At 41.3% G+C, this 72089-nt stretch overlaps 1 protein-coding gene across 1 annotated transcript; it reads right to left on the bottom strand.

Moving 5' to 3' along the window:
• Positions 1-31041: 31041 nt before the first annotated feature.
• TNFSF11 (TNF superfamily member 11) lies at positions 31042-62230 on the bottom strand. The gene is made up of 5 exons (XM_004433626.2): positions 61859-62230; positions 55285-55452; positions 37802-37847; positions 37623-37721; positions 31042-32562 (listed from the first exon to the last, which is right to left on the bottom strand). The coding sequence occupies exons 1-5, from the start codon at positions 62081-62083 to the stop codon at positions 32141-32143; spliced, it is 960 nt and encodes a 319-aa protein (XP_004433683.1). The 5' UTR covers positions 62084-62230; the 3' UTR covers positions 31042-32140.
• Positions 62231-72089: the final 9859 nt, after the last annotated feature.

Below are 72089 nucleotides of genomic sequence, written 5' to 3'. Positions count from 1 at the left end.
TGGGTTTAGTACTTGGGGTGTGGGGGGTGCCCAAGGACCTGGTAGGGAGATCCCCAGGTGTGGTATTCCTAGAGACTCATGGGTAGACTTCCTGCTGAGCACAGTCACATCCTGCACAACTGAGGCACTCACTCACTGCTATCCTTTTCCCTTGAGGGAGAGGTTGCTGCTGCTGCATAGATCAACCATGTGCAGCGTTTTCTTGCATCCTTGCAAGTGGAGAGGAGCAATGGAAATCTTTCTCTTACTGCTGCCTCCACTGTGACCAAACTCACATTTGTTTTCCTCCAGTGATGTGCTGGAATCTCCCTTCAGAAGGGCTAAACTTCTGCAAATTCTCTCTCATGTATGGGAATCTGCTCAGGTCAGCATTGTCCAGGTTTTTTCCTGGCTGTGGCAAGAGGGGTCTGGGCAAGTTTGCTGGCTCCCCTGGCTCTGTAGCCTGTACCAAGATCTGTTTGCCTATTACCAGATACACAGGTTGGCAAGACTCCTCCAAGGTCCCCAGACATATGGTGCTAGATCCCACAACACCCACAAAGGTGCTTTGTTCATGGGTGGACGTCTATGTTTTGTTAAAAGGGGGGATATAAAGGAGTCATGTCTTATACCTCCATGATGTTGGCATCACTGATAATGCTGTATCTTTTTGAATCCAGGTTTTCAGCCATTGCTGTGACAAAAAGCAGGTACCACATGGAAATTAATATGCAGCAGGAAATGAGGGTGGCTGTGTCTAATCTGATTCCAAGATTTAAGATGTTATGCAATGCTCAAACAGGCATACACATCCCATTAGTAAGAAATTGTGGTGATTTAAGAATTAAATAAAAATACCATTTGTTTTTTAATTCATATGTACTATTTTTTCCAACATCGTGAAGTTATTAGAACACAAATATTTTAAGTTGTTAGGACTTTACTAATTTATAATTGGAAATGTTAGATATTTCTTTGGCCAATGAGTAGAGTGAAAATTTTACTAAGACTCTAAGAGCACCATGAACTGAGAATAGAGGATGTGCTGAGAAATAATTAAGGGCCACGCCCAGAATTAATGTACATCACTTCCATCCACAATCCACTGGCCAAAATTTACCAGATAGCTGCATCTAAGAGCAAGGGAGGATGGGAAATGCAGTCTTCCATGTGTCCACAAGAAAAAGAAAGACAATTTGATGAAAAACTGGTCATTCTCGACTACAGAAATGAATAAGCAGGGGCAGAAATTGTCGCATGTCCGCAGTCTGACTTGCACTGAAAACTGATGTAACATACACTCTCAATAACTCAGCATCTCCACCATCCCTTCCATTCTACAGCTCTTGGCATCCACAAAGCATGTAAGAACCATTGCTTTACTTATTTCCCACATGAGTTGGGCATGAGCTCATGAGCTGGGCAGAGCAAAGATTGTCTCCCAATTTACAGATTAAGAAATAAATTGCAGACAACTGAATTATGTTAGGTCATCCAGATAGTGAGTAATAGAAGCCAGATCCAAATCCAAGTTTTATGTCACCTTAAGAGTCCTTTCTACTACAGTCAACTGCCAAGCCAGTGAGAAGTCACTGGAAAGGTGTGGAGCTTATGTTTAATGAGAGGGACATGATCTCTTTGGCAGGGGGCTAGGATAAGCAGAAATGGGCAGGAGGATTGTCAGACAAGGAGCCCGGCTTACACATAGAAGATGGTCATGTCCTAAAAGTGACAGTTCTTGAGACATGAGAGACCATCATCCAAGGTATATTCTTGAACTCCTACTATACTGGGTAAGCCCACAGAAGATGTCTGGCGTCCCCGTCTCCCCACCTTTGTGATTTACACAGCCTTTGCACAGTCAACTCTCGATCACAATGACAATTGGGGAAAGGAATATAGGAGAGATAACTGCCGCCTGGATCTTATCTACCAGTTGAATTGCCTATGATTGTAGCAAATTTGTCTTGAGGAATTTTTCTAATATAATTGAGTTATATTAGAAGTAGTCTCTCTCTTCTCTAAGCTCATTACTATTAACAGAAAGAAAGGAGGCTGGTCAAGAGCCAGAACCTTTCCAGGGTTTGGAATACAGCACTGTATAACCTACAGTGATAACCCAGGACGTGACTAATCCTTATATAGTCTGTATAAACGTTTGCAGCTGCTCAGCCTCCTAAATTCTCTTCTGCCCCAGTAAACAAGAGGTAAGAAGCCGGAAGCACTGAACCTGAAGGAGTTGCAATCTATAGTTTTTCTGCTCTGAATGGCAGGCATGCAGCGAGAGATAACTGAACTATTGAAGATAGTCAAGAAGAAATTCTCTTGTGTGGCCAATCTTTATGTTATTTTATTTTATGTTCACATTTATTTTCTTCTTCAAGCTTCAAATGAAAGTCGTTAGAGACAGAGATTTCATCACTGGGTGCAGGTCAGAGGTCAAATGACTTTCTGATATATTCCTCTTTTTTGTCAGTGAGCTAAAATATGCCAGTTTGGGGGCATGTGCTGAGAGATGATTTGAGACCAGGCTCTGGGAAGAAAACTGAGTTTCCTCGTGCTTATTAGTGATTTATTGATGCTTGAAGCAGAACTAGCTTGCCTGCAAAGCTATACTTACTGAGTCTGACAGGGCTGAAGCTGAAATTATTGAGGAAAGGGCTAAGGACCACATTTGAGAAGTTTATTCTTTCAGTGTGATTTCTAGATGTGCATGCAAGTGGCTCACACAGAACATTTACATCCTGCAGCTTTCTCTAGCCCCAAACACAAGTACTCTGCAAAGCCGTGTGGAGTGTAATACGAAGAATTCCCAGTTTTCTTTCCTGTCACTAAAGAGAAATCTTGTAGACATTTTCATTCTTGTAAGGTACCTTCACAGGAACTCAGTATATGGTACTAGTAATTCACTCTGCTCATAAAGATTCCCGGAGAGCCAGGGAAATAGCGTGGTCCTTGTCTCTAAATGTAGAAAAGAAAAATCCTAAAGTTTTCAGTGACTTACTTGAACTCATCTAGTTGGGAAGAGATGGTAAAAAACTAGCCTACAGAGTTTTCGGGCCTAAGGGCACTTCCCAATGTGTTTGAGCTTTGGCAAAACCCCATCCCATCTCATTCCTTCTACCACTTGATCAGTAATCAATGGGGGCTTTTTTCTTTTTTTTGTTTTTGGTGAGGGAGATTGGCCATAAGCTAACATTCATTGCCAATCTTCCTCTTTTTGCTGAGGAAGATTGGCCCTGAGCTAACATCTCTGCCCATCTTCCTCTATTTTATATATGGGATGCTGCCACAGCGTGGCTTGATGAGTGGTGCATAGTTCTGCGGCCGTGATCCGAACCTGCAAACCCTGGGCCCCCGAAGCAGAGCACGCAAACTTAACCACTATGCCACCAGGCTGGCCCCCATCAATGCTTTTTGAGATCCACCATTTACCATCTGCCAGGTGTGGTGCAAAATGCTTTACATGTGTTGTGTCATTTGATCCTTACAACAGAACAAAGGGGTGAAGATGAAACCAATGCCCCAAGTAGAAAGTGGTTGCAAGAGAGGAAATCTGAGCTGTTTGACTCCAAAATACATGCTCGAAACCAGCATAAAGAACGGCCTATTTTGTCAGGCTGAAACAGTAATTTTTAACTTTTGTGTTTGTGCATACTTTCTCAAATAACAGAATTTTTGGAAGTGACTTAAAGGGATTTTAAGATTCAAAACTGCACTAATTAAGTCAGCAATCATTTAGATATCATCCATACTAGATCAGTTCACTGTGGCATGGACTCCAGTAAGAGTACCCACATTACCATACTCTTCACCTGGCAGCACTTCAGCCTTGGGTGGCTGTTTGAACAGAAGAGTTGTTGCCCTGACCCAGAGAACAAGTTCACACACGTTCAAGAAGCACTGGAACTTCTCTGAAGTTGCTTTGTTGTATCTCTTACTTGGAGTCAATTGTGCCCTGCACAACACATAGTTACACAACAGATACAGCACAATGTTCCCACTGATAGTCATCTTTTTTACAGGATATATTTTTAATTATAAAAAACCTGAGCTTTATATATTCATGAAATCTGGCAGCTTACTAAGAATATACGAGTGTGCTGGCGCAGACCAAATAAGAACCACTGGTGCAGGGTGGAATCGGAGGGCACCTGGTTGAGCCCTGCTCCTTGGTTCACAGTGCAAACAGATCAGTAAAATGCCCAACTGCTTTCACTTTAAAATGACCCTCATCAAGGCAATGGTCTCACCCATGCAAATACAAAAGGACAACTTCAACATCTGAGTTTGCTTAGTGGAGAGCAGAGGCACATTTACATACGATTTATGTCCTCTCTCCATGTATATATAGGTTTATATCATGGGTATGTGTGGCTATGTTCTTGATATTCATACACTGTGCTGACATGTATTCTAGCGTGTTCTTTACACGTGACTTCTATCTATAAAATCATCTTGTCAACTCATGGAGAGGGTGAGATGTCTTCATTTCTTTGGCATTTCCCTTCTACCCCTCACCTTGCTATGATTGTAATTATATTAATTATAGTTCAGTGATCCCTATGAATTTCATGGTGTTACTGAAGCTTAAATAATGTTTTTTAGGCAGCAAAGCACTTTGGGATGGTGAAAGTTTAAGGACAATATAATCCTTTAAATTGCAAGACCTTGGAATCTTGGGACCTGGGTGGTTTTGTGACTTTAAAGATATTTAATGTCTTTAAGTTGCAGTTTCTTTGTCTTAAAAAAAAATAGAGGAAATAATGTCTCCCTGGTGGGGTCATTATAGAAATTAGAGTCAAGTGTGATGGCTGTCAGTGGGGTGGTTCTCCAAAAATATTGATTACTGAGCACGTGAGAGAGTGAATGGAGTGTGATGGGTTATACCAGGCACAGCTCTCGTGCATAGGATAGTTATCTCTTACCATCTCTTCCCAACTGGGTGAGTTCAAGCAAATCACTGAAAACTTTAGGATCCTTCTATTCTAATTTAGAAAGAAGAACATGCTGTTTCCCTGGGTCCTCCAGGAATCTTTATGAACAGAGTGAATTACTAGTACCACATATTGAGTTCCTATGAAGGTGCCTAGCACATTACTCAAGCCTAATACTCTCAATAAATGACAGCAATTCTATTATTGTAATCATAGAGTGAGGCTATTCCTAGATGAGAACATCTCTGGGTGATTAGAGACAACTGAATATTCACTGGATGAAATATTCTGAGGAAAAGGAGCAAATATACAGGGTTATTTTAGTACAAAGAAATGAGAAAGTATCGACAACTCTTGGTTAGTCAGCAACATTACTGAATCCCTGATGTGTACCAAGGCTCTGGATTTAGGATGGAAGAAATATGAAAGAAATAAAGATCATGATGACTTCATAACAGTTACCAAACAACATAAAATACTCCGATTTTATATATATACTTAAAACTCCTATATGTATTTTATAATATATATTACTCCTATATGTAATATATAATGTTCATATATATGAGCATTATAATATATATTAGTATATATTATATTACTATAATATATAATTATATATGTAGTAATATATATGATAATATAATATATATTACTATAATATATTAATATATATTACTCCTATATATAAGTATATATGTGTGTGTGTATATATGCATGTATATTAACTTCTATGAAATTAGGCAGTGCAACCCAAGGGCCCAGTGGCTATTTATTCCACAAATATTTATTGAGCACCTACTATGTGTCAGGGGCTGTGCTACATGGCTGAGATACAATGATGAACAAGTCACATTTGGTCACTGACCTCAGTGAGCCTAGAGTCTAGGGCAGGATACAAAGAAATAATCAGACATTTTCTGCTTGGGACAATAAATGCTATGCTAGGGGTAGAATAGAATGTTGCAGAAGCACATAGGAGACATATCTAACCTACTGGAAGGTGGGAGGGTGGAGGAGTTAGGACAGACTTCCTGGGAGGAGTGATTTCTAGGTTGCAACCTGATGAGTGAATAGGAGTCACCCAGGTTGAATAGGGGTCACCCAGGTTGCAAAAGATAGAAGCATGTTCTAGGACATTGGGACAACATGCTTGGAGGACCAGAGATAAGGGACCCAACTAAAAGACATTTGAAGAATTAAAAGACATTCAGTGGTTGAAAATATGTCTACAAAAAAACCTGCACATAAATATAGCAGCTTTATTCACAACTGCCAAAACCTAAAAGGAACCAAAATGTCCTTCAATAGGGGAATGGATAAACACACTGTGGTACATTCATATGCTGGTATATTATTCAACAATAGAAAGAAACAAGCTATCAGGCCATGAAAAGACATGGAGGAACCTTAAATGCATAACAGTAAGCGATAAAAGCCAATCTGAAAAAGCTACATACCGTATGATCTAACTATATGGCATTCTGGAAAAGGCAAAACTATGGAGACAGAAACAGATCAGTGGTTGCCAGGGCGCAAGGGGAGGGGGGGATAAATAGGTGGAGCACAGGGGTTTTTAGGTGAGTAAATCTATTCTGTATGATAATTTAGTGGTGGGTACATGTCCTTGTACATTTTTCAAAACGCACAGAATGTACAACACACAGAATGAAACCTAACGTAAACTATGGACTTTTATTAATAATAATGTATCAATTTTAGCTCATCAATTGTAAAACCGTACCACACTGATGCAAAATGTTACTAATAGGCGAAACTGTGTGTGGGGGTGGTGGTTAGGGACTATATGGGAACTCTCTGTATTCTCTGCTCAATTTTTCTGTAAACCTAAAACTGCTCTAAAAATTAAAGTGTATTAATGAAAAAGACTTTCAGTGTAGCTGAACCGAGTACCAGACAGGGTGTGTTTGCTGGGGTGGAGGCGTGGGGAATCACATCTGGAGAGGAGACTGGAGACGTGGGCACTGCTCTGATCTTGAAAGGTCTGTGAGTTATTAGACTCAACCTTAAAAGCAGTAGAAACCATCGAGTGGAGCAGTGATGAAATCAGACGCCTTTTCAAAGGACGGCTCTGATTGCAGGGGAGAGACTGCTCTAGAAAGAGGAAAGAGGAGAGGCAGGGAGGGGCGGCCAGTTACTGTTGCGGTCGTCAAGGAGAGATACGAGTGGCCCGTGCTAGGATCATGGCAGTAGGGACACAATGAAGGGGATGGAGTAACGAGATTATTGAACCTGGAATAGATTTATCTATCGGATGGTTAGATGTAGGAAGGGGGAAAGGATTATGAGCAGATTATAAAAACGCTTTTCAAAAACAATCATAACAACTATGTATAAAGGGTGAAAGTATGTTTGCCAAAGGGTCTTCTGGAGAGAAAGAAAATGTAGGCAAATTCTTCAACAGGCCGTTTGTCTTCCCTGCACCCGCCCACTCTGTCAGTCTGGGGTGCTCTAGCAGCTGTATGAGGACCTTCTTGAAGCTGTGGCACGTGGTTGGTAATTCTTCTTCTAGTTTTTCCATGAAATTCGAAGTGTTCTGATAGATGTCAACCAAGTGTTGAGCAGGTCTTATGGCATTAAAAGATAAGAAAAAGCACTTAGAGCTTCCTCAGGGCATTTATTTGGTCTAATGCTCCCAGCTTTGAAAAACCTGTGGCCATTGGAGAAAATAGTAGCAGTTAAGTGTGAGAGAGAGAAACGAGGGATCGTGGTTATCTATCTTTTAAAAATAGCGTATATTGGTGCTGTTTAGTTATAAAAATAATACATATGCAAAGTAAAAAAGTGGAAAATATGGAAAAACACAAAGAAAATGCAGTTATTCCTACTATCATTATCCAGAAATAAATGTTTTAATATTTAGCTTTCAGGTTTTTTTTCTATGCATACGTACCTTGTTTAAAAGATTTGAGATGATAATGTACATCCTGGTTTGGGTTTTTTTTTTTTCCTTACCTGAATGATTTAGTTTTTAGGGTAGATGGAAACTACTATTACAAAGAGACCCAAAAATATAGTGGTCCCATCAGGATATAAACTTTCTTCTCTCTCATGGATAGATGCAGAGGTGGACAGGGGTGCCGGGGCTCTTAGGCAGCTCTGCTCCTGCAGTTGCTCAGGGACTAGGTCTATGCTTTCTGGTTCCACATCCCCAGGGTGCTGCTCTAGTCCACACGGCTCAAGCAGGCCCCACAGCAGCACCACATTTCGTTCCAGCCAAAGGGAAGGAGATACCGAGGAGGTGGAAGGCAAGCAACTTCCTCTTTTAAGGATGTGTCCTGGTAGTGGCTTACTTCTTTTCTCCCCACTTGACATTTGCCAAAATTCAACCACATGGCTACACTTAGCTATAAGGGAGGCTGGGAAAAGTTAGTCACCCATTGCCCAGCCATATATCTTGCAACACCCCAGCATGGGAGAGCTTATTACTAAATGTAAGGAAAAAATGAATACTGGGAACAATTGCCGGTCTCTGCCTCAAGTCCCCCAGTTACTCATCTGTGCCCTCCTAACCACGCACAGAACATACTCACTCCTTCGCCAAGGAGACAGCCTAAAGAACCATCCAGTGCCTATATCCAACTCAAAGTTCAAGATTTCTGGATGACCTCAAGTCTTCTCCATCAGGGCTGGAGGTGCCCAGATGTGGGGACTTTTAAACTAATAGGCGTGTTTTCTGGCACTTTTCCCATCCTTGCTGTTCAACAGTGGAGTCAAACAGGATAGCTGCGATAAAAACTCCCATTTGGGATAAGGGTGAATGGGAGAAAGAATCATTACGGTCCTTAAGAATGACGAAATCTTACTGGGAAGGAACCGTGACAAGTCTCCGCCACGGCCAATGAAGAAAATTCCTGGGTCTCTGGGAGAAAGTCCTTTGTCCACTGACCTCTCAGAGACTCTGCTTGTCCATTAACTTCTGTGGCCACAACTAAAGTGAGTGTGGGAGAGCATGCCTTACTTGGGGATGCACAACTCTCCAGGGGGTTGCTTTAGGGATCTGAAAATTACAGCTTTTACAAGCCAGGTTTGTGGTTTCTTTGATCACACAATTCTTTCAAAATTCTTAGCAGTTTTCTAGACTATTTGCTACCAGTCATTTCCATGAACATGTAAGGATAGCCAAAGATCTTGTCTGCATAAATCTTAAGTTTATGAACACTCGTTTGTTTACTCATCTCTCTATTTGGATTATTTTCTCTCTAATTCAGTAGCAACTTTGAGGCCATTTGAAATAACAGGCTTGGGTAAGACAACAATACGCTTAATTCTATATTTGCCATCAGATTGGCTCCTATGGTTCCATTAACAACAGGCTCTGGAGAAAGGCTCATAGACACAGTATTATCTCTTTCTGTTTGTGGTACTGAAGCAGTTCAACTTTCCAACTCCATGAAGCTTAAATTACTGGGCTGCTAGTCAATTCAGATTGCAGTCCCAAGCATATGGGACATCCCTATCCAAGCTGTATTTCCTTCATCTCTGCCGGCAAGCTGACAAATTCTTGCCAAACTTCATCCCTCTCTTCATTGCTCCCTACTAAAAGCAGCCAACAGAAACCAACATTCTGATTTTGTCTCACTGTTTCTCCCAGAGCTCCAGGCCCAGTAAGCATGTAACCTGCCTTCAAAGTTATCACAGGGACCCATTTTACCAAATGCTTTGCTATGGTTTGACAAAAGTCATTGGCTTTTCAGCCTGAAATATCTGTTTCCTTGCCACAATTTTTAAAAGATTGATTTTAGACACAATTAATTTTAATACAATTGTTAAGAGATGACAAAATCATTAAAGTGATGTAGTTTACATTTTTGTTACCCCTGCAGGATACTATTTCCGGACCCAGTTTATGTTTTTTAATGATCCAGACTAAGCTACTGTTACAAAAGACCCCTAAATACAATATTGCAAAATAGATTGAGTTTTCTCTCACAAAATAAGGAGTTAGGAACATGAAATTCGAGTCTCTGTTTATGAGGTCATCCAGGGACCCAGGTCTCTTCTGTCTTGTTGCCCCTTCACCTGCTAAAGCCCTGCCCTAGATGCATGGTTTGAGGTTGCTCACAAGCACCACACATGTACCCCAGCCTGGGGCGAGCAGAAAGGAAGTAGAAGGCAGGCAGTTCCTTTCTTTTTATGGGTGTACCTCTCAAGTGTGCACATCATTTCTGCTCACATCTCATTTATGAGGCTGGTGGGAGACCATGTGCCTTGGTAAAACTTGGTGGGGGTGGGGATCTATTACTAAATGCAAGACCGTTAAATATGTGGATAGTAGGGGACAATTAGAGCTCTTCTACACTCATGAATGATGAGTATTTCCCAATAATCTTAAATGATTTTGCAAATAAAACTTTCACTGGCTGTAGAATATATTGCCACATCCCTCTATCATTGGACGTTGTTTCCTGACTTTGGCTGTAGCATACAATGCTTTACTGAACATCTCTCTTTGGATGATTTACTTAAGAGATATACTTAGAAACAGAAACGTTAATGTATGAACACTTTAAAGGATTGACTAATTGCCTTCTAGAAAGATTGTAGACATTTGTAATTCCAGCTGCAGTATGTAAATCTGCCTCCCCACATAATCTCCAAAACATTTTATATCTTAAAAATCTCCCCCAATTTAATACATTCTAGCCTTTAGAAGAGATTTTGACTGCAAGAAATGAAATCAGCAACCACAAATATTTACTGACCACCTATAACAATACTTTCTCTGAAGGACTAAAGTAACTAGAATGAGTTTTAAAGGGCTGTCCTTGTTTTAAGGAAATATATGGGGAGGAGAGAAGAGTCAGATTGAAGCACCTGAAACAAATTTTAAATTGTGTATGTTTGCATGTGAAACTCGTTTTCTACTTTAAAAAAATAAATACAATCTCATTGGAAGAAATTGGGGGTAAAATAGAAAAATATTTAAAAAATAAGAATCATCCCTAATTACACCACAATAGAAAATCAGCTTTAAACAGTTTATTGCATATCTATCTATTCTTATTCCTAAGTATTTATGTTTACATTTATATTTATATTATTTACAAACTTGTTTTCTTGGTGTATATATCCTTTCATCTTCACTTAAAAACATATTTACACATTTTCCCATGATATTAAAAATCCTTCAAAAATCTAATTTTCCAATGAGTACATTACATGGCTATAACATAATAGAACCTAGCATTTATTAAACATATTAAAATATCAGCACTTGAATTTAATCCTTTGATAAACAATATAAGGTCAATAATATCATAACCTTCATAGTAGCAGATTTGATTATTGTACCTAATTCTTCACCTTTCCCTACGGAATAGTGCTTCTCAACCAGGGGACAATTTTCTCCCCGGGGACATTTGTTCGGAGACATTTTTGGTTGTCACAGTTATGGAGGTGCTACTGACATCTAGTACATAGCAGCCAGGGATGCTGCTAAACATCCAATGATTCACAGGACGAGAAAGAACTATGTGGCCTAAAAGGTCAATAGTGCTGAGGTTGAGAACCCCTGCTATGGAGTCATTACCTTTACTGTGTGATTTTTTTCACTCCTTGGCTTAAGGTTTGGTCAATGCTACTTGCTCTATCCAACAGAATGAGGTGGAAATTGTAACGTGGTGTCTTATGTGTTTTCACATTTCTCTCTTGTGGCTCTTGTATCACTATGCCAAAATCATGCTTGTCTATCCCACTAGGTTAAGAAAGGAGGATGAGAAACATGTGGAGCAGGGCAGTGTAGTGGCAGGGCACCCAGCAGACATGCGGACCTGCGGTGAGAAGCAGAGGCGCCCAGTCAAGCCCAGCCTTGATCAGGTCAACCCCAGCAAATCTGCACATAGGGATGCTGTGATACTTAGTGATGGTTGTTTTAAGCCACTTAGTTTTGGAGCAGTTTTTTATTTAACAATAGCTAGTTAATACATCAGATGCGACAACTAATTTTCTCCAGGACACAAAATTAGTAAGTCAAAGAACTGGGTTTCAAACTCAAACCTGGCTGACCCTGGATAGCCCATTCTTAACCTCTAGATTAAGGTTTTTCTAATACCATCATTTATGTAATAATTCTTCTGTTGGATAACTAAGTTATTTTCTGTACTTTGCAATTGCAAATAATGCTTCTTTGGTAAACATCTTTTTACATATATGTTTATCTCCCATTCTGATTTCCCTAAGATAGAATTTCTCTGTCAAAGGATATGGACTTTTTAAGGAACTTGATGCATTTTGACTCCCTAACTTTTAAAGAATAAACCAAATAATTCTATTAATTAAAAAAATTCTAGGGGACGGCCTAGTGGCAAAGCAATTAAGTTTGCTCGCTCCACTTTGGTGGTACGGGGTTCGCAGATTCGGATCCCAGGTGCGGACCCACACACTCATTTATCAAGCCATGCTGTGGTAGGAATCCCACATATACAGTACGGGAGGATGGGCACGGATGTTAGCCCAGGACCAATCTTCCTCAGCAAAAAGAGAAGGATTGGCAACAGATGTTAGCTCAGGGCTAATCTTCCTCACAAAAAAAAAAAAAATTCTTGTACTATAACCATTTCACAATACATGTGTATCAAATCATCACGTTGTACACGTTAAGCTTGTGTATGTTATATGTTGATAATATCTCAATAAAGCTGAAAAAATAAAGTGAAATGAAAACCCACCAAAATTCTATTAATTAATTGAGTTTAATTAATATGTCCCATAGCCAACATTATAATTTTAGATAAAACATACAATGCATAAGAAATGTACTCTTAGGCAATGTTTATAAAATTTAAACTGAACAAGGAACCCTCCTGTTATAGACAGACGTGGAATTTTATATAAGACACGATATATTTATGCTTTCATGTTGTATATCGTTGGCTGGACCTACAGTCAGATATAAGTTGATTCTTACATCTGGGAAAATGCAGCCCACTTCTATAGCAATTTATTTATTTATTTATTATTTAGTTTTTATGTGAGGAAGATTAGCCCTGAGCTAACACCTGTTGCCAATCCTCCTCTTCATTTCTTTGCTGAGGAAGATTGGCCCTGGGCTGACATCTGTGCCCATCTTCCTCTACTTTATGTGGGACACCTGCCACAGTGTGGCTTGATGAACGGTGCATAGGTCCACGCCCAGGATCCGAACCTATGAACCCTAGGCCTTCAGAAGCAGAGCGCATGAACTTAACCACTACGCCACTGGGCCAGCCCCTATAGCAATTTATTTTGAGGGACCGTTTTTAATAATGAATTAGATCCAAAAATAGAATGGCCCTGTCTACACAAGGCCCTCCTTGAAGGTGAAGTTAGTAGCAATTGTGTGGCAGCAGAGGAGTTAAAGCTGGCTGGAAGGTGATGATTTTTAGAAGGCTTATGTCTAATAAAATGCATGTTGAACAGTGACATCTGAATAATGTAATTTCACCACTATAAGCCTCGGTAAAAAAATATAGATAGATGTAAAGGTCTCCCTAAAGCCAGCATATGACCCCAGAGTGGAAAGCAGGATTTATTAGTGTTTATTTTCACTTAGCATAACCACTTCAGCCCTAGAACATCAATGCCCAATCCCTCCTCCCAGTGGGTGGCAGTCAGCAAAAACCAATGCAAAGAAAGACCATCCTTGGTCTCCCTAAAGGTGGAGGAGGCTGGACCATAGATCTGAAGCAAAGAACCTAATAAATGTTCCTTTGTCGCTGGGGCTCCACATTTCAAAACGCTTGCTTTGACATTGCCTTTAGAGACTCCAGGGACGGAATCAACCCCACCTCCTGCCCAAGCCTGCCTTGCCTTGCTGCAGAGCGCTCGACTCTGTGACTGCCCAGAGCAGGGCATGGCCCCGAGTAAATTATTTACTAATTTAGTACTGTCAGTGGTCAGAGGGATCTCTGTCTGAAGGTTGTTTTCCTCTGGCTGTCTGTTGCCACCTCTCCCAGCCTATCTCAGCAGTGAGGGGTGTGTCTGTTCACTCTTTCTGTATCCCCTCCAATTCCACAGTCATGAAGATAACAGTCATCATTTACAGTATTAGTATCTTTATTTTAGTGATGAGAAAACCTTACACTGAGAGAGGTTAAATGGCTTGTTCAGGGTCACAGAGCTAGCAAATGGCAGAGCCTAGACCTGAGTCAGAACTTGTGACTAAATCCGAATCCAAATCCAGACTTCTTCCCCTGTGACATTGCCGAGGCCCTTGATTAGGGGAACTAATAAACGATGTTGAAGCCTGAATCCTGCTCAACCTCTCCTGTGTAAATGTAATGAATGACTGCATTTAGCTCTCATTAACTTCTGCTGCCAGGTATTTAGACAGGAAACTGATAGAAAATGGAAGTCAGCGTATATGGGGCCCAATGTGTTATACATAATAGAGTGCTGAGTAGTGGCCTCTGGATTATAACTACCTAGGTTTGAACTCTGGCTCCACCACTTACCGTGTGCCCTTGGCCAAGTTGCTGAACCTCTCTTGCCTCAGTTTTCCTATTCTATAAGGTGAGGATAATAATAGCAATTATTTCACAGGAATATTAGGCTTGATGGCATCCATTAGGCTCTCAATAAATGTTAATTTTCATTATATAATAATATATAATTATCATTGCAAGACAATCTTTCACTATTTTTGCAGCTGGTGGGGAGGGGGAATGAGGTGCCCATGTGTCCTTACCACATTTGAACATCAATATTTCAGTGCTGAAATCTGACCTTGCTGCAATAACCTTCTAACTGTTCTCCCCACACTCTTACATTCCCACCCTCCCACCCCTATAGTCTCTAATAAACCTCTAAAGTGATACCATGTAGGAAATTCAAGCACCCTGAGGCAGCCACACTACCAGGAAGCCTAGGCCATATTGAGAAGACATCTGAAGGTGCTCTAGTCAGCAGCCAGCATCAACTGCCAGCCATGAGCGAATACGTCTCTGAATGATTCCAGCCAAATGGTTGCTTTATGCAACTAAGTTTTGGCGTAGTTTGTTACACAGCAATAATAACCAGAACAGTGATGCAGATGTTGAAGTTATCAAACATCAAACACAGACTAATCAGTTAAAAGAATAGATGACAAGAGGAAGAAGTTCAGCAGAAAACTAAAAGTTATAAAAGAGAATGAAATAGAAATTCTAGAACTAAAAAATATAATAACAAATTTACTCACTAAATGGGGTTAGCAGCAGATAAGACACAAAAGAGGATAGGATTAGTGAGCTGGAAGATGGATCAGTAGAAAATACCAGGAGTGAAGTGTGGAGACAGACCAAAAAGGATGGAAAGTACAGGAAGAGAGTGTGAGATGCATATGAGAACAGTAAAAATGTCTAATATACGTGTAATTGGAATCCTAGAAAGGGAGGAAAGAGAGAATATTTAGAAAAGCAGATTTGAGAAGAAAAACCAAAAGAAAAAAAAATAAGAGGCTAATCATCTGACTTATGCATTAAGGTTCAGTGTGGTGTGAAAACAGGGGCATTCTCAGGACTTTGAGCAGTGACATCCAGGGTTGTCAGAAACAACAAAGAACTTAAGAGAAGGGGGAGTTTTATGAGATGAGAAAAGGGTACAGAATCTGATGTACCCAGAAAAGAAGATTGAGACGACTAAGTTGTAGACCACCGAAAACCATGTCTAATTCTTTTTTGGTGTGTTTGTTTTTTAATACCAGTGGCACTTAACTCATGCCTGGCACAGAAGAGATTCTCAGTAAAACATTTCCTGAGTGAGGAGCATCTGTTCCACAGAAAGGAGAAGGCTGTTGCTTGTCCTGTTTAGGCTGGCTACTGAAGAGCTGCCTGGGAAGCTAGACATCCTCTAGAGGTGACCCTTCAGGTCCTCTCCTTACCTTCAGGCTTAGTTTGTGCTCTTGCCCAGAGACAAGACTCGAGAGGGAGATGAAGAGTACTATGATTTAGGATAGCATGTTGACCAGCTTCCTTCATTCCTACTTTTTTCCTTCCTCCCTCCCTCCCTCCTTCCTTCCTTTCCTCTGTCTTTCATTAAATATTCCTTGGACAGCTCCTAGTTGCTGGTCACTGTGCTAGGTACTATGCCCACAAGATGAATAAGACACAGTCCCTGCACTAGGGAGGGGAAAAACAGGTGGATAAATAATTAGAATTCAATCTCTAAGCACTGAACCAAAGTGCCACAGGGGCCCAGAGAAGGGGCTGACTGCCTGATGGCCATAAAAATAAAAAAAGCTTTATGCAGAAAGTGATGTTTGAGCTGTATCCTCAAGGATGAGGAGCAGGTATGAGACAGAGAGCGGGAGGAAAGGCCGCCCAGTGCTGCATGCACAATCGCATAGCTGTGAAAGTGCACTCATGGTCAATGAGGCTATTTTTGGTGTGACTGGAGCATAGTGTGTAGAGGCCAGGAGACAGAGATTTCAGGAGAAAAACTTTTAGAAAGAGGTCGATGCCAGTGGATGTTTGCACTTAATCTGTTGGTGTCGAGAAATAATGTAAGGCTTTGAGACAAGTTAGTGACATGGCTGTAACTTTGTTTTGGAAAATTGTCCTGCCTAGTGCTATGAAGGAGGACTGGGAGCAGTGCAGAGGCGGGGATTGGGTAGGAAGAGCAGAGTAGGGCTTGGCCACATCAACTTGCTGACACGAAATCAGCTGTTGTTCCATTGGGACATGTTTCTCAGTCATCTTAATGACCAATTTCTGCAGTCACTGGGCCAGTTGTGCAGTTCATCCAAAACAGTTGTTAAGTCATCTAGGAAACCCAAATGGTTATTGACCTCATGTTTTGAACAGCCAAACAAGTTTGGAAGAACAAGCCTTGAATGGGCTCCATCAGGCCAGAAAGGGCTCATGTTAAAGGAATGGAAATTTTTATCTCAGATCCTCAGTGTCTGGCTAGAGAAGGAAATTTAAGAGGAATTTCGGATTTCAGAAAAATGCATGCATGCTGGAAATCTAGCCCCAAGGCATTACTTGTGAGCCAAGTAAGCATGGTGGGAAAGGTTCAGGTGAAGGTCACACAACTGTGAGCGGATTAGTGCTCAGTGGGGTTTTGCTGTAGAGAAATCTTCCAGTTTGTGTTCTGTACACAAAAGTGGCATAAAAATCCTTATCAATATGGTTTTCCATAAGCTAAGCATATTGTTCCTTCTGCTCTCGTTTGACTTCTGACTACAAGCCAGTTTCTGGGAATTGCAAAACTTATTCTCACCACGGGGAGCCGTCAAGGAACTCCTCAAGGCTGAGCCTGGACCAGTGGTGCTTATCGTTGATCAACCGCCATAAAGGGCGGCAGCTTTTCAAGTCCAAGGGAAGAGGTAATCCTTCTGTCTCTGTCGGGATAGGCTTGGTTATGCTGCATCAACAAATAACTCCAAATTTGGAAAACAAGGGTTTATCTCTTGCTCATGCTGCGTGTCTACTACGTATCAGTGAGAGGCTGTTCTCCACATCCTACTCACTCCAGAGCCCAAGATGTTGGAAGCTAGGCCATATGGAATGCCAATGATTTTGGTAGCAAAGTAAAGAGACCTCAAGAGGGTTTTGTACCAGGAATTAAATGCTCCTACCTAGATGTGACACATGCCACTTAGTCCAGAACCCATGGTCTAGAACTAGTTATGTGACCCCAACCAGTTACAAGGAAGTAGAGATGTATAATCTGCCCAGGTGCTACAAAGGAGCGGGGAGTTGAATGTAAATGAAGACTAGTGGTTGCTGCCACAACTTCCAAAAGCAGAAATAGGCCTCTACTGAGCTGAGTCCCTGGGGAAAATTTCCTATTGTGTCTCCACGAAAAGAAACGTACCATGGAGGGGCTGGTTCCCAAAGGGCTCAGGTGTGACAGCTCCATTTGGTGGCTTGCCCTTTTCAGACCTCACTCTCAGTTTCCACAGAGCACACATCTCCCCCCAAGAACTGAGGGCACGTTGTACTACTGAGGTCCAGAGAATCCCATTTCTGCAGGAAATACTACTGTGTTTGACTCTACATTTGACAGTTAAGTAGGGTGGACAACTACTCCCGATGTGACAAGGAAGACCTAGGAAAACAGTGTGAAACCCACCGTTGCTGCTCATTCTCATATCTCTGCTCTCCACTCCTCCTTCACCACTCTACCATAATTGGGGTCCCTTCTCTCTCTTCAATTGCCCAATGTCTTCATATTCTTTCAACTTTCTTCTCATCTTTCCTAATTAAGTGCTATTCTCCACTCCTTCTCTCTCCAGTCCTTTACCTGCTTAACAACCACCCAAACCTTAAGAATTGTCTTAGCTGTTGCCTCCTCCTGGAAGCCCTCTCTGAACTTCCTGGGATGGACACTGCCTCTCCGCTGTGATCCCAGGAAATTTGCAGTCTCCTCCTCGAAGTTCCTAGAAGTCAGGAACTCTGTCATTCACCCTTTTGTTCCCACTGCCTGTCTGCCACCAGTAGATGCTGAATTAATGGAGGACTAAATTGCCACTAAGCCTCTTGGCTCAGGATGGTGCTCACAAATGTCCTGCAGAGACCTCTCAGGCTCCTTTCCTCTGGGTGGAAAATTCAAGCACTCCAAGGGTTGTAAGTTGCAACCCTGATGAGGCTGTGGCATTCCTGAGATCTGACTACTCATCTCATACCTAGAACAAGCTCTGGGCAGCGAGCAGGCATCTGAACCAGGAAGGCAGTTTCCATTGTGGGAGTTGAAAGCTTTCCAAGCACTACCAACATTTATTCTCCCACCATGGTCCCTTGTTCTGCTAGCAACCCATCATATGGTAAGGAGAGTAGGGGGTAGAGGAGTGAGAAAGAGAGTGGAGAGCCTGTGACCACTGTCAAAGGGATTTTAGACCACAGTGGGATCACATGAGTTCATCCTATACAGATAAAGAGTGAGAAAGATGCCAGCTCTCAGGAGAACTGATTTGTCCCAACTGAAGGCACGCAGCTCCAGCTGTAAGAGCACAACCAACCAAAGCCCCCACCCACCCCAATTCCTATATCACCCAGCCATACTGGAGCAACAGCTATCCCCCACTGAGGATTTAATCAGTCTTCTACTTGTCAAAACTTCCATGGGTTCCTTTAGTAGCTACGGCAGCCACAATTAAGTTACATATAAATCTGCAATAGCCAGTTTATTGTTCCCAGCAGACTCAAAATGACACTATTTGAAAGAAGAGGAACATGACGAAAAGAGGTTAACTCTGCTCTGCAAAACGGGACACATGCAACTGTTCTGAGAACTGGTACTTACTCCATTGAGAGAAAGCCAGTCTTGCAAATTGTCTGGACAGTTGGTAATACATTTCTATTTTTTGTAATGGATTTATACTATGTGAACCTAATAACTTACGTTCGTCTTTGGGAGATGCATGTGTGCATGTGTGTGTCTTATTTAACAATTACTCACTGAACAAGTAGTTGACTAAAGAGAGCTGTCTGCACCTCCCCCTGTGAAGAGATCTTGAAGGGGACTGGACTTGGAGTCCCACCCTCTGGACCTCTCTGTGGGACTCAGAATACAAAGAGCTTCCTACTCACCCTTTTGCCCCCACCAACAACCCCAGGCTATTCTGAAGGACTCGTAGGGCCAGAGACCAACTAAGAATTGTCCTGCTGGCATCTGACAAAGTTGGGGAGATGTACTGCTTGTGCGCATGAGACTGGGGTGAAAGGCTGGAGTCTCCTGATAGGTGGTTGTTTCACACGGAGAGATGAGAATAAGGAGACACTGATGCTGAGATGTGCAAAACCTAGGACAGAGAAATAACTTTGGAGATTGGGATCTTCATGACAGGAACTTTAAGAAGGGATTAGCTGCTGCATTTTGCCTTGAAATATGTCATATTAGCTAGAGTAATGCTAGCCACAGTAATAAATAGACCCTAAAATATCAGTGGCTTAGCATGATAAAAATTTACTTCTCACTCACTTAGCAGGTATTCCAACAAGCAGATGTCTTTCCTCCACATGGAGATTCAGAGATCCAGACTCCTTCCATCTTGTGGGTCTGCTATTCCTTGGACCCTTAGAGTCTTCTTGCTTCCAGTCAACACAGAGAGGAAGGAGATCTTCTTAACCAACTTGGCTTGGAGGTGACGCTTCACTCGGCTCACATGTCATTGGTGAGGATGTATCATGTGGCCCCATGACATGGGGATTAGGAAATATAGTCACCAGCTAGGCAGCCACTTCCTAGCAACAACCCCAGAAAAGGGAGGTGCACACTTTTGATGAACAGTTAGGTGTCCCTGCAGCCTGGGTCAGTTGGAGAAACTAGAATTCAGTCCTCATTCAAAGCTCTAAGCCTTTCAAGTGACTTGGTAGAAGGGTTTGAGAACCTCCAAATGTGGTATGTTGCCTTCAGAATCCAGATTGTTCACAAAGTGTTGAGTCTCTCATTAGGAATAGAGAATTTAAGATGTGGCAACTTGTCCTACAGTTTAAACCCTCAGATATTTGATTCCCTGCACTACACAGGATTTCAGAATGGACCCTTGACCCAAACCCTGGCCAGTCAGAAGTAGGACAATATTGCCTGGATTGCTTTGGGAAAGTTTTCCCTGCTCCTTAAAAAGTGATATGAAGGGATAGCCCCTTTCTTCCTCTGAACACTGTTATATCTGGATTTGAAGCCCAGAACTGCTGTGACTATTTTGCTAACATCAAGAGAGTGAAGCCAGCACGTGAAGGAGAACAGATCAAAGAGAACAGTAAGAAGCAAGTGCCCTGACATACTACACCTGCAGCCTGATCGAGTGCTCTATTTCTTATCATGCAAGAAAACAAATGTCCTGATTTCTTCATTGTTTAAGCCACTGTGAGTCAGGATTGTCCATTCCAGATAAAACTATCCTAAGTTATACCCCCTAAATACACATGGACACAAAACACACACACTCACACCCCAAAATATCTCTTCTCTAACCAACCTTTGCTGTTTGAAACGCTTCTCTGTAATGAACCATTCTTTTCTCTGAGGAATTTTCTTTCTATAAGGCACATATCTCTGGGAGATCCTCTTTAAGTCTTTTCGTTTTTCCAAAAATTGGTTTAAATTTTGTTCAATATTTTATTGAGCCCTTACCAAGTGCTAGACACTGTAGACTGTAAGGATTTTAGGTTAAGGGAAAAGGCCAATAGATGGGAGCGGTCTTTAAAGACCTGTTTTAAAAAAATGAAGAAGAATTGTCTAGGCTGCCATCTTCTTGGACTCCGCTCCTTTTCACCACGGGGCTCACCATAGGCTGATTGGCTCCATCGGCTGAGAGAGGAGAGTACAGAAGTGCTCTGTGGAGAGGGAGAAGAAGATGGATTTGGCTCTGAGACTAATTCATTGCTACTTGGAGGACATTTTTACTTTACCTGCAGGAAAGAGAGTGTAATCCATTGCAAGCATGATCAAAGTGCACTTCCTTTCCACCTTTCCTCTTTCTCTTCTACTTTAGAAAAGAGAAAAGTTGGAAGAAAGAAGATCAGTCTCCAGAATGTGAAACCAGAGATCAACAGGAGAAACACCAGTTGAAATATCAAGTCAAAGTAGAATTAATTTGAAGATCTGGGTCATGATAGAGACCAAGGCATGAATTGACCCCACGGACTTCTAAGATCATCCCCGCAAATGACTGCTGGTTTGGCAGATGGCACCAAAGGGGTATGAATGAGCTGGAGTGGGAAAGCAACCTCAGGAAAGCTGCTAGATGTCCATCAGGTCAAATTGTGTAACTGGTGTAACTGACTTCAGGAATAATGACACTACTCAATTCATAGTACATCTTTGTAACATGTTTGCACATTTATTGTTTTACTTGAACTTTCAACAACACAAGATAGGTGATGTGGCTATTCTTATTTCAATTTTATGAATAAAAAAGTGAAATTACAGAAAGGTTAAGTGTCTTATCCAAAGTTATAAAACAATTGTTGAAGAGGCAGGACTAGATCTCTGATCTCTCAACAACAAATTTGCTCCTCATTCCTCTCTGTCATACTTCCCTGCCATGGGATTCTATGTAGAGGCTCTGTACCTGGAAAACCTCATAATGCAAAAGTGGTCCCTTGGCTCCATCCTCACTCCCACCACCCACCCAGTTCTATGTAGCCCCAGCAAGAAATTGGGGTGAAAATTCAAGGGGCCCTTAAGAGCCACACAACAAAGGCTGGGCTGTGGATGCTCATGATTGACAGAGGACACAGTGAATTCATCAATCATGTATTCAATAAGCCTGTATCGAGTTCTTCTCTGCCCCTATTATCTGCTCAGCACCTTTGGGAATATAAGAAAAGCACAGAGAACAGACTTTCCCTGTGCTGAAGCAGCTCACACTCCTCTTGGAAGGCAAGACCAACACTTAGAAAACAATCGAAAGTTTGCAGAAGATAAGAGATAACTGAGTCTTAGACCGTGTAGTTAAAACACAAAGAACAATAGGAGTTCACAAGGAAAAGACGATGGATGGATGCACTGGGGAGGTGGGGCTTACACAAGCACTTGAAGGATGGTGAGAAGTGGGAGGACATATCAGGTAGAAGGAACTGCATCAGTCACATTGTCTGTGACAGCAGGAGTGCAAAAGAAAGCCTTTTAATCTTATAGTCAAATCCTAAACACACACACACATATTCTAGATGTCACTGAATATTTATGAGTTTATAAAATGGGATAGTGACAGTTACTGCATAGAATTGTAGTGAGGGTTAAAAAAAGATTATGTATGAGAACAGCCCTAGCACCACGCTCAATACATAGGAGGTTCTCAACACTTTGTGGCTAAACCTGAAGAGAAAAGAAGCAAATCTTGCTACTGCCCAATGCACAATTTTTAATCACAAGATGAATGTTGGCATGGATCTCCTAAAAGAGAAGAGACAAATCCCGATATTTCTTAATCATTGATCCAGGCAAAGAAAAATGCATTAATAGACTACTGATAATTTTTGACAATTCGACATAATATAGTCCACAAACCCTTTTCAGTGATGAGAAGGGAGATTATTTTTTGTGGAAAGACTAATGATGGTATTGCTATGTTTTATAGAGCCAAACTGGGCGGGCTGGAGAGGCTGGTGCCTGGGGCACTTGAAATGTAGGAAGATAGAGATGGAGAGAATATATTTACTCCTCTGTGCCAGGAAGAAATTCATTTTTGGCCCTTGGGGCCATCCATGGGGGTCAGGCTCCTATGGGACATGTTCCTCTATCAAAAGGGAGCTGCTCAACTATTTAGGGGGGTTCTGATGAACTTCAGGAACCCTTTTATTGAGTGTTATATGCAAATTTGGGCCAGATCTAAACCGTTCAGGACAGCCAAAAGGAGACTTAATGACCCCCAACGAACCCCCTTCTCTGCCTTTTCATCTATATCACTCTCCTTCTCTTCTAAATGAATCTTGAAAAGATATTTTAAAACATTCATTTAAAGTGTACTGAATTAGTCAACTGCTTGTGGTTCAGGACCTGCATTCTGGTAGACACAGGGCATTGAACAACTTCTTCCTTCCAGGGACACCAATGACCGCAGAAATCTCCCTAAGTCCCCTATAAAAACAAGACTATGTCACATATGGCTTTTTAAAAATAATTTAAAGGCTGTAGACATTAATATTAACAGTTCACAATGAATTCCAAAGGATTTTACTGTAAAGTACAGATAAGAAAGGTTTGCTAACCATGTTTACCTGTTTTCCTCCCTTTAGCCAGCTTTTACTAATAGAAACTCAAAATTTTTGCGCTCGTGTTGGATCGGAAGCTTACCCTCTTTTCAGGCCAGTAGATGCTCTACAGACATTGTAGTTCACAGGGTTGGACCTCTATGAGCCAATATCTCAGGCTTAAAGAAGAATTCCTAGGTTTTTAAACACTAAATTTCTGTTTTAAAAGAAAGCCTTGGGCCGGCCTTCTGGCTTAGCGGTTAAGTGCGCACGCTCTGCTACCGGCGGCTGCGGTTCGGATCCCGGGCGCGCACCAACGCACCGCTTCTCCGGCCATGCTGGGGCCGCATCCCACATACAGCAACTAGCAGGATGTGCAACTATGACGTACAACTATCTACTGGGGCTTTGGGTAAGAAAAAAATGAGGAGGATTGGCAATAGATGTTAGCTCAGAGTCGGTCTTCCTCAGCAAAAAGAGAAGGATCAGCACGGATGTTAGCTCAGGGCTGATCTCCCTCATGAAAAAAAAAAAAAGAAGAAGAAGAAAGAAAGCCTTTATCACCAGCAGTTATTATATCACAGACAAAAATATTCAGCTCACTTAGAGTTCCTTTCAACAATCCAGTTAAAAAAAAAAAGAAGCACCTTATTAAACAGCCACGCCGCTAGGATACCATCTTTACCCAAGCAGCTTACATGCTGAGGGGACTTTTCAATTAATTTGTTTCTGTCTGTCAAGCTTTCTCCCTTGTTGAGGGCAGAAAACAAGGGAAACAAGTTGTCAAGTTATCTTTAAAAAATTAGCTCTGAGCCTCTTGGATTTGTTGAACACATTCAGGAAAACGTTCTTCTTCCTTGAAACTGTTCTGCTTCCTCACCTTTCTTCTAAAATCAGGGAGAATGGTGTAAAACAAGTATTAGGAGGGAATAAGAGAATGTTCGATGCTAAACCTGGTGCCTGCAGGGTATTTTAGCCCCTGATTCCTAATGTAATCTAAGTCAAAGGCTGTCAACAGTGAAAGGCACTTCTTCCCACTCTAGAAAGCTGACTCCGCACTCATCCAGCTGATGCACTTTCCCCAGGCCTCCAGGGGATTCTGTTTCAAAAGCACACAGGCCTACATCGTGGGCCCTAGATTCATTTAGTGCCAAAAGCTGCAATGTTGTTTCTCTATTGAAAAGATCAGTTTTAATGCTCTTTATTATTGAATTCAGTGGCAGTGTAACAGCAGGCAGAGAAATTTTGAAAGGAAGAAAACATCCATAATCCTCTCTCTCTAACACAGCAACATTCTCCTATTTGTCTATCCCCTCTGGGACCTGTCTCCATGCGTTCACATTTTAAGAAAGTCATAGATCTGGGGATTTTATATTATTCAGTACTTTACTTATTAATTGTTGTCCTGGCCTCAGCTTCTTCCCAGTGGCTTCTCTGTCCCCTCCTAGAAGCCATAGACCCAAAAAGGAGGACATCAGGGAGACTGGCCTCATGAATGGTTGGGATTTGGAAAGTTTAGTAGGTTGAATGGTAGTCCCCAAAAGATATGTCTACATCCTAGCCCCTAGAACCTGTGGATGTGACCTTATTTAGGAAACAGGCCATTGCTGACATAATTAAAGATCTTGAGAGGAGAGCCTCCTGGACTATCCAGGTGGGCCCTAAATCTAATGACAGGTGTCCTTATTAAAAACAGAGGCAAAGAAGACGCAGGGAGAGAGGAGGCCACAGGAGACAGAGGCAGAGACTGACATGAAGAAGCCACAGGGAACTCCCGGAGCCCCCAGAGGCTGGAAGAGGCAAGGAAGGATTCTGCCCTGCAGCCCCCAGAGTGAGTGCGGCCCTGCGATGCCTTGATTTTAGGTTTCTGGTTCCAGAACTGCAAGAATAAATTTTTGCTTTTTGAAGCCACGAAGTTTGTGGTCATTTGTTACGGCAGCTACGGGACACTAATACGGAGAGTAACAGCCTTTCGTAGTTTCAGGGACAGAACTGCACGGCAGCTTCCTGCCTCTTCCCTACAAGGGAGTCTGCCTGTGAGGCCCTTTCCTCCTGGAGCTCACGGGCACTTGGCGGTTCTTCCCACCCTTAGGCTCCCCAGTGTCTCAAAGAGACACTGTCTACACCCTCAGGCGGCTGGGGTCTGAGCCACTTCTGGGATCCTGCAGTCTTCTTTCAGAGCTGAATCCCTGCTTGAGCCCTTGGCCACACGCTAACATCACGTGCCTGCACCAACATGGGCTCTCACCCCCAAGTTGCATTCCTATTTCATGCTCATGGGCCGGACACTCCTCACTGCTCCTGTGCTATTGACCTGGGCCTGAACTTGGATGGGACTTGCCTTTTGGATTATGGGCCACTTGTGTGGGTGATTTTGTATAAGAGAAAGGGATGGAAGGTGCTGCTCCTGTCTCTCATGTATGTCTGATGCTCTGTGGATATCTGCTTGTCCCCTGCTATTATGGATAATGTCTCTCTGAACCTTGGGATTTAGGTAAATTCCTCTAGATACCCCTCCCCTGTTTCATCACTTATTTCCTCATTTAGGCATTTTTGATGTCTCACTTATTATTTTGTACTTGCCCTAGAGTTATATGTGAACTTTCTCCCTTTACCTATTAAAGTATAGGACGTTTTCCTTCTAAATTCGAATATGTGACTTTAAACCTGACCAAGTGTCCTCAGCGCAGGCTTCCCCACCCAGAGAATGTTCAAGAACACCACCTCAAAGTACCAGCACCTCCACCCCGAGGTCATGGCTGTGGGTGCACGCCTCCCTCTGCTTCTACTTCTGCAGGCTGCTCTGTTCTGCGTTTCACAGTGTTTGAGCAAATGCTACCCTTCCACTGGCTCCCAATAGAGCAATAAAAACAAACTCATGAGGATGCTGGTAACTTTACCAAAGATTTCGCAGTCACAGGTATGATTCTGATTTCTCAACCTCCCTGCCCTCTTCCTGCCATCACCCACAAGACCATCCTGCAGCCCCTGGCATGGAGGAAGAGGTCCTCGCTAAATGGCAGCCCTGCACATCTCCCTGGGCAAAGCTCCACTTAGCTGGTCTGCCTTCCTCCACACTCTAGAACGTCAGGTGAGTGACATTTTCTCCATCTTGTTCCATGTTTACTTGAAAGATGAACTGCTTCAAATCAGCTCTTTTTAACTCCTAATCCTGAACAAAACCACATTTGCCATTAGAAGGAAGGAGGAGGTACAAATCCTGGTAGCGGTCACCAGCGGAGCCAGGATGCCCTGGTGCAGGGTGGGTGAGCTGGGGGCAGAGGTGGGGAAACGTCACAGGGAAAGAGAGTAGAAGGGGGTGCATAACAGCCTTGTCATAATCCCAATATAATCTCATGAAAATACACAGCCAACACAAACACATCGTAGTTGTTAGAATCCAAATGTGATTTCATTCATATGTCAATGAAAATAAGCCCTCACTGGATTAGGTGAGTTGAACAGCACATTGCTTGTACTTCTACTGTGGCATGAATGTCCTTCCAGTTTAGTTATGGTTTGGTTTTTAGATATGTATTTCATTCCTGGACTCTAAGTGCCTTGATATCTGTACTAGGTTGGATAGTGTTGCCCCCCAAATTTATGCCCATCCAGAACCTGTGAACATTATCTTACTTGGAAATAGGGTCTTTGCAAATATAATCAAGGCAAAATGAGGTTATACAGGATTAGTGTAGGCCCTAAACCCAATGACTGGTGTCTTTAAGAAAAGAGCAAGATTCGGAGACACAGAGAAGCACAGACACACAGGGAAGATGGCCATGTGACAATGTGAGCAGAGATCGGAGCAATGAAGCTACAAGACAAGGGACACCCAGGATTGCTGGCAACCATCAGAAGCTAGGAAGAGGCAAGGAAGGATTCTTCCCTAGAGCCTTCAGAAGGAGTGTGGCCCTGCTGACACCTTGATTGTGGACATTTAGCCTCTAGAACTATGAAAGAATAAATTTCTGTTGTTCTAAGCCACCCCATTCGTGGTTAATTGTCACCTAGGCAGCCCTAGGAAATTAATACAGTATCTATGCTGGTGTGTCCCACAACTCAGAGCACAGTGCTTTGCTCAATATGGGCCTTGCATGGGCATGCATAGAGAAAAAGAGAACAAACTGTGTGCTTGACCTGGGCACTAAGGACGTAGCAAATGGGATGGCAGGATGATAATGATAGCTCCTATTTGAACACCTCCCTTGTGCCTGTCCTCACATCTCCTCAACACAGAGAGGTGACTCCTGCTTTACAAGGCAGGAAACTGAAATGCACATGATGGCCACCTGCCCGAGGTTACCAGGCAGCAGAGCTCAGATCCCAACCCTCGTTCTGGCTGATGCCTGAATCTGCAATCTTTCTTCCAAAAGATGTTCATGTCTCATGAGAAGCTTTCATTCTACCAACCTGAGATTGTTGAGATCAGTCTTTTGAGGAAACGAAGCTTCTTCAGAATCCATAGGAAAAGGGAGAAAATGGGTTTTGCCCAAGAGAGTGACATCTCGTGATTTTAAGACCCTGATAAGGGAGATTGAAATATCTGTTATCTCTTTTAGGAGACCTCATTATCTCTGAAACCAGCCCTGATCCCCAGGTTCTCAGCTCTGGATGATACTCATTGAGTAAGCAACTTCTAGCTCATTCCTTTGCCAGCAGGAAGGGATACCTCTTAGAGTTTTCAGGACGGAAGACTCTGCAGGATTTCTCTACAGACATTGAAAGCCACTAGCAATATGAATAATGTTATAACTGGTCCACGTCTGATAATATCAAAGAGGTTGTCACTACAAATAGCCAGAGTACTGGTCAAGATGCAGTGACAACAAGCTCCTGTGAAGAAAATCGGTCCAGAAAGGAGAGAGGATGTGAGGGTAGATGATTAGGAAATAGAATTTTTAAATTACAAAAATAGAACAGAAGTATCATAAAAGTGTTGTTAATCAAAAGGATAGATTTCTGTTTTATAGCTAAAATCTAACACTCACTGTGTACAATTTTTATTGTAAAAAGTGACACAAAACTAAACCATAATAATGTGAATCAATAACTAATTAGCATTTGTAAATGTAGCTACTGGGAAACATATTTCAATTTCATGGCAAGAAAGCTAGAGGATCGATGAACAAAGCCAAAAGTGAAGCTAGCACATGCTTGCTGTGCCCCCGATGACTCCGCAGGCTGAACGTGGAACAGCAGGTTGAGTCGAAGTTGTGTTCCCAGAATGTACAGGTGTAACCGCACACCACTCTCTCAAACCAAATCAATAATCAGATGCAGAGAGAAAGGATGAGGCATGACGTGCTCGGGTTCCCACCTAAGTCGCCAGGGAAATAGGTCGTCTTTTCTGGATATATCTTTTCTAGGATGGCCTGATGGAGATGGATGAGATAAAAGGAAGCAAGAGGAAAAGGAGGAAAGAGACTTCACTAAACAAGAATCGCTGCACAGGTAGCGTTTTGGAAAGACGCAAGTGCATGAAGCTGGTATAGTTGTGAAAGTCGACTCAAGAAGACAGATGACTTCAAATTTGGCACACTTTCCTTCCTTCAGATTTGGCATGTATTGGGAAGGAGATTGAAATGGAGTACTTAAAATGAGCAAACAATTCAATTTACCATAGCCTCCAGTATGTGTTGGTTTCCTGACATGATTTTGTCCCTCCTCAACACATTCACTTAGCTATTGCTGAGTGTTGACATGATCTGGGTCCATCTCATTCAGATGCAACAGCCTCCTTATTCCCCAAGGGCCACCAGAGAAACTAAATTGTCCTCTGAAGCAAGAGCCAGGGATTAGGAGGAAATGGGGCGGGGCAGGGGGGCGGGAAGGAAAGGATTAAAACACATACAGAAGAGTGGAAATGGAAAAAGGGACGAGTGAGAAGAAAAAACGGGAGTAAAAAGTAGCACGTGAGTGGGAAAGTAGGGTATCAGATCCTGGAAAGCCTTGAGCATCCCTGGGTAAGAGGGAAAGCCTTTCCCATACCTTCTGCCACACCGACTTTCTACAGTAGCCTCCTTCGAGGCACAGGCCAGTTCACACCAACATTTCATTAAGTCATAGAGTCATTCCAGCAAAGCTCTTAAAATCCCTGAACTACCAGGTTGTTAATGTACACAAAATTCACATTCCAGCCAGGTTGAATTTTCAAGGTCTTCTACAGAGGATCTCCCTTAGCATTGCAGACCATCCGCCATGTTAGTTCCCCAGTCTGGCTGGTGCCACCATGTATTGTCTCACTAGATCCCAGGTTCTTTCCACCTGTAGACCTTGGGTTTTAGCACATCTTAGATGGATGGCAAGTTAGTTGCCTCTAAGTTAAAAATAATAATGACTATTCTATATCCACTTTTGGAGTCTTTCAGCCCATCTCCTATCCAGCCTAATTTCATTTCTAGACCTTCTGTGATCCCCAAGATTGGGTTTGATGGCCTCCTCTCTGCTCCCACAGCATGCTTTACATGCCCATACCCTGGGGTTTACCAAACTCTTGTGTGGCTGGCTCCCTACTAGAATGGAAACTTCTCAAGGGCAGGAAGAGTGCCATAGTATCATCAGTGCCTGGAACAGTGCCTAGCACATAGTTAGTGCTCAATAAACAATGTGGAACAAACAAACAAATGAATGAATGTTCTTTACCTTTGGAAATGACAGAATCACATTATAGGAGCAAGGGCAGCTAATAAGGCTCTCTGCATAACAAGATTTTCTATCAATGGAGAGTGGAGAAAGTTTCCGATTACTTATCAAAATTAATTTTTCCTCAAACCAAGGCTCAGCAATTCGGATATGCAACACTGAAATTATATTTTGTGCCCACCTACCTCAAATTGACTGATAGTTTTGAAACAATAGGTGTATTTTTGTCAATGATTGAGACCTGCCAATAAAGCTCTGCTGTTTAAAATTTACAATTTTTTCTTTGTAACATCTGCTGTTTCTTTTCTCCTTCTCTCCTGTTACAACCATCAAGAAACATTTATCCACAAATGGCCAAGTGCCTTAAATTATGGCTTCCTGTGCCTTCCAAGCTGCTTGTTTTCTTATATCTCTCACGTGAGTAACCAACCCAGGTTGGACAGCTCGTCCACATAAATTTCCATGAGGATGAGCATCCAGTCTACTGTTAATCCTTCTCCACTGGGGAAGGGTATAAAATGTTTGGTGGTTTCTCAGTCAAACAGTTGTTCATAGGGCATTATGAACTTCTACAAGGCACCATATTTTTCTCATGATATAAGCATAACATAAACCTTTCTTTTTCAAGTGAAGATGACTCTTTTCTAGCTAGGTACATTCTTGCATACAAATTTCTTACAAATTATTTTTCAAATTCCAAGGTTCGTTAATTTAATTGAATCTGTTCCTAATTTTTAATTAAATCTGCATTTCTCCCAGTAACCTTTGGAAAGATGGAAACCATATTACCATACTGGAGGGACTAGGATCACAGAGCAAGACAGACATAAAAGAGAAGGACAAAATCACAAGGCAGGTCTTCTTATAAATTTATTTTGGTACCAAAAAATTAACATTCAAAGGCAATGTTTTTATTGTACAGTATAAAATAACTTCCACTAAATTAAAAACAGGATTTTTTTTGCTGATAAGCCACTGATAACTTTTCCATTAAAAAAAATTTACAATTTGCAGCACTTGTAGAAAAAAACACCTGTTTAATAATTATATAAATACTCTTGACAGATTCCAGTAGCCCATTATGTATCCTTTTTGGCAATGTCAGCTTTCTGAAGTCAATTAGCTTCTAAATTTGAAAGGCACCTGGTGGCCAACATCCTGCTTATTATTCAAGGCATCTATTTAAATTTTTTTGCAGAGACTTGACAAGTCTGAAAAATCTATTAAGTTAAAAAGAATGAAGAAATATAATACAGTTGATACTAGCAACCAACATTTTTTTCCCTTAGCTGCAAGTTTTCCCCAGGGGATTTACAAAGTGCACCAGTTAAATACGTCTGTACATTTAAAACATTAAATATGTCAACAGCAAGACTTTTTAAATATTTTGAATCAAATACTATAGCACAAATATAATTTACAATACCTTGCACAGAAAACATTACATCTGAAATATAACTTTAGATATTATATAAAAATACATATATATTCTTTCCTCATTAGAAAAAGTATTTATTTGCAGGTTCCAGCATGATGTAACAATTCAAAAGAACTTAACCCTTCTGATGATCATCCATTTGCAATTAGCTGCATAGTGGCACATAACTGCAGGCTAGACCCAGAGAATTAACCCATCTCATAGCCCAAATGCAGTTTTTCATAAAGGCAACCATAATTGCTCTGATTCGGTTTAATTCTAGGAATTCATTACAAAATTTCAAAACCATTGTGTAAGAAAGCCTTTCGATTGTAACACACCTTGAGTCCAACATCTCCCATTGGCTGTAAATACATGTGCTTTCTACAGAGTCAAAAGCATGGATAGAGTCTTCTTGTACCATTGTGGGTCATATCTCTTAGTAGTCTCACACACCTATATACATCTTTTTTGGCTTGTTTAAAAAATGTTTTCCACACATCCTAGGAAATACATGATAACACTCCACAAAATGGGGCTCAATCTATATCTCGAACTTTAAAAGCCCCAAAGTACGTTGCATCTTGATCTGGATCCAGTAGTGAAGGGTTGGATACCTCAATGCTTATTTCCTCACCAGACCGTAGCTTAAAAAATCCTCCAACATTTATGGAGTAGAAGTGGAATTCAGAATTCCCTGACCAGTATTTGGTGCTTCCTCCTTTCATCAGGGTATGAGAACTTGGGATTTTGATGCTGGTTTTAGTGACATACACCATCAGCTGAAGATACTCCGTAGCGAGGTCTCCTGAAGTTTCATGATGTCGAAAGCAAATGTTGGCATACAGGTAATAAAAGCCATCTTGGTTAACTTTTAGTTTTCCGTTGCTGAAAGTCATGTTGGAGATCTTGGCCCAACCTCGGTCATGGTACCAGGAGGACAGACTCACTTTGTGGGAACCTGAGGAGAAGAGGGGCATGTGATTTAAAATCCACCCCTTCTATGAGAAAGACATCCTCATAATTCTATGAGGTTGGAGAAAAACATACTATAAAAAGCATTGTTCCAATGGGAGAATTACTTTCAGAATTTATTTTCTAAAAGGGGAGAAACACATTAAGATGTACTTAGTGCTCTCTACTAAGCACTTGAGACGGTACAAAGACAAAATCTCACTTTTCCTGCCCTCAGGAAACCTACAGTATGTGAGGGATAAGTATGATATGTGTTCAGATAAGAAGCAAGGAGAGCCAGCCCTGACAGGAAAGGTGCAGATAATTGCTATGGGAATTCAAAGGAAGGAGAGACTATTTCCTCCCAGAGGAATGAAGAGTGACTTTGTTGTGCTACTGAGCCTGAGAACTTAAGGAGGAATAGGAAGCAGCCAACAGAAGCAGGAACGTCATTCAAGGTTGAAGGAAGAGAGTGGGCCAAAGGCTTCTGAGACAGGAAAGCAAGAAACAAGTGTAGGAAGAGAACTTTCATACTTCACTTGACTCCATCTTCTCTTTTAATTCATAGAGAGGGATACGTAGAAGGAGATGAAAATCTGGGTCACAATACCTTTGACCAAAAGGTCAAATTCCTAAACTATTTTCATCACCATCAATTTTCCCCTCCTCCAGTAACCCAAATGCCTCCCAGGCTCACACAACTGAAAAGCTGTCCTGGGAGAAGTTCATGAAGAAAATATTCCTGGCTTTGCACTCCCCAGCTTCACAACTTCACACAATCCTTTGTGACCCAAGGATGGTAAAATCTCTCCTGATTGACCAGAATTCTCCTTCAGCCCCTTTTCACACCTGAAATGTGACAAGTGAGCCTCACGTTACTGTTTCTAGAGCAGTGGAAGTTTCTAAAAAATCTTCTAAATCAGCAATGTATCCAGTGATTTAAATATTTCAGGTCTTTAGTGTATTGTACTAGGTCTTTAAGAATTGGCAATACCTTCATGATAAACCCAATTAATCAAACATTTGTATTTATGTGGACACCTATTGTCCAACTAGAAAAGGTGTCAGTTAGTGGGGGAAAAGTTTTTATACTGTGAAAAGTCCAAAAACACATTTGTCCTCCAGAGGATTTTGTCAATACTTATGCCAAATTAAGGTTGTCATCTGTTAGGATTTCAACAAGGCAAAACAGGAGTCTCAGAATTGGGTTGGGATTAGCTTCTGCTAATTCCAGAAGTTCCTGAGGGCAGGAACTTCTCCCATCAGGGAGAAGTTCTTTGCTGCTTGTCACCCAAGAGAAATCAGCCCACAGTTAAAGTGGATTCCATCGATCCATCGGAGCTGACAATCCTTTAGTTAGAGTGGGTCCTTGGGAGATCCTTGTAGAATCAGAAACTCACACTGGATACCTTTCCAGACTGGCCTGAATCTTGGGGAACCTTGAACACCTGCATTTTTCTCTAGAGAGCCACAAAAAGGAGAATATTCTGCTGTCTCTGGAGGGCCACTGCACAGCTAGGCTACGGTCTGGGGACCTCAATACCCGGCTGTTCCAAGAACCAACCAGGGGGTGGGGTAAGTGGGAGGGAAAAAATGCAGCAAGGGCCCAGCTGTAATGAGACATCATTAGAAAGGCCAGTAAAGGCAAAGAAGCCAATGGTTCCAATCCTTCTGTCCAGAGACGGCATATTTCCTCAACTCCACACCTTATCCACAGGAGGGCGCTAGAGCGAGCCTGAGAAGCCAGCTCAGACACTGCTGCCTCCAGGTCCCACCACAGCACACGTCCTTTTTCATCGGAGGTCCGACCTCAGGTCATGCCAGTTTAAAGTGTCCCAAATGTAAATATCATTCCATGGTCCCCAGTGAGTCAAAATGAGACTACAAGACTCTGTTCAACATATCCTCATAAACACTAGTAAAGTAATTCCTCCAGGCTGGTAAATAGCCATCTAATTCATTGACAAAGCTAATAAAATTCAAGATGTTTCCTAACTCAAACCAGCCCATGTCTCCCTCCTTCTTACCCTACTCCTGTATTCAATCCTTTATTCAATCAATTATTGATCTTACAGTTTACCTCTTATGATTGTTCTTAACAGAGAGCAGCAGAATGACTAAGATAAAGTCAGCTAGTGTTAGACCAAGGGCTTGGAGATATGGTCTGGGAAGGCAAGGAAGGAATATGAAATAGAGAGGAGAAGACAGGAACCGTGACCACATACTACTCTCATTGTATCTAAAGTCAAGTGCAAGGAGTGTCCTTATTTTCTACCAAATGTATCTCTATTTTTATCCCATTCTCTGATCAATTCAGTTGATCAGTCATTCAATAAATATCTGAATAGTGCTTTCTGTGGGCATTCACTCTGCCCATAATTAAGAATTATATCAAGCAAGGCACCCTCAAGGCACTTACCACTAGTAGTGGAGAAAATAAGAAATGGGCAAATAAAATGAAAAACATAACATTTTCATTTCTGCATATCACATAGCGCGTGGTTGCAGTTCAGTTAAAGCAACTGCCAAGTGAAAGCTGCAGAAATTAATGGCGATCAGGAGAGCTCAGCCCAATGAGGGGACAGAGGAGCCAGAGGACAGGGAGGACTCGGGTCAAATGTGGATGGGCTGAGAAAAGGGAGAGTACTGTCAGTGAAGGAAACTGTTCGAGCAATGGATGGAATGCACACAGCACGCAGAGGAGAAAGGGAGAAAAGCTGTCAGTGTGAACTGGAGGACTCATGAATAGGAATACACAGGAGAAAAGATGAGAAAATATGCAGCAATCAGGCTGAAGGACCTCACACGCAAACCTGGGTTTCCATTACTAACGAGGCATGCTGATGACCTCTTCCTCCAGCTCCTCAGCCCCAAGGTCTGTGCTGTTAGATGTTGGAGAAGAAGCCTCTCCAAATATTTAGCCTGAGCACCCCCCCTGAAGAGAGCCACATATTCTGACCTCACTAAAACTTCCCAGTACATTTCTTCAAGAAGTTTGAAAATGCGTCAGCTAACAGCCAACATAAAGCAGATTCTGACTTCTTTCTTATGTGTAAATAAGTATAGAACAGAGGCCCAAAATGAACATACAAAATTAAAGCCATCTTCCTCTGAAGTATCCAGTACTGGCCCAAACCTGGAGATAAATGGACTCAAGAGGTTGTTGGCCCAGCCAGAGGAGCAAATTCTACTTTCTTAAACAGAAGCACACACTTATGCATTTCCCTCAGTCTCCAACTCAAGAACCATCAGAAAATAACCAGGAGTTTGCCTTATTTTTTGGCAATGATTTGATACTAGGTACCTGGGGAGAGCTTTATAACTCAAACATGCTATTGCCAAACACACTTTGGCACACAGTCTAATGCAATATTTATCATGTGCCATTTAAAATGAACTGAAAAGATAAATGCAGAGTACATTCACAGCACACCCAGCTGATACATCACTATTAATTTGATTGCCTTTGCTAACATGCAAAATAGTTTTCCAGTCAGAAAATTAGCTCTACTGTAAGGCACACATACACACACACACAGAGAAAAATTTGTTGATGAAGCAAGTACCCAGGACAGGATAGATAGTTTAGGAAAATCTTCTAAAAACCAAAGAGTTGGTTTCTTACTTTCTTTGTCTGCAGTCAGGAAAAATCCCTCCACAGCCCATGCTATGATAGTGGCTTCAAAATCATTTATTAAAGCTTAGATTTTTTTTTTAATAACTCTAAGAAAAACTTGCCTTGAATCATTTTTTGGAAAAAAATTAGAATATGTATAATTATTTAATTAAACTTGAATAATAATGACAAATTACATTCACTGAGTGTTTTCTATATGCCAGCTTCCCTATAAGTGTTAGTGGCTCGTTATCTCATTAAATCTACATAGCTGCCCCATGAGGTGGATACTATTACTATCCCCACAAAGAAGCGGACGCACAAATGGTCCCAATAATTTGCACAAGGCCACACAGCCAGTAAGTAGTACAGTGGGGCCTCCAACCCAGGCAGTCAGACTTTAGAGCCCCTGCTACTAAAACTACATTAATCTACTTCTTACGGGAAAAGAGAAATACACGAGCTCTGGTTTTATTTCCCTCTGACAAAGCCAACTGGCCACAGGTGCTTATATGATAACCTACAGTAGAAAAAGCATGGACTTGGGAATCAGCTCAAGTGGAATTCAACTTCTAATCCTGCCACCACTGCAACCTTGAGCAGAAAACTTAAACTATGTGGACCTTGGTTTCCCTGTCTGCAAAATCGGAACGATAATCACTACCTTGCAGGGTTGTAGTAAGGATTAGCGATAATGAATACAGAGCAAAATGCCTGATACATAGTGTGTGTTCAATAAACGGCATAACAATAACAACAATGTCCAAGGGTCACTCTATCATAATGTTCTTTGTAATCTTTTTGATGCTCACCTATCCCAATGTGAAGTAACCGGTGGGGACTGTACAATGCTTAATGCTTAATGCTGGTGCATTAAGGTAGATGTATGCGTAGAGCTCTGGGTTTCCTCATTTCCCAAAGATACTCAGGTCTCCAGTCCATCGAGCTAAAGTCTTACCCCAAAAATGATAACTCCCTGGAGAAGAAGGAGTATGTCTCATTTTGTAGAGGGCTACTGTCTCTTAAATTTCACTCTGTTAGGCCCCTACCTGGAACCCCGCAGGAGATGGCTGAGTATATGGCTACCTAGATGAATCCATGCACCACACAGGTCAGCAGTGGGGATGTGTCAACTTTAGCTTGGGTAAACATAGACGAAAATAGCAAGGGATTGTCCTTTCCAGGTATGCAACTTGAATGGTAGTCATTTAAAATAAACCCACTCTGATGATCTGAAAATGAATGTGGTGATGATGTCCATTCTGGCATGATTGAGAATCACTGTTTCCATGACATGGATTATCAACTGAAGTCTAAATGGTCTTTCTTCTGGTCTAGAAGTTAAGGGCTCTCAAAATGTTACTAACAGGTTAATAATAGGTTTGGGTATGCAAATGAGCCGATAAATGACTCTCGAAATATTTTTCAGGCTGGATGCAAATGGAACTTACCTGAGGGGATGTCAGTGGCATTAATAGTGAGATGAGCAAAAGGCTGAGCATCAGGCTTGCCCCTCCTGGCCAGATCTAACCATGAACCTTCCACCGCAGCTGGAGATGAGAGAAACCACATTAGCCTGAAGAATAATCACCCTACGGGATTTCAAACATTCATACAGATCCATGCTTACCTTTTTCTGCTCTGATGTGTTGTGATCTAACAATATGTTGTAATTCCTGAAATAAAAAGAAGAAAGAATCTTATTTATACATTTCTTCTTTCAATAAAGCAGTAAGAATTCATGACTGTTGGACATACAATAAATTAATCCTCGGTTCCTTGAAAATATGCCAGAAGTACATAGGCAGTGAAATTCTTTGATGTTCTAAGTAGCTATTAAGGAAAGTTCACTCCAAAGAATTATGTAGATGTGCTTAAAAAATAGACCACACATACCATCTAACAAAATACTTAGGACAATAAGAGGATATAAAAGACAATGTAAATTATAAGACACAGAATAATTGAACATAATTAAACATTTGTAGCAGGTACACAAGTGGAGATGAAGTTAACTAGGAAAATAACAATTACCACAGAATATATGACCCTCTTAAATCTTTAGGGAGGCTTTTTAAATGTCTGTTTCATTAGTGAGTTCCTCTTATAACACTGAAGCTCAGCCCATAGAAAGGAGAATGATGCCTAACTCTCAGTGCTTAATTTTTTATTTTAAAAAGTCACAGCGTATTTAAAGTACTACATGGAAGTCTAAGAGCTTTTAGAGTACTAATAATTAACTTAAAATATTGCCACAAATAGAGGTTTAGAAGCACAAGCCAGAAAAAGAACACAAGTACATAAAGAGCACAGGTAATTGCACGTCTCAATATGAGCCCTGAGAACGAAGGGTCCAACAGGTAACCACAATCCCACTGAATCAAGACCTTAGCTATCATTAAATAGTAAGGTGGAAGAGACAAAGCCTCAGGCTTTGACATCATTTCAAACCCCTTCTCAGCTACCTACATATACTGAGGATATTAACAGCACCTCTCTCATAAGGTGGCTGTGAAGATTAAGTGAGATAATGCACATAGGCACTTAGCAGAGCGTCTGGTAAATTCACGTATCTAGATACTAGAAACACTCTGGACAGATTCCTAATTTCTCGTTATTGGGATGACCATCCATGCTAACTCCCCTCATGATGTTTAAAAGATAGGCCATATCTTTGAGTGTCTGGAGAGAAGTGCTTTGAGATAGATGACAGATGATAGATAGACAGATAGATAGGTAGGTAGGTAGACAGATATATAGATAGATAGATAGACAGACAGATAGATAAATATAGATGATAGATAGGTAGGGCAACAACACAACTTCAACTGTTAATGGTTGGAAGGGTTCTAAAGACAAGATAACACTGATTCTTCTCTCTGCCTTCAGGACCCCCAAGAGAGATGAGAATTTATTCTATTTGTAAAGACTCTTGGAGGAGACAGCACAGCTGTCTTCAGTTACCTATTCTAAAGTCCTAAAGAAGTCACAGTGTGACCGACTAGAAACCTTAGGGGCTCATCCAGGGCTGCCTTCTGCCCTTGCAGCCCTGCGCCACGCAGCTCTGGGAGCACCATTTGCAGGAAATTCTAGGCAAATGGTGGCAGGCCCCTTTTGAGTTGTGCAATGCAGTGGCCCTTACCAGGCCTTGTTCTTCTCTCCACTCTATCCAACATTTGTTTCTCTCCCCTGATGACCTCCAATCTCCCAAGTTGCTTCTCACGACCTTCAAATTCCCAATGGTGCCCTGATTTCTAGAATTTCCTGGTTTGCACTCCTCTGCATTTACATGAGAGATTTATATATGCACAATGTATCTTTATATATTGTGTCTATCTTTATACCTTTATATATACAATATATCTTTATACATTATGTATATCTTTATACATTTATACTGGAGAAATACATATAAAATGTATACTTATATACTATATGTATCTTTATACATTTATAACAATATAACTTTATACATTGTGTATATCTTTATACATTTATATATAAAATGCATCTTTACCTGATTACTATCCTTTAAAAGATTGGAATAGGAACCCTGATGAAAGAGTAATTCAGAGATCTAAAGCTACCCCTCATTTTCCCTCTAGCCCTGATCTGCCTCATCATCAGAGGGGAGAGGGAGGAGGGGAGAAGGAAGAAAAGCTAAGTATGGCATATGCCTACAAATGCCTGTTTCACGCTTTTCTATTGAGAAAAACACACTAATAACAATTGTAAAAAACAAGGAAAGAGCCTTTGTGTGAGCTCAGTGGTTCTCAAACTTGAGCATGCAACAGAGTCTCCTGGAGGGGATGTTGAAACACAGTTTCTGATCTAGTAGCTCTAGGGTTGGGCCTGAGAATCTGCATTTCTAACAGGTGAGCTAGTCTTGCTGGTCTGGGGCCTCAATTTGAGAACAGCAATCCTCTCACATCCCAAAATATTTCAGATACTGGCAAATCTGAGATTTTCTTGAAGCTTGAGACCCAGGCCAAAGCAGCAGCAGACTGAAGTCATTGATTACGTGGGGAGGGGAAGCTTGTTCTCTCCCACCTGAGGTCAGAGCTGTCACAGGACATTTCCATTACAAGAAAATTCAATAACCATCACCACTCAAAACCACTTTCAATGTCTGCTAAAAAAAAAAAGTGTCATGGCCCAGGATGAATTAAAACTCTAGCTAGAGACATATGAGGTATTCCTGCTTTTATGTTACCTCTGTTGCTGGGTACCCAAGAACGTCAGTTCCTCTCAGAAACCCTGTAGGGTAGTTTCTGTGTGAAAAGGGGAGTACATGATGTGTCTACAACCTCAGGCTACAAAAAACTGTCTTCTCAATATCTGTTCTTATATCACCCACCCCTAATTTTTTGAGCTCTAAGAACATTGTTGTCTAGATAACAACCACAAATGTAACATTCTTCTAAGACTACACTTTTAGGCTGCCCTAGCCCCAACCCTAGCCAATCTAACTCAATTAGATATTGACTTAATAGTTTTTAAAAGAAGCTCCCCCAGGTGGTTCTAATATGTAGGAGGCGTTGAGAAACATTATTACTAATCGAGTGTTCCCATGAATGGTTGTTTGGTGACATCTCTATTAATTCATAGATTTATTATATTCTCACAACATCTATATATTCCACATATTGAAAATTAAATAATTCCTTACGTTCATAGCCAACAAAGTATTTCCCCTTGTATTATCATATTTGATTCTTATTAGAATCAGAGGCTGGGTAACTATTACTAACCTCCTTTTTCAGACTGGGGTATAGAGGCAGAGAGTGAGTAAGAACTCACCTAATAAAGCTGGGACTTGAACCTATGCCTTCCAACTCCCTCTTCTAGAGCTATGAGCCTATAACCTTTTGCAAGACCTAGTCATCAAACATACTCCTGAAAGCTGGGAGAAAAACAGCCTGTGACGGGGTTCAGAACACACTACCCTAAAATACAGCACCTTGGCATATTGAACATTTGAAGCTGAAGGAATTTGAGAAACAGCAGGTAAAGGAAGGACTCTCTGACCTCCTCCTTCTCCCCTAAAGCAGGTCATAAGACCCTCATGTGAGAGATGCCCTCCCATACCTGCAGGAAAGGAGCATCTTTATCTCCATAGGCATAGGACAAGAGAAATCTGAAAGAACAGGTCTTGCTAAGTTTCCCCCAGTTTACTGCCCTTAACTTAGACCTTTTTGTCTTATCGCATTTTTTCCACTCATCATCAAGCCTAGTATAACCACTCAGGTTAACCATTTCTTCAAGACTTCATTTCCTTATGAAGGCTCCCATGTCACATAAAACTAAAACAAATTTGCATGCTTTTCTCTTGTTCCTCTATGTTTTGTCAGTCAAATTTACAGAGGCCCCAGCTGGAGAACCTAGAAGGGTAGAGGGAAAAAGATCTTTTGTTCATTCCCTACACCTGTCAAGAAATCCTCAGAGAGTGGTCCCCTCCCTGAAGTAGTAACTCTGAACCGAGGCACACTTTGACTGGAGGTGTGACAAAAAGGAGCCTCGACATCAGGAAATATGGTCTCAGAATTTGCAGGGGCTTCAGAAAACAACTGGCTCAGAAGTGGCTGAGCCATATTCAGGGCTTGGCTGGTGAGCCCCTGAAACCAAGCCCTGTAGACCCTGGGCATGAGGAGCACCGTGTCTCCAAATGTGACTCCATCAGGTACACTCTACAGAGCAGAAGCCATTCCATTTTGTCATTTTTCTCAAAGATCAGATACTTTGCTGTGTACATCCCAACGCAGATCTTTCTCAAACACTGCCCTAATATTTTTCATTTTCAAGATTATAGGAAACTTTTCTGAAGGAGTACCCAAAGTTCACCCCAACCGACAATTCCACTTATTTTCTAAGCTTTGCATTTACATTTATTTTCATCCACATTAGTCCTCTACTTCTGTCACATTAATTAGAGTGTTTTCAAATTTGTAGAGTTCTTTATTCTCAAATCTTATCATTCAGACATCGCTTCTGGTTTCTTTGAATTCAGAAAGTTCTGATCATCTAATGCGGGGAAAGCACTACAAAGAACATCCTAAGTCTTTTACGCTGAACAAATTATTCAGATGAAAGAGATCTTTAAAAATATATTATATGTGTTTTATCTTATTTTAAATCTAGCTGTAAATAAAAAAAAATATTTAACTCTCTGGATAAACATCCAGTGCAATTATATGTCGTCTACACTATCAGAATGCCCACAGATTTGCATAAAGAAGTGTAGGTAGCTTTGACACATCTCCCAGCAAACAGCTTCCAGCAGAAGCCAGAAACAGTTTCCAGGGTGAGGAAGCTGGGTAGATGGCCCTCCCCACAATCTTCTCTTGGCTGAGAGCCACTAAAGAGAACCTAGTGTCCCGCTCCCCAGGAAAATCGGTGATCTGCCTTCTCAGAATACAGCATGTTTAGCACCTGTTACGTGCAAGGGACAAAAAGAATTGCCCCCTGCTTTCTATAAACTACCCATGACAACTAGGATCATCACCTACACAGTTAACTAAGAAAATTCATGTGAATGAAGTTATTTATGGTCACACCGTAACAAATAGGCTTTCCAGAGAATTTATGCATTTTTAGATAAGCATAATTTGGGACTAGACTAAATTATGATAGCTTCATTTAATCCTTCAAAACAGGACAAAAAGGAAAACGGAATTCTTGGTAGGCAGCCAAAGAAATCGCTGCCAAGTCAAGGATAAAAGCAATCCTCTCACATACTGCCACCTAGTGGACGCTGTCCAACATTGACGAGCCTGGGACGCGGTAGCCTTAGCTTTGCAGATTTGAAACTGTCGTTCTCCCCCTCTCCGAAGTCTGAAAACAATAGAGATGAGGAAATTTCACAATATTCTTTTAATCTTCTCATTGTGGTATTTTCCTATTTAGACTGCACTAACTTTTCATCTTTGCTCTCAGACTACATTTGAACAGACAAGAAAACAACAGATATGACTTTTCTTTTAAATCTCAACTTTTACTTCACTCATAGAAAAACGTTGGGATTTCACAATTTCTCCTCCAGGAAAGCAAGTATACGAAAGATCAATGTGATTGTGTAACTGTGGTCTCTAGGACCGCTTCTCTTCAACTTTCCTGAACTCAATATCCAAGAAGCGCTGTTCCCAGGAGTGTGATAGGGAAAATGAAGAGAGCGGACCGTGTCTTCAGTCTGCTGGGACCAGGCTCCCTTTTCAAATATTTTATGACCTTTTGCCAAACGTAGGGAAGAGGGAGACATCCCAGAACTGGCTCAATCTTGATAAGTCTGGACCACATAGGAGAGATTGTACTGTATAAGAATAAATATAAACATCTACGAGTACTTTCAACTCCTTTGAGTTGTTATGGGAATTTTGCTCCAGGTAATTTAAACATTTACAGCAAACGCTAAGCCCGTCTTTGCAAATTCAGCCTGATAACTGCTCCAAACAAGACTTTGATAACATTCCAATTCAAGAGCGAATGTTATTCAATTGATCTTAAGTTTGTTTGACTGCAGTGTTTTTTGTCTTGCAAAATGATATAAATAGATTTAAGTACCCACTGAGGACATTCCCAGCTATAAAGAGTCCCTGAAAAGGTCAAGTTGCTGGAGTCTGGGCTGATCAGACTGAAAATCCCACCTGTGTGTGGTGATGTGCATTGTGTGATCCATGTGGTACCTGTCAATCAGAGCACAGAAGAAGCAGTTTAAACAGCCAGATGCTTCGGAAACCTCTGGCACCAGCTCGTAGCTGGGGTCTCAGGTGGCTGCCTCCCTCTGCAATACCAGCAGCAGCTGCAGGGACATCTGGCTGGTTGAACAAGGATTTAACACCCCGTTTGCCAGATATAATACAGGGTTCATACACTTGTTAACATATGTAATGCATTCATTTTAACATCTTAATGATACCCTTCATGTAATTCTTCTCCAACCTAGTTACAATAATAGTGTATTCATCAGCCGAGTTAGCACATGAATGCCACACACGGGTTGTTTCTGAAAATGAATAGCCAGTTTCCTATTCCTGCAGAGAAGTCCTGCAGACTTCCACCTTGTGAATAGCTCGGAAATCCATCCCCTCCTCTCCAGCCAGAGTACCACTGCCTTCCTTCAAGCTTTCATCATTTCTCATTGGGATTACAATAATAGCCTCCTACCTCCTCTCTCTGTCTCCTGCTCTCCTCAAACCTAGCTGTCACTGCCAGAGTGAGCATCCTAAAGTACACGTGCCCTCTCTCTTCTTAAAATCCTCCAGGGGCTGCCACAGACTTTAGGAATAAGTCCACATCCCTTATCTGGGCTTAGAAGACCCTGCACGACTGGGCCTGGTGACGGCTCCAGGCTCTCCTGCTATTCCTCCCCTGCACTCCCAAACCCCACCACCCTAAGGACCCCCCAGGATGCCACAGGTTCCAGCAACACAGAACTACTTATAGTCGGGTCTCCCTGCAAGCACCCTGCCCTCCCGTTCATGCAGCTTCATGTACACTGCTCCCTCAGAGAGCTGTCTTACCCTCTTCATAGCTCATCTTTAACTGCAAAGCTTTTATCTCTACAGTATTCTTGGTTTACCAGGTACAGAAAGAATGCCCATGGGGTGTTGCAGCAACTAAAGAGACAGGATTAGAATAGATGTCTCAGCCTCCTGCTCTCCTCCTCCCCTAAAGCTCACACTGACCCTCTAACCCACAAGGTTTTGTGGTTCATCTGCAGCTCCATCTGCACCTGGATGGAGCTGGTGACTCTCTGGTTCCTTATGAAGAGTCAATGGTGACAGTTCAAAAACACCTCAAAGAACTTTAAGAGCGGGATCCATCAAGTGTTCTGTCACCTAAATACATATTATGACAGGTCTCGTGGAGCCTGCACTTCTCAGCCCAGGTCCCTGGGAGCAGAGTCTACAGGGTACCAGGAAGGGAGAGGACAGGAAGACCGGAGAAGCGGGAAGGGCAGCTCCTCGACATCCTCACTGCAGGGAAGGGTGGTCCAGTGGCGCAGAAATCATCAGGGGAGGGGAGATGGTAGATAGGGCAGAGGCCCTACTCATCCTGAATTTGTGACTTTACATTTTGAACTCTAAAATTCTTCATTTTTTAATATCAATTACCAATTTTAAGAATTCTGCCAAAGCGAAAGTCTTCTCAACACCAATTCTACCTCCCCACCATTGGAGCATCCCGCTCTTAACCTCCTAATCTCCTTGCCTCCTAAGTGAATCAGCTGCCACCAGCCACAACCATCTCCGAAAATCCTCAGTGGAGAACTTCCCCAAGATGTGGACCGGCCTCCGCCTCCCACTCCAGATACAGTCACCCGGGTCTCATTTCTTCCAAAAGAAGTCTGCTGATTGGAAAAGACACGTCTCTGCAAACAGATAATGAACTTTACCCACCGAAGGGCTGGAGAATAGTGTGCCTTTGTTTTCCTAAAGCAGAGAGATGCTTTCCCGGCCGTGCGATGGCTAGACTGGGAATAGAAAATTAGTTTTTATTGTTTAACCTTCCCGGTTTAAATGAGGAAGCTTCTGCTACAGTTAAAGGTCCCCTCAGGGTTTCATAAAGTAGCCTTATGACAGCAGTATTAGTCTTCATAAAGAGCCCAATTTTAAAATGTCTTGCACTGTGGTACTCATTAAAAAAGTTTATTCTAAGGGCTTGGCAGAGTACCTGTGGGGTGGCCTCTTGGGCTAACTGTGCTATTTACCAGGTCTCTGTTTTCTTCCACCGCTTGAAGGATAAAAATGCCACCTGACATTGGCAGAGCCTTCACATTCACAAAGCCTCACCTCTGAAGGAGGCTGAGTCTCACAGACCCTCCCATAGTATTTCTGACGGCGAGGAGTGAGACTCAAAGGGGAGCAGAGGAACCAGGCCAGCCACCGTGGACAAGTGAGGCTAGGGAGGGAAGGGGCAGGGTGGCCAGTGGAGCTCCTCCAGCCTCCAGGTTCCTGCTGGGTTCATGCCCCAAAGAGGGAAGAAGCAGGAAAAGCACCAGGCTTGAAGTGGCCTGCAGCCCTGTACAAACCTTGCTGGGCATTCGTAATGTGGTGAGCTTCTGGCAATATTAAACCACCAGCCATCTGATGACACCAAGAGCAGGGATGGGCACAGATCACTCACTTACTCATTTTTTGTTTGCCTGCCACTGGGGAGAGAAACTAAAGATCACTCAGCCCCTGTCCTTGGAAAGCTCACATTCGAGTGAGCCAGACCAACGCCAGGCTCGTGTGATCTATGGTAGAGGGGACTACAAGAGGCCCCGCGTATGCACAAGAGGGGCTCCTAACTCCAAAGGAGGGCAGGTGACCCTCAGTGCAGGCCTCCTTTGGGAAGTAATGCCTGACCTGAATTTTGAAAGACAGTTATTACACTGACTACCCGAAGAAGGGCCTGGAATGGCATATAAAGGTCCATGCACAAAGATCCCTAATTCATTCATCCATCCATTCCACAAAGTTTACTGGTGGCTGCTGGGGGGCCAGGTGTCCCGTGGGTGCTAAGGATGCCATGTTTCTAGGATAGATATTCTCTTTGTCCTCATTGTGTTTATGGTCACAGCAGGGAGGCAGAGGGGGAAGGGCACAGCCAGATTAGGGAATTTACGGCACTTGGCTGTGGTGGGGCCACTGAGCACAAGCTGAGGGGAGTGACAAGGTGGAGCCCAAGGTAATGAGCCTGGAGAGGCTGGGATTGCAAGGAGTGTTTCCAGAACATAGGACTTCATGTTACGTGTTCAGCAGCTCAGACTTATCCTGATGCCTACAGGGGTCCACTGAAGGACTTTTTAAGCACAAAAGGAAGCGACATGTTCAGACTGGCATTTTAGAAGTCACTCAGCTGTGGAGAGGATGGACTAGAGGCAGTGAGACCATGGATGGGGTGGTCAAACGCAGTGACTCAGGCAAGAAATGATGATGGTGACACCTCTATGAAGGTGACAACAGTAGTGACACAGAGTACAGTGAAGGTTTTGTAAGGAGATAGAATACACAGGATGGAGGTGAGGCAAAGGGTTGGTGAGTAAAACTATAAGACCATCTTCTGGCTTCCGGTTTGGGGTGAGGAGATGATGGTGTTGTCATCCACCATGAAAGGGTAGAGCAGATGAGAAGCAGGTATCAGCACCGAGCAGAAGAGATTCGGAGTTCACCAAAACTTTCTGATGAATATGAGCCTTACGGTTTATAATTATCACTATTATTTTTACTCCTACTCCTACAATCACCATCGCCTAGTGTTCTCGAAGGACAAAGATTGAAGACTGGAGTAGCACCCTAGTGATTAGGAAGCTACATAAGAATGGAATTTTCTCAGACCCTGAATCTCAAAAAGTTTGAGCAAACATTTGGTGTCTGTCATCTCAGATACAGACTGCTCTCTGCAACGTCCAAGACCCACCTTTTCTGCACCACACAGGCTTGATCCTACTTCTCACATATAGTCATTTCATTCACCAATGGCTTCCCTGTCCTCCGGTGGCTTTCATCTCTTCTTAAGATGCTTAGAACACCTCCTTGGTCCCAGGTGCTATATCAGTGGCCCTCTGAAGCCTTTCTTTAAAGACAGACCAGCCCTTCTAGGAGAGGGTTTCTGAAATCACAGTCTACTCCTGAAGTACCAAGTCAGAATCTTTGTGACAGATCTGAGATCCTTTTATTTATTTTTTAAACAAGGTCCCCAAGTGATTCTTAAGGTCAATCAGGTTTGGGAAACACTGCTGTAGGGAAAATCCTTCTCTCAATTCCACAGGCTGTACTTCCTCTAGGATAAGCCACTCCTGGTGGAGCAATCCGATCTATCCGCGCTACCTACCTCTCCAACCCGGGACTGTTTTATTCACTTCTGAAATCTTAGCCCAAGATCCCATGCCACATAATGAGATGCTCCTCTTTCAGGCATATCCTTTCTTTTCTCTGTTTCTTTAAAAATGTCAACCCAGAATATCTTTTATTCCATCCTGGAGTACTTCTAGCACAAAGATAATCCCGCCTCTGACAACACCACTCACCGGTTGTTTCCCTCTTGCAAACCCTCCTACCTTGTGCCCTTGGCCTCTCCTGAGATTGAGCACATCACAGCCAATAGTCTATGGTTGGGCAAAAGGCAGTAGATGGCCTTGGTTTTGTAGGAAAATTCTGTGGGTCATACTTCAGCTTTCCCATAAAGACAGCTTTTATAAATGCTAGATATGATTGGGGTTGATTGAATTGCAGTTCCCAAAACTGTTATGGCAAACAGAGATGAATCCCATTGGAAAACCACTACATGACTAACATCGTGATTTGGGAACATCAGTGCCCCCAAACCCCAAGTTTCTTTGTGGGTTTACATGAAACTTTCTTGGGACATATGCTCATGTATACAAAGGCAAAGAGATAATGAATGGGGTTTAATTTTTTTCCCCTTGTTTTGGTGTGTGTGTGTGTGTGTGTGTGCATGTGTGTATGTGTGTGTGTTTGACTAGAAAGCAAATGTGATATAACGGCTACATAACAACTCCAATGGTTACAATTTCATAAGCAGTTAAGATCTACTCAAATTTTAATTGATTTCTTATGTCCTTTAGTTTTAAAAATGAGAATAGGCTACTAGTAATTGACATTGGAATTCTAAGGGATCAGTTTAGATGTGGGGAAAACAACCACTTAATCTGATGAACTTTCTGGCTTTAAATTAATGTTTTTGAAACCACAAGACCTACTAAAAACTAAGCAGGTGACAATCAAGTTTTATTCAAAGATCACAGATGCCTATTCCTCAACAGACCTTTGGAAATTCCTCAAAAAGATGCATGCTGATAAATCTACTTTTAAATTTCTCTCTCCTGCAATCTAAATAATCCTAAAGCACTTTAACCTTCAGAAAATAAAATCTTGACAATTAAATGTTTTCATAGACTTGCGTATTCACAGAGTTAACCCTTGTTCATATAGTGAGCCCACTTTCCCACCTACATAGCGTTTAGTGAATATCAGAGACCACTCATTGTCCTCTAGAATCCATCCTCTCCTTTTTCCAGTTAGTTACAGGCAACCCTCCTCCTCAAGCTTTGGTGGACAAATGGCCATTCAGCTAGAAACTACATTGTCCAGCCTCCCTTGCAGCAAGGTGTGGTCTTATGAGTAAGTTCCAGCCAATAGGATGCTACTAGAAGTGACAATATCTCAACTCCCAGCTACTGCCCCGGCTTTTCCTTTCTTCCTTTTCTGTCTGGAAATGACAACAAATGAAGAAGCTGACTTGGACCCAGAGATGGAAGGTACATGTTGAGGACGGAGAAGCCTCCTTGCTAACCCTGGACTGCTCACCTCTGGATTGTTGCATGTGAGAGAAAAAACTTCTATCTCATTTAGATCACCGAATGATGAGTCTCTTTGTGACAGCAGCTTAGACTATACAAAACTAATAGTGAATATTTCATTGAGGATCAAAGCATTGTGAATCCTTGGGTACGTCATTCTTAATATCAGGTGATATTTTGCATTTATACAGTGAATTCTGCAGGAGATGAGGCCAAATATGTACCAACTCCCAGGGAATAAAAAAAAAGAATTCCAGAGAAGAGTTAATTGTCCAATAATGATAGATCTCTGGTCTTACCCATCATTTTCCAGTAAATCTTTGGAGACCCAGAAGCTTACTGAATCTAGGAAATGGTTAGTCAAGAATACGCCAACCAGATAACTTATTGGTAGTCATTATCATCATTGGCTTTTCATGTTCTGGAGTGAAATCAGAGAGTTTTATAAAATCATACTTTTATGAGAAGCCAGAGCCATGTTTTTAGTTCACATCATCGGCCTGACCCTGTACAGTCTACAGGCCATGGGGAGGTAAAGAGACCTGAGGAAAACGTGACTAAAGGGAGAAGTCTTGATGAAGATAACCTTCAACAAAAATTAACCTGCACTATTGCTTCAAGCTATAATATTAATAATTATCAATTGTAACATTGAAAAGACATCAGATAAATGAGAACCAGGCTTATAACATTCTGAATGGCTTTATGAGTTGGCTGATGTTCCATTTTTATTTAACAATATTAGTTTACAGAGTTCAATAAGTCATCAATCTTTATTTGTTCCTTTCCTTCGTTCCTGAGACTCAATTAGGTGTGATATATTCAAATGTGAGCAAATGTGGCCATAGTTCTTGTCCTGATGGATCTTGCAGCTCTGTCCCATGATCTCTAAACATTTCTGATTGTGCATCTTGCAGGGAAAAAATTTTAATGGTCCCAAAGGTGCACATTTATTTATTTAAATATTAAATAAAAGCATTCCTGTATATTATTACATTAAAAAACATTCATAAAAACATAGTTTTTAAAAGCTAATATTAAAAAATACATTTACATGTGAGCCCCTATGCGCCCTTTCTACATCCTAGGGGGTCATCTTGAATGCACTGAACGTCCGACTTTGGAGAGCAAGGTGACTGTGTAATTTGTATATTGATCTCTCTCCTCCATATTTCTCTTTCAAACACTTTTGAAAGTAAGTTTCAGGAAGTTTTTCACAAGGAGGTACCCAATGTGAAATCAACAGCCTGGCATACTGAAGTCAAGTAGAGTCACAGCCCCGAGTGCTCAGAATGTATATTTAGTGCATAAACAGATGGCTTTCCACTGAGACTGGCTGGGAGGTCTGAGGGCTAAGGGCCCTCCCCGCCATGCAGAGCAGGACCCTGCTCCGGCCTGAGCTCACCACTCCACTCCTGAGGCTGGCAGAGGCCGGAGAGGCTGCCAAAGCTGGAAACAAGATTTGCTTTATAAATCAGCACCGTATTTGTACTAGTGTTTTCTTTATTGTCATAGACTGTTATGATAGACTTTGTAAATTGTGGTTGGTAGGGTTGGATCACTAAGAGGCTTTCAGAGTTCTGTGTTAAAGGGGAAAAAAAGCCAAGAAAACCCAGCCACAAGCAAAAAAGGGGGAAAAAACAGCATTACTTGTCTGACCAAAGACGGACTGGATAAACATCACTTTTTGCACACATATAATGTGATATTGTGCTTATGTCTAGCATTTGTTACCACTAGATGGGTCGATCTCTCAATAATGATTGCAGCTACACATGTAATTTTGTTTTACGGGTTCACTCAATATCTATATTAGAACTAAAACTAAGATACAAACCTACTTATGAATGCCTGATACATCCATCCTATTTTCAGCACTGGCAAGAGAAATGAGAAATCTGATTATTTTGGCAAGATGTGTAGAACATCACATTAACCAACAATCTTCATCAAAGGATAACACATTAGCAAATCGTTATTTGGTGAGGGTAAAAGAAGAGTAAATCTTTGGGTAGAGAAGTTATGCAAAGTGCCTAGGATGGTATGTGCACTTTAATAAACATTGGTGGATTCAAACGATAAAGTATGGATAACACTCGTCTCCTTCCTAAAGATCCTCTTGTCTAGGGGAAGAAATGGCATCTTCTATCTCCATACCCGCACTGGTATATCATGACAGCTCCTTATTCTTTAAAAAAGATTACCTGTGTATAATATTATTACCCATGCATAAGAAGTAAAATCCTATAGCACAACAAAAACAAATGTGAAGTTAATGAAATAAAGTTCTACTAATCCTGTGAGTCATACTAATCTATTAGTGTAATTAAAACTGTGTGCCTTTAATAAGAGCGGTTGACTCTTCTTGTCTGCCTGAAAATCCCTGTGGCTTGCCAGGGACTGAATCTCTCATAATTAGTGTTACTCATTTGGAACGAGTCACCATGTCTACAAAAGTCTCCTAAAATAGTGAAAATTCTGCCCTCATTGCTCATCAGCATCTTTAAGTACAAATTGGTTTATCACACCATCTAGGCAACTGCTTAGAAAACTCAAAGGAAATGGGACAATGGGCAGGTAAGTTCTGATGGGGCAGGTAGGGTCAGAAAAGTTCACTGAAGCAACAGAAGGTGTTGCTGGACTGCCAAGGAGCAGAGACTGGCCACCAAGTTCTCTCTCCAGCTGGGATTTGTTTTCACTTAGGACATGAAATAAGGTTCTCACTTTTTTTGGTGGGTTTTTTTTTTCTTTTTTGGTGAAGAAGATTCACTCTGAGCTAACATCTATTGCCAATCCTCCTCTTTTTGCCTGAGGAAGATCAGTCCTGAACTAACATCTGTGCCAATCTTCCTCCACTTCATATGCGGGATGCCGCCACAGCATGGCTTGATGAGCTGTGTAGGTCCACGCTCGGGAAATGAACCCATGAACCCGGGCCTCCAAAGTGGAGTGTGCCAGACTTAACCACTATGCCATAGGGCCGGCCCCCAGTTAATCACTTTTTAAAAAATAGTAAATAAATTGTCCCTCTGTACCATTCTTGAATAATTCAAACTATGCCCATTTATTTAAAATAATTCTGTATTATATTAAATTATATACACAAATACCTTCACATGCATATAATAAATTCTACTCTAAGGTGTTTGCTCTCTTTCATGGATTATGACTTTGCATAGTTATGTATTTACATAATTGAATCCTATTTTAAGTGTCTCTGTAGAGTTTTCTAGTTTTATTCCCATAAGCTTTGTATGTTCCTTATTATGTTTATTTTTAGGGATTTAAAAAAATTATGAAAGGAATATTTCATTTATGTTCTCTAATTATTGTTTGAAATAGGGACAATTAGTGATTATTACTTAATTTTTATAAACTGATTTCTTTGTTTTCATTTTGCTTGCAGCCTTTTAGTTTCTTTTCAATTTTCCCAAGAATATAATCTTATCACACGCAAATTCTGCCTTCTCCTCTTATACATACATTTTTTTTCTTATTTCATTCTCTTGTGTAATTATATTAGCTAGCACATTCTGAACAATGTTAAATAACATGGGGACAGTGGGCATCTTTGATCTGTTTTTGCCTAAGGGAAATGTCCCTGTTTTTCATCATTAGCTAACTTTTAGTTTGAGCTACGTAGGATAACAGTAAGAATCCATCTTGTTCTATTTTCTGATGGACTTTAAACATCAGAAATAAATACAAAATTTTGTCAATCATTTCTCAGTTTCTATGAGATAATAACGTTTTTCTCCTTTGACTATTAAGATGAACCATTGTTGCATTCCCATAAATAAATGTTAATAGTATCTGTTCTTCTTAATATTATTATTTTCAAAACTATCTTGGCTGATTTTGCATACTTATTCTTCCAAAAGAAACCCAAGGGATAGTTTTTAAGAATGGATACCGAGGGCTAGCCCTGGTGGCCTAGTGGTTAAATTCAGTGTGTTCTGCTTCAGCAGCCCGGGTTCAGTTCCTGGGTGCAGACCTGCACCATTCATCTGTCAATGGCTATGCTCTGGCAGCAGCACACATTCAAAGTGGAGGAGGATTGGCAACAGATGTTAACTCACAGCAAATCTTCCTCAGCAAAAAAGAGGAAGATTGGCAATAGATGATAGCTCAGGACAAATCTTCCCCAGCCAGAAAAAAAAAGAATGGACACCCATAAAATTAAAAGTTTATCTCTTCATTTTAAAGAGATACAATATGGGTGGATCTAAACAAAAAATTAGGAGACAATCATTTACCTAACCAGAATTACCTTAATAAGGGATTCAGTTTTGAACTAATAGAATACCTCTAGTACGTGTATATAGTTGTTTATAGAGAGATTACTCAATATTTGGGAGATAAGCTTCTTAAATGAGATAAAAAGCATTCTAATGAAAATGAAATATAAAACAAAACAACAAAAATGAATAGACTAGCAGAATTGCTGTTACTACGCCTCAAAAGTTACAATGTAAGATAAAAAGACCACCAATTTTAAGCCTACATTTTAAAATATACATCTACTGCATAAACTAAGCACCCAGACTACTCATAATGAAGATGTGATCTTCATAAGCAATATGCTTTCTTATAGATATTACAGCAATATGTACATTGATGCTATGATGCACATTTTTTTACATTTTAGTATCTCTGAAACCAAGATGCAACTAGAATCTATGACGATCCTATTTAATTTTTTAGCCAACTTTTTTTTTTCTTTCTTTGTGATTCATGAAGTAACGAAGTAAGTTGAAAATTGGGGTATCTTAGATTTGATAACGTACAGCAACTATCAACTTTAAGGGTCTTACAGACATTTACCTTTATCAGTTGGTTTTACATAACAGCTTCATCTCCCTACTTCTACTTTCAATACACATCCTCTTTTTAAAAAAATGTTATTATATGTGGATTTTTAAAAAATAAACTAAATTAAAATTCAATTTAGATTTAAGGACTCTGAGAACTTTAGGATCTACTCTAAAGTGATCAAAAGTAGGCCAGCGAGTTGCAAAACAGAGGCTGGGATGTATGGGTAGATGCAAGAATCCATGTACGTGTGCATGCATGCAGGTGTGCATGCACTAGAGTTACTGAGTTCTACCCAGTTTTTGGTGGAGTTAATAAGTAAAATAATTCCCAGGCTGCAGAATTCTCAAGTGACTATATCCAGGAAAGTAAAACAGTTATTACCGTGTTTCTCAATTGGAGATATAAGAGAAGTCACTGGTCTTCTCAGTCCCCATCTCCTCCTTTCTCACCCAGCTCCCCAAAAAATGAGAAAATAGACATAGAATTTCCATCTCACCCACCGCATCATTTCTGCTCTGCTTGCTTACCTCCTCACCACAGATGACAAAAATGGACCAGTTACAATTATTCTGAACAGAGCCCTGGATCAACAGATGTGGAATAGGGGCTCCTACCATTACAAAACTAAATATAAAGAAAACAGCTACCAGAGAGTCCTGTGAACTGAGGGAATGGTTTCTAGGCCAGGGAATTCAAACCAGCAAACTGACCCACTGACTACCACAAACCATCTTTGTCCTCCATCCAAGTGTAAGTTTAAATCCCTCCTCTTAAAAAAGAAAAGAAAAGAATATTTGTATGAACGTCTCCAGTCACCATAATCAACCACTACCAACTTCAAAAGAATTTTGCAAATTCTTTTAAAAATTCTCTTGAGCTCTTTTGCAGATTATTAAAATAAAAAAGAACAAAGTCAACAGCACTCAGCTAGTTTTAATTTTCAGTATTAGTAGAGACACAGGAGCCCTTGACTTATAGCCTCAGTGTGGACTCACCTTTTGCACAGCTGCTTGAAAGGCCTGTTTAATTCTCTTACACGAGTCAGGTATTAATTTTGTGTCTTGACTCTCCAGAGTTGTATCTTGCAAATCTGCGTTTTCATGGAGTTTGAAGATTCTATTAATGCAGTGAGTGTCATCTTCTGATATTCTATTAGGATCCATCTGAGAAAAAAAATTGTAAGTACGTTAGAGTGGTTATCGTTGATCATTCTGCTCTTTTATAAGGTGTGACTTAAGGACAAAAGAATTCATTCTTGCAAGAGTCTCTATGTCCCCAAAGATTAATAGTTAATACAATTACCCTCAAGTTGGTGAAAACATTGACTTCTAATTCATTTTGATGAGTTGTGACTATCATCCACAACACAAGTGCACATGTGTGATTCATGGGGAAATGATCAAAATCATTTGACGACATGCAAGTCCTCATAGAGGGGAAGGGCATCAAGGAAATCACACGTGGTCAGTGTAGGTAGAGGAAGATTTTTGTCTCTAAGTCATATGCAGCATGCTAGATGGGATTATGAAGCCCATTTGGATGTTCAAAGCAAGAAGCCTACATAAATCAGGTGAAATTAACATCATCTTTAGCCACCATGTTTACGGGGCCTTTTTCCTTAATCAATGTATATTTTAATCAGCCAGAGAAATCCATTTCCTAGTCCCAAAAAACACCTGAAGCCAGAAGCATAATTTCCCTTTTTATTGAGCCTTTCATTAGTGTTTCTTTTTTTTTTTTCAATTTTTTGTTTATTGCAGTAACATTGGTTTATAACATTGTATAAATTTCAAGTGTACATCATTATACTTCTATTTCTGCATAGATTACATCATGTTCATTAGCGTTTCTTAACCTGGAGTGGTACGTCTGCCAGACATAGTTGAGAATACATGCGGGGGATATTTGGTATCACACTGGGATGAGGAGGGCTGGATGGGGTGAGCAGGCTGTACGGATAAGTGCTGGGGGGGGATGCTAAAATTCTTGTATTGTATGGATTGTTCCACCCAAAATATCCCCATCAAGTTACTAGCTGATTGTCCGGCTGAAACAGGTCCCAGCATAAGCATTTCTTTAAATACTACTCTTATCTTTAAATTGTCTGCCCGCTTCTCCCGGGGCTCTGTTAAACCTTTATAGTGGTTTCAACTGCCAAGTAAAGGGTAGAGATAATTAGCCATCAATTGTTTTAATAATAATAGTTTAATTTATTGTCCTCTTCCTTCAAAAATTCAAGGTACTTCATGTGCATTTGCTTTTAGTAGGTACAAACTAGGTGAAAAAGGGAAAAAATACATAAGTTTACAAAAACCAAAGCTCAGTCAATTAATACCAGGTCTCGCATTCCCTGTTTTAATTATCTTTTTTAAAGAAATCAGAAAGGTGTGTGAGTTTATTAACCAACCACCAGAAATAAAATGGAAAGTACCCTATCCATCTCTGAAATTCTCAAAACCAAATGGTAGTCTTTCAACAAATGTGCACCCACGAATACGAATTTTATTATTCCAGTCTTGCAAATGTAAGGATTATCTATAACCATGGGAGAGATATCACTCATGAAGCAAAACTATGAAAACTATGTGCAATCCACATTTATTTTTCACACTTTCTTTAAAATAATTAGTATGAATCAGAATAAATCAGTTTTTATATAAGGAAAGCTTTCAATCACGTACTTAAAAAAACAAGCTCACTTATGCCAATGTTTCCCACAAAACCAGAGAAGCCTGGGCAACTGATATGAAGGGTCCTTGGGTTCAGACCTCAAGAAAGAAGAATCATGCACAGGCCTCCGCTGGCTCACCACCCAAAAACTGCTGAGCTGAAGGAACAATGTGGTGTCCGTGGGGAAATGCCTGGGCACCCTAAACTTGGTTAAGCTTGAATTCTGCTGACAAGCTAAGCATCATCCAACAGAAACAGCAGTCCCGAATACTCTCACCACTGGTGTAGTCCAAACACCTGCAGTGTCCTGGGCTCACCAGTAGCTTGTTAGAAATGCAGCATCTCAGGCCCTGCCCTGGCACACTGCCTGGGAACCTGCATTCTAACTAGATCCCAGGTGATTCTGATGCACATTAAAGTTTGAGAAGTAATGCTTTCAAATATCAGGTATACAAATACAGATTTTCCGTTATTAAAATGACTTCAAATTTCCTTGGAGACCAATTTTAAAAATGTTTTCACAAGAAACATCAATTAGTACAAAAATACTGCAACAGTTAATAATAGTTAATGATTTGATGCAAAGAAATATAATGCAAAGATTTTGGCCCCTCTCTCTTAAAAAATGTCCATGCCCAGATCCCACCTCCGGCCAATTTAATAAACATCTCCTCGAGTGCTTCGAATGTGCAGTTAAGAATCACTGTTTCAGAAGGTAACTTTAGAGCTAAAACATATAAAATGTCACCAATTGTTTTCCCAAAAGAAATCATGAAAGCCTGGCATAATTAATTTTGATATACTCATTTATTTTGTTTACTTAAGGATCATCCATTAGAAATTTCTTTTTAACCTACAACCAAATGTCTTTCTTGTTCCAATGCTCTTGCAGCTCTCCTTTCCTGAAAATGGAGACCAGGAGAAAAGGGAGGAGCAGAGGTGCAGGGATGCAGGGCCAACCACACACACACACACACACACACACACACAGCCTGTGCTGCTGTGGTCTCCGCGCTGTGCACTCCACAAATGCTCATCAAGTGACTGAATGAATGTATCTCTTACCCCACAACCTATCTCCTGACACAGAAGTCTGGAGAGAGAATTTGCACAACTGAAAAATTATACTTCTTAGTCTATTTTACCCACTGATTAGATAACTTACATGTTATTAATAATTTACATGTTAATTAGAAATGGCTACATTTCTAGCATTGCAAATTATCTGAAAAGCTTTTCCAGTAAATTAAACATGCCAGGCACTGGGCTAGATGTTATGAACATGGTAGTGAGCAAAACAGGCAGTCCTTACCTTCATGGAACTTATACTCGACAGAGGAACACAGAAACTCATCAAAAAATCACAGTAAACTGAGTTACAAGTGAATTCATTGTACCTAGAAATGCCTGAAAACATTAAATCTTGAATATCTGATTTAAAATCCACTTTTAAAATGCATTTATCAGATGACATAGTGCCTATGAAATGAACTCAGCCTTTTTTTTTTTAAACTTCCTTGGAACTTAATCACTTGCAGGGTTAAGTGAGGCAGGATGCTTGACATTTGTGCTGCTTTGCTATCTGCTTTCTCACACGGGCAGCCTGTGTACCTCTACATCAGATTTTCAGCAGTGACTGCTCTCCTGTTTGGGGAACAAACAGCCAGGGAGGTTGGGGTGCATGTTGGGGGGCTGGGGGGAGAAGTTAAAAGGGCAATAGAGCTCGAGTTTTCTGAAAAGCTTATCTTGTAGCTAAACTCTAAACTTTGAATATGGTTGTGTGGATGTTAAAAAAAAACACGCACATAAATTTCACAAGCAACTTTTTGGAAGAATTTTTTTTTTTCTTTGTAAACCAAAGCATGAATACTATGTGGTAAATATATAGCACAAGCCACATGCTATTTTTTTCTCTGGCAAGGTTGGTGGGGGAAAAGCCAATCTACACTGGATCTAGTGCGTTTTTTTTTTTTAATCTAGGCACAGCACAGGCAATCTGCAAAAATTCAGGAGGCTGATTCATTTTTAACTATTCAAACAAGAGTTAAGAAGGAAAAGAATTTCTGAAAAGTCACTGTAATTTTTACACTATTCTGGGCATTCTTTTAAATGCATTTAAAACTAAGTTAAACTGCTTTTTCTTGAGGATTTGCATAGCGTCCCCCGCTGCCTTTAAACAAAAACAATAAAACTGGCTCCCCCTTTTCTCATGTTTTTTACTGTAAAGTGCAAATATATTACTGATACTAGATGATTTCATTCTAATTCAAATGCATTCAGAAATCCCAAGTAGTTGACCCCCAACTTTAGTGGAAATCAAAAAACTCTCTCTTATTTGGTACCAAGTTCTAATCCAAGGAGCTGATATGAAAATATCAAATCAGTGACAGGTTAAATTGAGTCTATTCTCTTAGCTAGAACTTTGAAAGAAGGCCTCCACATATATAAAAGTGAAAAGAATTGTACAGTGAACCCCCAAGTACCCATCACACAGCTTCCAAAATTACCATGCATGGCCAATCTTGTTTCATCTATAGACAACCACCTCCTTACCCCCAACCCTCCCCACCTATTATTTTGAAACAAATTCCAGTCATTATAGCATTTCATTTGTAACTACTTCAGAATGTATCTAAATGATTAGGACTCCTTTAGGTATCAAATGTAGAAACCATACTCAATAAAATGCAACTAGATCTAGTGGTATATTCCTATGAACACATTGCTCCTAATATTATTTCTTTACTGAAGGAGATGACCTTTTAGAAATGCAGTACAAAATTGGGTTCAGAGTAATGGCTAATATATTTTGCATAAGTCTTAGAGAAACCCAATTTTCATGCATTTAGGAAAATTGTACCCAGAAATCTGATGACATTAAATTCTCCAAATGAAAGTTTTCTAGCTAGGTTTACTAACTGACATGTTTACTTCAGAATAAGGTTTTGAGAGTTTCACTATTATCCATGTGACATCAACTGCTAAGTTATGACAAGTGATCATCAGAAGGTTAGACCCCTCAGCCCGCCAGACCATTAATATCAAGAATTCCTATGGAGAAGCTGAACAACTGTCATAACAGCCCAGCAGGTCACTCTTTCCTCCATGGCCACACCAATTTCCACCATTCCTGCCAATCTAAGCTGCTCGTGGTCTCTAAAACTCATTCATTCCTTACCACTCTTACAATGCTGAACACTCACTAGACTATTACTGCTGTGAAAATGTCATATCCCTAAGGTGTTAGAAAAGATAAGATAGAGAACTACTGCATCTTCTGTCCGTTGACTGAAGGCTGCTCTCTTGCTTGACTGAGAATTTTAAGTCTTTTGTTGTAGTCCCCTCTGTTACCTCGTACCATGCCATGCACACAGTAGGTGGACATTGTGTGTTAAATAAAGGATTTTTAACTCATATTCCACAGCATTTAATAGTGTCATGAGCAATGCAGGCGCTCGATGCACAAGCATTAAACGGAGGGAAAAACAACATGCTGGGTGGGAAAATGGATAAACCACTCATTCTTGACTGCAGTGTACTGCAGTGAAAGAAAAACGTTCCATAAGTTTCATATAGATTTGTGTAATCGATGTTGCAAGTAAACCACTCAAAAGTTGTCTTTTTAGAAAAAAACTCTCTCAATAGGTAAACATTATGTATATTACTATACAAATACTAATTTTCTAAAGTATTGCTCACAGTATTTCTAACTTTGTTTTAGTAGATAATCAAACTAGTTCTATAAAACGCAAACTAGTGGACAATGAATTTTTAACAATAAGCCTACGATTACAAGCAACAAAGTTCAAGACTCTAGCACATGCCGAAAACCCATACAACCCAAGCAATGCCACGTTTTGATGCGTCCAGTTTGGTTTAGTAATCACCTTTGTATCTGAAAACCAATGAAGTCCAAACTCAACTCTCTTTTCCCATTAAAAAAAAAAAAATGCACAGTCAGCCCTCCACTTCCTCTGAGAAAGAGTTCACGGCACCAGACAAGAATATTTGAATGAATCCAACCGACTGCACTGCAATTTCCAAGAAAACACAAGAGCATAAACCGCCAGAAAGCATAATATTACAAATTTACCCCTTCCTTTCTACTATCTCTCTGCAGTTCTGAGCCGCCTTCCTTGTCTTTTAAAAGGTTGGTTATTTGCTAGGTTGTAGCGAGGCTGTGCCAAAGGAGAGAACTTCACTACCGTCACACACACCTCGCTTCCCTCCTCCGCCCACCTCAAGGGAAGGCACGTGGATCTTTCTTTCACCCCGCGCGAGCGGAGCCCCTGCCCTGAGACCAGGCTTGTCTCGTCGCCCTACGTCCTTTGGCCCATCTGGCGACTTGAGCATCACCGCTGGTGCTCCAGAGGCTGCCGGCACCACATGCACCTTCCACTCGGCGCGCCCCTCAAGCCCTGTGGCCCGGAGCATACCTGCCAAGCAGCCAGCCCCAGGAACCCAAATCCTCCAGGTGGTGGGCGGGAGGGAAAGGGTCGATGCCTAAATGAAGGCGCTCAAACTTTTTCCCTGAGCGGACGTGAGTTAATTTTTAGCTCCAAGTGAGAAATGGAAGGGGAGGTAAAGTGTGCAATCATTTCCAGAAGAGGTGAGCGGCCAATGCTGTCTCACCGGGGGAAATTCAAACGCACCAGGCCGGGCGAGCCCAGCCTCAGCGCGCTGCGGGGCGGGTGCGTACGCCTAGAGCAGAGGAGAGCGCGCCGACCCCGCGCCAGGCTGTGCCCGAGCCGGACGCCCCCGCTTTAGAGTCACTTTCCCCTCCTGAATATGCAAGATCTGGGTAGCGGGGCCAGGCAGCCAGACTCAGTTTCCCACGAGTGCGGGAGGACCGAGGTGGGTGCGCCCCGCCCGCGCGCCCCTGGGGAGGCGGGCACTCACCTGCGCTCTGAAGTAGAGGAACAGAGCGACGCTGCAGACGACCTGGCCCAGCCCCAGCCCCAGGAGGGCCACGAACATGGAGCGCGAGGCGGCGGCGGGCTGGTGCGGCGCGGGCGGGCCGGGCTGCGGCGGGGCGTGCAGGGGACCCTCGTGCGGGGCGCCCCCGCTGCTCATCTCCTCGGCGCCGCGCAGGTACTTGGTGTAGTCTCGGCTGGCGCGGCGCATGGCGCTCGGCCCGCTGGCTCGGGCGCTCGCCTCCGTCTCTCGGTCCGTGCTCGTCCTCCCGCCGCCAACTCCAAAGGCAGGAGCCGGCGCGGGGCCAGGCGGGCCTCGACGTGGGGTGCTCCGAGCCGGGCAGTGCTCCTGGGGCGCGCGGGCGAGCGGGCAGGGCGCCCGGCCGCCCCAACTCTTATAAACCTCTTCGAGAGGGCTGGCCTCGGGAGCCAATCAGCCCCGGGCGAGGCTGCCTCTTCCACTCCCACCTCTGGCTCCCCTTCCTTCCTTTCGCCCTCCCTCTCTTTCTTACTCTCACTAAAGTCCTCCTCCCCATCGGTGCCCTCAGAGGAGGAGGCTGTGGGTTGTTCCAGGGTTCTAGACGGCAGTTGCCCATCCTCAGCTGCCTGTCTGGAGGGCAAAGAGATGGGCTGGGGGAGATGCAGATGAGTGCCTTGGTAAAGGGGAAATGTGACATCACAGACATTCCTCGGACAGTTTGCATCCCTGAGCCTCAGTTTCTCTTATAGGATTTAGAAAGTTGGACTTGGTGATCTCTGAAGGCCCTTCCTATCTGCCTCTTCCCCCACCTCACGCCCCCAAAAAAATTCAGCAAGGAACGTCCTTAGGGATCCTAAGGGTGCAGCCTCTGTCATGGTTCCAAATGTAGGTTCCGAATTAAGTATTTTGGCCAACTTAGAAAATTCCAGAACCTCCTTCCCAAATCCCTGTTTCTGCACCCTCAAAGTGGCTTTGAGTGAGGCAGGTTTTGAATGTGGCGGCAGAGATCCAATAGGCATCAACTCTGGCTTTTAAAAAAAAGTACAGAGAGAGGGGTAGGACCCAGCGGCTTCATATATAGGACCATATATTACATTCCTACAGAGTTTGCCATATGCCATTCTTACTGCTCAGTAGTACCCCAAAGATAAGAGGGGTGTACGCTCAGACCGTAGGCAACCCAGGAGACCTCATCCAACTGTCAATCAGGAACGAGGGATGTTACACAAAGTTGAAGTGTAGTTAAATGTTAGTTTCGTTGCTAACGGAAACTTTCCAGGGCTTTTTAAAAGCCTCTGCTCAGAATTGTGCCCCTCAGTGAGAAAATGAAAATATGAACTTTGCCCACACATTCTGATACATCTTCAGCTGGAAGGAAGGGAGGTGCTGGCCATTTTAAACACATATAAAAACTTAGGATATTTCCACTTTTTATTAATACTTTTTAATTTTGCGTCCTCTTTCTGCATAGTTCTCTAACGGGTACTTCTACAGGCAAGATTTATCACAAATGACACATCTCTGAGTTATTAAAGCTTGTGCTCTAAATGGAACACTTAGAACTCAGCACATGTTGAAAAAGAACTAGACTGGATTAAACAGCACTCATACAATTGAATGATTTGTTCAAATTCAAAAATGCTTTTAGCATGTATATGAGTATGTATATCAAGTTTGATAAGGAAAAAGACAATTCAGACTCCAATGTAGAAACAACATTAACCTTCTACTCCATGCAGTCCTGGGCCTCTTCCTGCTTTTTGTTTGTTAACTTTGGGAAATGGATGTTGTTTTCCTCCTCTTCCTTTTCCTTCTTCTTCTTTTGGGAAACAATTCTATATTTCATTCTTTTTATAAATCTTTATTAGGATCAAAGATTTTTAGCGTGTGTTATAACAACTAAACTCACAATGACTTTATTGTAGCTCCTTCCATTCTTTTTCAATGTTTTATACGTGTTTTTTATTCCTTGACATCTTAATCTTCAGATTACAAGAAGGTCCCTCAAATATCTGGACCATGTTCAGGTATGTTTGACCCAGCAGTTTCCTATAGAGGGCTGTATATTACATTCCTACAGAGTTCCTCATCTGACATTTCTACTGCTTGGCACTTATTTTCCTTTAGTGCCCTAAAGATGTCATCCCATCATATTCTGGCATCCATAGGCTGGATTGGAAACTCCACTGTCAGTCTGCTTGTTGCTTCCTCAAAAGTAACCTTTCTGGCCTATTTATTTACTTATTCATTTGTCAACATTCCACTCCCCAATTAATATATAAACCCCATATGTCAAGGACTTTATCTGTATTATTCACCTCTATAAACCCATTTCCTAGCAGGTGCACAGTAAATATGTATTGAGCAAAAAATGATTGAAGGAGTCTGCAGAGCCCGTGCCTCTATCCCAGTCCAAGCCACACTATTTCTCATCTGAATTAGTCACTGCCACTCTTGCTTGCTCCTGAACAGTTCTATACACACTGATCAGGATTTCCTTTAAGCAAAAAGATGTATCATTTCCCTACTTCCAATCCTTTAATGGCTTCTAAGTATTGTTGGCATAAAGTCTAAACTCTTAAGATAAAAACTTCAAATAGTCGTTCACAATCTGGCTCAAGACTCCTTTTCTACATCAGCTTCAAATACTACCCCTAGCTCTCCCATCTCCCATGTCTGCACACCTGGATGACTTCCCTACTCGTCCTTCTTCTCTCAGCTCAATGTCACATCTCCAGAAGTCCTTCTCTGTTTTCCAAACCCAAGGTGGCCACCCTCCTTTAATCTCTGATAGCACCCTTGTCTTCTCCTATCACGACACTCATGCATCCATTCATTCACCTACAGGTATATTAGTGGGAACCCACTATCTACCAAGCACTGAGCTGGATCCTAGAGACAGAGTTGTGATCAAGATAAACATGGAGCTTACACTCTAGTGGGAAAGAAACATTGACCAAATCATCACACAAATAATTAACTAAAATCGTGATGAGTGCTGTATGAATCGTGAGGAAGGCAAACTGCAAGTACAATAAGACCATTATAATAACAGTGGGGCCCTATTCTCTCCCTGTTCTGGGGAGTCAGAGAAGGCTTCTTGGGCAAAGATATGGTTAAAACTAACCTGAGTAACAGCTACTCAGGAAGAAAGTGACCAGGGTGCTATCTTAAGCAGAGGATGATTATGTTATTATAATTATTTGTTTAATATATCTTCCCAATTGGACATGTCTGTCTTATTTACTGTGAATTCATTAATATATTTATTATTATATTAGTTAACCAGTTAATTTGTTAACAAAATCATAAAATAGTTAAGTCAAAGCCCTAGTAAATTAATATGTATTAAGAGATACCAAGACCAAGAACACAATCAAAGACTCAAGTTTGTGTCAATACTCAGCTACAAACAGCACAATGATTAGATCAACATTTCTCACACTGTATCTCCTGGTACTGTACACTGGTATATTAAGACTGGTGTATTCTTTTGGACTCAAGTGATAATTTATTGTTTCATGTAGTTGAAAAATGTAATGTTAAGTCTAGATTCAGGCCTGGCTTGGGCCTAGGGATCGACTTAACCCAATCTGAACTTCGTGGACCGAGAGGAGGGGAGAGACAATTCCCAAAGAAGAGTTAAAGTGCAGATATCAAAAAGATAAGGAATTGATGCTGTGCTGGTGGGCAGCCAAAAATAATAGTTACCCACTACCAGTAATTCTGCTAGATCAACAGTTTTCAACTCTTGTCTCAGGACCCCTTTACATTCTTACAAGTTAATGAGGACCCTAAAGAGCTTCTGGTTATGTGAGTTATATTTGTAAACATTTGGCATATTAGAAATCCAAACTGAGAGATTTTTTTTAACATATTAGCATGTTAACATAGGACAGTTTTATAAAAAGTAAGCAGATTCTTTTTTTAAAAAGTATGGAGAAAAGTGAACTGTTTTACATTTTTTCAGACCTCTTTACTATCTGGCTTAATTGATCCTCCTATCCACTTCTGTATTTCATCTCTTACAATATTGCACATCGTGCAGCCTCTAGAAAACTCCACTGAACACTCTTGAGAGAATGAGAATGAAAAAGGAAAATAATGCCTTGGTCTTATTACGAAATACTTTTGATTTCACAGAACCCCTGGGAAGATCCCAGAGACTCAGGCATTCCCAGACCACGCTTCGAAAATGGCTGTTCTAGATGTTAATAAAAGAGGTGGTTCCATGGTCAGATTAGCTTGGAAAATACTCTGTTAAACAAAATCGGTTGTGTTTTGTTTAACGCAGATCTTGTTAGTGGCATTAATGTGCAAATGTATATTGTAAATCTCCAGAAAAGGGATTTAGTATTCACTGATTTCCAAAAATTTTTAATCTTTTTTTGGGTGGTGGGGGGAGGAGGGGGCTTCACACATCAAGGGTTTAATGAACAAGATTGGGTGAAAACTAAATGAGAGACCCCTGTAGGACACGAATGGACAGTACAATACAAATGGCCTCAGTGTCAGTAAGATGGTCAGTAGCCAGGGGAACATACAGGGACTGAAGGAACAGGAAGAGGAGAGACAAGAGACAGGACCACGGGGAGTGTTGAAGACTGGTAAATCGGAGAAAAGCATTCCAATCCATTTTAGAGCATTGTGCTGGCCATACCCAGCATTCCACAGACCTGCAGTTCTCAGTCCTTGCTAGGGCTTCACGGAGCCCCTTGAGCATCATTGGCAGATCAGATTTCTCTCAAGCTCCTTACCGTGGCTTATATCCTCTTCCAGTTTCTACTTAATTTATGGCCTCATATTTTCCCTCCAGCCTCACACTTTATGCCCCAGCAGCACAGAGCTTCTTGTACCCTCCCATTTCTTACCTCTCTACCTTTAGGCATTTGGTCTCTCTTGCCAGGATTGATCTTCCCTGATTTTCTCACCTGATTACTGACTTATCTTCAAACATTCAGTTAAGGCCCCTTGTCCTTTTGAAACTTTTCTTGATAGCCCTACTTAGGTTGGGCACTACTTCTCTATGATTCTTTATTGTACAGTGAGCATATGTTTATCATAGCTGTGAAACTTCTTTTCATAATCTTTAATTTACTTCTCTGTCTCACCTACTAAACTATAAGTTCCCTGAGAGAAATCATTATCTTTGTATTTCTACTACCTCAACACAGTGCTTGAAGAGTGTTTGTAAAATGAATGAACCAGTAAAAGAAAGGAATATACACGTTTCTGGCATTCCAATAGCAGAGGACTGGATTTGGGAGAAGACTAAGTGTTAAAGAGGAAAGTGCCCCAAATTATGTCCCTCTCTAAAAATACTGATAGCCTAATTGAGCTAGGAAAACATGCAGCAAACTTAAAGGCATAATATGCCTGGACAACAAGGAGGAATAAATACATGTATTTTTTTAATGCTAATTTTGTATAATTTTAATGTCAAGCTTATAGAACTTAAGAAAACTTGAACTTGAGTGGCTCTCAGATTTCTGTAATTGTCTATATAGTAGCAGTTCTCAAACTTTTTAGTCTCAGGATCTTTTAACTCTTATAAATGGGAACCCCCAAAAGCGTTTTTAATGTGGGTTATATCTATCAATATTTACCATATTATAAATTCAAACAGAGAAATTTTTTACTCATTTGCAGTAACGACGGGTTGTATATTTTATGAAAACTAACTATCATTTTAAAAATAAAAATATTAGTGAATAGAGTTGCATTATTTATGTTTGCAAATCGCTTTGCTAGAAGACAACTGTACACTCCTATTTGCTTCTGTACTCACTCTGGTGTGATACACTGTTTTTCTTGAAGTGTATGAAGAAAGTATAGCCTCAGGAGAACATAGAGTTAGAAAAGGGAGGAATATTTTAATCGCCTTTCCTGATAATTATGGTGTTCTTTTCTACTAGACCAAACTCAACAATTGGTCATTTCTTAGCCATTATTTGCACTGTGGAGTCTAAAACCTTCAGTGACGTTTTCCTCCTCTGTTACAATAACATCCATTGGTCTGTCTTTCTCTTTGAATGTGTCTCTTACCCAGCCATGATTTTGTAACACAGGTATTGGTTGTTTGGAAAATATTCATTCACTGAGTTCCACAGCTCTTCCAAACGTTGACATATTTCGTTACACAATATCAAAAACCTGCATTCACTAACATCACCACTGATTTTATCAGGAAAGGCTTTAGTATTGGGATGCTATTAAGTTCACAGTGGCAGATAGGAGTTTTTCAAAATTCTAATTTGTCCTTGAAAGCTTGAATTGTATCATAGGCAAAAATACTACCAGTTGTTTTTCTTAAATTGACGGGCTCACTTGGTTCATTTACCAGACAATATCTGCCAAATACCCAAGTCTGAAAAGCATAGTCTGTCTCCTATTCCTTCATCTTGCAACTCAATCATGCGAGTACTTTCCCTCATGACAATCATACTTAGTTATGTAGTAGAAGTACTTCAATGTAGACTTCCCGTTTTTTCCCACATAACCTTAAAAAGATGTATATTCAAGTATTAAGATTTAATAAAAATAAGAGGGGCTGGCCCGGTGGCGCAGCGGTTAAGTGCAGGCGCTCTGCTGCGGCGGCCCAGGGTTCGCAGGTTTGGATCCCGGGTGCACACCGACACACCGCTTGCTAAGCCATGCTGTGGCGGCGGCCCATATAAAGTGGAGGAAGACGGGCACGGATGTTAGCCCAGGGCCAGTCTTCCTCAAGAAAAAAGGGGAGGACTGGCATTGGATGTTAGCTCAGGGCTAGTCCTCCTTGCAAAAAAAAATAAATAAATAAGAATTTTTACTGCTTCATCAAGGACATTCTTAAGTGAAACTGGTTTTTTTTTTTTTTTTTAATTATAAAGTGTGTAGCAGTGAAGAATACAGTGACTACTAACACAGTTTTCATGTCAACTGTACTTGATTTGTGCTATGGCTCCAGCATTTTACTCATCAGTGCAAATATCTACACAGTGAAAAAGCAAATTATGATCTTAGTGTTACTATAAAGATAGCTTTGATCTTAAGGACCCCCTGAACGTGTCTCAGGGACCCTAGAGTCTGAGGATCACACTTGAGAGCCACTAATCTATTGGATGGAAGCATCTTTTGGCAAGGCTCTACCTAGTGCAGTCTAGTTCTATTAGATATGGCAAATATTCAGTCAAAAGATCTTGGGGACATTAATATCTGGGGATCGTGAAGCAAGGAAGAAAGTCCCAAGGCCTGGAGAAAGGAAATCGGCCAAGAGGAAGGGAGGATCCTGGAGTAGAAAAACAGTGAGTGTTGGGCCACTGCTGAGGATCCTTCTCTATGCCTAGCCCCGCATTCATCAGCAACCGGTTGTGTCTGTTATCCCCCTTAGGCCTCCAGGACTGCTTCTCACCTGGCTGGCTGATGCAGGGACTAGTGGCCTGGCTTTCTCAAGTATCTCTCATGCTGCTTTCACATCTCCACTTGGGGATTCCTTAGACGCACTTCTTGAACCACTGGACCATCACAAGGATAAAGCTTCAATCTGAGCTACTCAAGTTAGACCTTTTTTTATCAAGTTTTCTATTAAACTTTCATTTGAAGAAAAAGTTCTGTGTCCAAAATCAACAAGCACTTAAACAAGCGTACAATTTCCAGCAACGACAGAAGTAAAAACAGGTTTAAAACAGGAAGCCACTGGTGGATTTTAAGTATGGAAGTGGTATTGGATGGGCAATTTAAATATGTGACTCTGGGGTTCAGTTGAGGTTGGATTTGAGATGTGACTGACTGGAGGCAGGTGGACAAGTTACAAAGAGGTGTAGGCATCCAGGTAAGAGATGGTGTGTATTAGTCGGGGCAGGGGGCCTGAGGAGAGGCAGTCAAGTGCAGAGTTAAGCAAACTGACTAGAGCCAGTGTGTCTGGGTTCACAGTGTAGCTCCACTATTTCCTAGCTATGCAACCACAGCAATTTACTTAAACTCTCTGAGCCCTCATTTACAAAATAGGAAAGGTAATAGGAGTACCCACACCATAGGAGTATGGGTAGGACTAAATAAATTAATCTAGATCATGTGCTTAGAATAGTGCCCAACAGAGAGTGGGCACTATATTAGTGGCTAATACTTTTTAAATATTTAAGAAATAAAGTAGACAGAACTCAAGGACTGGACATGAGAGGTGGCTGGTGGGAGGATTAATGCTCGGACCTTTGGCTTAGGTGACTGGGTGGATGTTGGTGCCATGAGTCCAGGTGAAGAACATAGAAGGTTGTGGTGATGCTACAGAGGATGAAGTCATTGTGACTCAAAGATCACACTTAACTTACCATTGCAAATGTCATCTTACTTGTGCTATTCCATTTAATCCATTTATCTCACTACCTCCATATGTTTCCTCGTTTTAAAAAGTTTTTGATCTTCCTTCTTTTTATTACATTACTTGAGTATCTATCTATATCTATTTATCTGCCATCTTTGCAGTAAAGAGTAAACAAATACTTATATATACATATACACATACTATCTTTGTAGTGAAGACTAAACAAGTGTTATGTATATATACACACACACACATTATCTTTGTAGTGAAGAGTAAACAAATATTTTATAGTCTTAATTTAGTGATATAAAAATTCTATCACTCCTGATATCCTCTGACTAGACAATTTAAACCAAACACAGTGTAACTACTTGGTCATTGACTTTATAAATTTTCCCTTTCTATAAAATTGCATTGAAACCCACTACCGAAGACACTGAATCCTCTCGTTTGTTCATTAAATAAGCGTTTTTAATAACCTGAGAAAGACCCAGTTCCTACCCTCAGTGACTCATAATTTAGGAAGTAAGAGAGATATTTAAACCAAATTAAAATATGGTTCTCTAAGTGCCGTCTTAGGAGTCTGAACCAAATGCTACAAGTAGTCAAAGAAGGTCCACCTAACTGTGGGGCGAGGGGGTCCAGTAGTTTTTCACAGAGGTAGCATTCAGTCTGGGGCAGAGAGAGAGGAGTCTGTGGGGTCAACAAACTGAAGCTGGCATCTCTGGCAGAACGAGCGGAGGTGTGGAGGCCCAGAAAGAAGATGGCGTATTTGGGGAAGAGAGCGCATTGAGTGCAGCTAAAGCACAAGGAGCCTCTGCTGGGTGAGTAACCTGATGTGGTAAGTTGGGGCCAGATAGTGGACAACCTTCTGAACCACATTGAGAGAGCTGGATTTTATCCTGTGAACGTCACGTGTCACTGATGATGTTTAAGCATGGGAGCAACGCAACCATATGACTGTCTTTAGAAAGTTTATTTTGACATAATTGAGGATGATGGAATATAAGAGGAAGAAAGGAGAAATAGGAAGGCCAGTTAGGTGGTAGCTACAGTTGTCCAAGCTGAAATGATGGAGCCATGAATTAAGGCAGAAAGGGTCAAAATGGAGAAGGGATAACTGATCACAGAGATATTTAGAAAGAAGAGACAACTTCAATAGGGATGAGAAAGGCAGCAGAGTCAAGGGTGACTCAAGTTTCTTGTTGCATGAGTGAGTAGTGATACTGTCTTAAGGAGAGAGAGCACAAGAGAAAAATCAGGCGTAGGTAGATTGGTGCAAAGAACAAAGAGTTTTATTTTGGACATGCTGAATTTGAAGTGACTGCTACTCCCCAACACAGTTTATTTCATGAGCACTCTTTTTTCCTTCGGAGATTAAGTATTTGGGCTGGATTACTAGGATTATTGTGTCAATCATATTTTACTAGAAATCTCAAAAGTGCCACATCTTGGCACTGTATTTTCTTCTGAACATCTATAGGAAAAACTCAGATATTTTAGATCTAGTCTTCACTGAGATGACGATATTCCCTGACCTCCCTTTCATCCAGCTTCTGAGGATGAGAATGCACATTATTTGTCAGTATTTCCATTATATATTTGCCCTTATAGTTCGTGTCTCTGTGAAGAAGGTTTCTGTAAGAGGCTTCCAATGAGGATCCATTACCTCAATGTTTAACATAACCAGTGTGGAATTTTAATCACAACATCAAACTTTTTGGGTAGTTAAAACATTATTGAAAGTGTGACCCCAGCCCTTAGAGGTCTGTGAAAACTAAAAGCCTGTTAGATGTTCCCAACTCTCAGAGACTGTGGCATGTGTCTGGCATTCTGCCCCCAAAAATGTGACCACAGCATTAAAATTATACAATAATGAGCTCTGTGTTTATTTATTTATCTGTTTATTTATTTTGTCAAGACTGCAACAGTAATTTC

This window comes from Ceratotherium simum, chromosome 10 (genome assembly GCF_057802395.1).
Source record: "Ceratotherium simum simum isolate JZ-2026a chromosome 10, ASM5780239v1, whole genome shotgun sequence".
NCBI lineage: Eukaryota > Metazoa > Chordata > Mammalia > Perissodactyla > Rhinocerotidae > Ceratotherium > Ceratotherium simum.
Note: the sequence above shows the minus strand (reverse complement) of the source record. Positions and strands in the feature narration are given on the sequence as shown.

What these genes read in the sequence shown, in the direction of transcription:
- TNFSF11 (XM_004433626.2), bottom strand. Translation starts at nt 62,083, where the DNA reads ATGCGCCGCGCCAGCCGAGACTACACCAAGTACCTGCGCGGCGCCGAG. An exon ending in ACACATCAGAGCAGAAAAAG is followed by an intron (nt 37,722 to 37,801) that starts GTAAGCATGGAT and finishes TCTCATCTCCAG; the next exon opens with CTGCGGTGGAAGGTTCATGG. An exon ending in TGCCACTGACATCCCCTCAG is followed by an intron (nt 32,563 to 37,622) that starts GTAAGTTCCATT and finishes TCTTCTCCTCAG; the next exon opens with GTTCCCACAAAGTGAGTCTG.